This window comes from Polypterus senegalus, chromosome 18 (genome assembly GCF_016835505.1).
Source record: "Polypterus senegalus isolate Bchr_013 chromosome 18, ASM1683550v1, whole genome shotgun sequence".
In the NCBI taxonomy this organism is placed as follows: Eukaryota; Metazoa; Chordata; class Cladistia; order Polypteriformes; family Polypteridae; genus Polypterus; species Polypterus senegalus.
Window position 1 is genome coordinate 37,463,157 of NC_053171.1, and position 72,089 is coordinate 37,535,245.

General features: G+C 38.1%; 1 protein-coding gene across 2 annotated transcripts; it reads left to right on the forward strand.

Annotated features, from left to right (window-relative positions):
* Positions 1-20,469: 20,469 nt before the first annotated feature.
* On the forward strand, positions 20,470-53,908 carry batf (basic leucine zipper transcription factor, ATF-like). Of its 2 annotated transcripts, none has more exons than XM_039741319.1 (3): positions 20,470-20,640; positions 32,774-32,878; positions 50,985-53,908. In XM_039741319.1, the coding sequence occupies exons 1-3, from the start codon at positions 20,578-20,580 to the stop codon at positions 51,186-51,188; spliced, it is 372 nt and encodes a 123-aa protein (XP_039597253.1). In that variant the 5' UTR covers positions 20,470-20,577; the 3' UTR covers positions 51,189-53,908. The 2 variants fall into 2 exon arrangements, with proteins under 2 accessions (XP_039597253.1, XP_039597254.1); XM_039741320.1 differs by lacking the exon at positions 20,470-20,640 and adding an exon at positions 21,278-21,352.
* The last annotated feature ends 18,181 nt before the right edge of the window (positions 53,909-72,089 follow it).

The window sequence follows — 72,089 nt, forward strand, 5'->3', positions numbered from 1 at the left end:
TAAAAAAGAAAAATAACTAAGCATTGCTGCACATACCTCTGGTTTCTTGCTTTACCACTGATGATGATACAGTATGTGTTAGTTGCAGCTCTGTAGTTATATAAATTGTGTTAATGCTGCAGTTTTTTTATTGTATTTTTATCAATAAATTCAAACAACAATTCTAGACTGAATAAGAGTAAAAAATATAAACATTTACAAAAGACAAATTAATCGTTGTAATCTAAAACGATGCAGTGAACTTTATTAGTTAAGCATGCTAGGATTATCTGTACCTCTATTTTCAGAATCACCTTAATCTGATCACAGGATCACTGAAGGTTGGTCTTAACATCATTAGTATAAGGCAAGACCTAACACTGGACAGAGCACTTAGTACATCACAGGGCAAATCTACAATACTGGCATATTGTGAATACTCCAAATAAGTTACACAACATTACATACATGTGCATCTCTTTCCAAACCAAAAATAACCATTGAAAATAATGGTCATTTTGTTCTAATCCTCCTTCTCTTTCTCGTGTTGTGCCTGATTCACCAGCTGCACATCAGTAGGGATCTTGCACACAGTGTTGTCAGGAGGAGTAGCAGGAATGTTAAATGATGTGCTGTCAGGTGGTGCAGCAGAGGTGTTTAACACTGTACTTCTGACCATTATACAGTGCATCCGGAAAGTATTCACAGCGCATCACTTTTTCCACATTTTATATATTAATACATTTGCAAAAACTTCAAGTAAACTTTTTTCACGTTGTCATTATGGGGTGTTGTGTGTAGAATTCTGAGGAAAAAAATGAATTTAATCCATTTTGGAATAAGGCTGTAACATAACAAAATATGGAAAAAGTGATGTGCTGTGAATACTTTCCGGATGCACTGTAGGTGGGCAAGCAGACCTGCTTGTGTGGAGCTCCTCAGCAGGTGGAGAAACAGTTGTGGAGATACTGTATAGAGGAAGTAGTTTCCAGGTAGTCATCATTTCTAAACTAATGTTGCAAGTGACATTCCAGATCCAGGATCTCAGCCTCAAGACTCTCCTCAAAAGAACCCAGTAAGACCATTTTGGGTCTCTAGGACACTTAGCTAAAATGGACTGTAGTTCTTCACCTCATCCCACTTCTGATACCAATGTTGTGCTGTACAGTGCTTGCCAGTGCCGACCCAATGGATTCACACTAATTTTTGGATTTGAGCTAGCTTGATGTCCTACTGTGAAAATGACATTAAGAAGCTACCACACCATACATAGTTCAGCGCCTTTGACCGATTCAAAGACAGATGCATACTTTTTAGTTATAAGGATAAAATATTCCATGTCCAACTCTTCTAGTTAAGAAGTGTCCAAAAAAAAAAACTTAATCAAGAAGAAGAATCAGAGGTGGAAATTACCTTGTGAATGTTATTCGAAAGGTTCGGTACACTCAAGTAACTGCACAAGCCTGGAAAAGGAATAGTTCTCTTTTGAATTACCAAAAAATGATACCAATTCATTTTATTACTAGTCAGTCATTTTCCAACCTGCTATATCCTAACACAGAGTCATGGGAAAATGACCAAGCAAAATTAGACCTTCTCTTTTTTCCCCTCAAAAAAAAAAGAAAAATGAATCTGTTTCTTTGGTTTCAGAATTATGGCATGTAGTCATACAGATAACTGAAAAACTTTGTGATAACATAATTCAAAAGCCCAGAAAGAAGCTAATATACCTGTAGAAGTGAAAGTAAAATCATAAAATTAGTACTTACTATTTTACACCACTTTCTCCTTTCCCAGTAATCTATATTGGATAAATAAAGCATTAAATATGAACGATGAATGGCTTCTTTTTTTGTGGAATATTAGTGATTTGTACAATTTTTTTGTGTTATGTGCTCTGTTCCAGTTTATTTATATTTCAGTTCTGAGTAAAAACTTTCATTAATAGCAGGACGTTTCAATAACTAACTTTAATAGACTGAAATATTACCACATACAGCTAAAATGGTCCATCACAGTAGAACTGTGTATAATAAAAAAATAATAAAAAACAGAAAAATTACTTCAAAAGAACTAATAGTGAAAGATGGTGGCAAGAAGTTGCAGTATAGCACTTCCTCTTTACAGATCCAGTGTCCTAGGCTTGAAACTCACCCCTGATTATTGTCTTTGTGCAGATTGTACATTCTTCCCATATCTGTGGGGGCTTCTTCTGTGTGGATGTTTTATACATTGTTTATTCATTATCAAAAGATAACTGGAGTCTTTTCTACACCTAAACATTACAAAAACTAAGGAATTAATATTATTGATTTTAGAAGAAACACAATTCACCCACAAGAAACAATCAAAGAACAGTGGAGAATGTTGACAGTTAAAAATTTCTGAGATTCATTTGGACCGATCATTAGTCAAGTCTAAATGATGCCTTAATTATTATATGTAATATGTATGATCAGATGTTTCACTGTAAGTGCTCACTGCTTTATTATATTTATTTGTACTAAGTTTAAAGTTTGACAGTTGTGACTTTTGAGATGTGTTTTTAATGGTAAGTTATAGTCTCTCGGTAAAACCTGCTGACAAACCCAATTCCTCTCTTGGGACAACAAAGTTGAATTGAATTGAAATGATTTTCCAACTTTAATTAAACAAAGTTAGGCTCCATTACCTTTTTGATTATTATAGATTTAATTATTTTTCTCACTAAAAAGTTTCTTATCATTATTGCACATAACTTGATCTCAGTTATTACCCCCCTACTTCCCCCCACACACTTGATAATATTTTACGGTTTTAGTAAATAAGTGCTACTGTTTAATTATTTTACTTTCACCTTTACCATTCTCATTCTCAGAGGTATTTCTTTTTCTGCAAAGATTTCTAAAATTACTCCAAGTAAATGGCCTTTAATTGTCCCTCTATTATAAATGGAAATCTTGAGACGAGACAAGACTATTGCCAAGAGATTTTTTTCAAGTCCCGCCCTCCTCTCAATCATTTCCGGCTAACGGCCCACGCCCATGGTCCTCTCACCTCTTATTCGTGTGAATGGTTTCGTCAGACACAGTTCCTGCGCTCTCAGCTCTTATACATTTTTACATTTTCCTCTCTTTAAGTTCCCAATAAAAAAAAAGACTTATGTCCAAATCTTATTAAAGAATTTCATCCCAAAGGGTTATCAACAGAAGAAATTAGTACATGGGCAATCCTAGCACTGAGAACCGATGAAGTCAAACGAATTAACGCGAAAATTGTGAATCGGTTACTTGGCAAATTGATTAAATGTGTATCAATAGACTATGCTGAAACAGTTGGTGGTGATGGTGCAGAAGATGAAAACATCAACTTACAATATCCCGTAGAATATCTACAACCATTAATACCGTCTGGTTTTCCACCGGCCAAATTACTGTTGAAAGAAGGATGTATCGTAATGTTATTGCATAATTTACGTATGAGTGATGGGCAATGCAACAGGACAAGATTAGTTGTATTCAAAATTGGTCGAACATTTCTGACATGTAAAATTTTAACAGGCGAAAAGAAAGTTAATGTAGTATATCTTCCACGGATAACATTAGATACCAAAGGAGATCTTGATTTGCCATTCGTATTAAAACATTTACAGCTTCCCATTAGAATAGCTTTTCTATGACAATTAACAAATCACAAGGACAAACATTCGAAAAAGGTGGTTTATTTATTAGAGAGAAAGAAATGACATTCACTCACGGGCGTTGTCACAATGCAAGTCTAAACACGGAATCAAAATTCAGTGCAATATTGACAAAAAGTTAATTCCAAATATTGTTTTTACTGAGGTAACGTGGGTCCTCCTCCCCATGGGCTCACCACCTATGGAAGGGGCCAAGGAGGTTGGGTGCAGTGTGAGTTGGGTGGTGGCTGAAGGCGGGGACCTTGGCGGTCTGATCCTCGGCTACAGAAACTGGCTCTTGGGACGTGGAATGTCACCTCTCTGAAGGGGAAGGAGCCTGAGCTAGTGCGCGAGGTCGAGAGGTTCCGGCTAGATATAGTCGGACTCACCTCGACGCACAGCTTGGACTCTGGAACCAATCTCCTTGAGAGGGGCTGGACTCTCTACCACTCTGGAGTTGCCCCCGGTGAGAGGCGCCGAGCAGGTGTGGGCATACTTATTGCCCCCCGATTCGGAGCCTGTGCATTGGGGTTTACCCCGGTGGACGAGAGGGTGGCCTCCCTCCGCCTTCGGGTGGGGGGGAAGGGTCCTGACTGTTGTTTGTGCGTATGCGGCGAACAGCAGTTTGGAGTATCCACCCTTTTTGGAGTCTCTGGAGGGGTTGCTAGAGGGCATACCTTCTGGGGATTTCCCCGGGGAAGACCCAGGACACGCTGGAGGGACTATGTCTCCCGGCTGGCCTGGGAACGCCTTGGGATTCTCCCGGAAGAGCTGAAAGAAGTGGTCGGTGAGAGGGAAGTCTGGGCCTCTCTGCTTAAGCTGCTGCCCCCACGACCCGACCTCGGATAAGCGGAAGAGGATGGATGGATGGATGGATGTTTTTACTGAAGTTTTACACTAAAAGTGTAAGTGTAAAAAGTATTTGCGTGTTGATTTCAAAGCCAAACAGGATGAAAATGTTGAGTATAATGCAACGAATACCTCTAATGCAACATGAAACACAATTTTCTTCTAATTTATTATATTTTATTATTTGTTTACTATGGTTAATTACTTGCTATAATCTAAAAGTTAATTCTATTAAGCATATGTAACAATTCCTATGAAAATAACAATCTGTTTAAATTGTACATCCGCTTCCACATACGCATGTAGCTCACCCTCCCAAGGGGTTGGTGAGCGAAGCGAGCAGGGGGCATAGCCCCTTAGTTTCCTAAAACTTCAAACTCTCTCGCATTCTTGTGTGGTTTTAAGACTACCTCATTTTTATCTATTTCACATTTTATGCGATATACTTGTAGAATTCCATGGCCAGTTTTTAAATAAAAAAAAACATATTATATAGATCCATCATATACATTTTTATGTTTACACAATGCCTTGTAAAAATGTTATTTAATTTCCATAGCCACATTATCATCTACAGCAGTGATTCTTAAAGTAAGGTATGGTAACCACCTATGGTCTGCTAGTATGAGTAAAATGGTCTGTTGTGTACTTTCTTATGCATTTGTTTTATTTACATAGGTATGTAACTTCCATACTGTTAGGGTCACGAGACAGTCTTCTGGAAAATTGTATCTGATAATAACAGCTTTTTCTTCACTTCCACTAATTGCAGCTCCACTCTCTCTCTCCCAACCTAGAGACAGACACCCTTACAAACTTTCGGTCTTTCTCTTATCCAGCTGATTTCCACTATTATCTTTTAATTTTACCTTAAATGTCAGCCTGGAAACCCCACACTGACAAAGTCAATTCCTTAATTCCATATGGCTGGTGATGCAAGCTGCCTCTGCCTCAAACTATCCAACTCTTACGTTAAAGCTCTAGAGGTTAATAATAATAATATCTGACTGAAATTCAGGACTTTGAAGTTCAAATCAAACAATGTTGCTTTTAAATGTTACTATACTTCACATAAATTCCTGTAGTAAAATACAATAACAATGCTAACCATAAAACCAAACTCAAGCTAATGTAGCCTGCTATATCTTTGCTTTTGGCAAATTGGTTCTTGGTCCAAAATGCTTTGAAAACTACTGATCTAAAATATTTTTTAAATATTCTTTTAGATCTTTTTAGCTCTTTCTACCCTTTCATTTTTTAAAACAAAACTTGACTTATTATAATGATCCTTCCACAGTTATTTTTACATTTTACTTTTTCTCCTCATCTTCCTACTAAAACAAACAAAAAATCCTATTGCTGCTTGGATAGCCACTGGAATCTCATGAATCTGATTTAGACAGGTGTGTTAGAAAATGAATAGTTAGATATTGTATTTGTGTATATGAGACAGATTTGGTTCCTGCCTTGTGCCCAGTTCTGTTGGAACAGGCATCCTCTACCTTTACTTTATAAACTTAAAAATATGGTTAAAACAAATCCGGGAATAGATAGGGTCCATTTGAGGTCATAGAGAATTAGAGTGTCCTGGAAATTGTAAATTGTGGTCAGATTTCCCAAAAAGACAATACTACAGGTAACTGCACAGACAGTATGGGAATAAAAAATTAAAATGATGTGGTCTTCTATTATCAAAACCAATTTTATACCATTCAGGGTTAAACAAGCTACAAAGCTACAGAAGATAGAATTTTCTATTAGAGCATTGTAGAAATTTCACTAGAGGGCACTGCATCTACAAGCTTAAATAATGAATTTAAAAGATTGTGAATATTTAAGAGATTTTTTATTGTAATATACTCACATACTGTACTTTCTACTGACTCATTTTCTTTCAAGATTATTTAAAACATGCAATTTAAAAAAAAAACAGAATGATAATTTGCCATGATTACAAAACAAGTGGACTATATGTAATGTATATGTTGATTAGAAAATACTAATTAAATTTTAACTGTATTTTGTACATGTGACAAAAGCAATCATATAAAGCCCATAAACATTAACCTTTGTTGTATTTTTAAGAGCCGAGTTCTCCAAAGCTGATAGTAAATGTGTGAAACTTACTCTGTGTGATAGACTGCTGTGATAAAAATGAAGGATACCTTACTAGGTAGGTCACATATTACACTGGGTGATTTGGAATAATGCTAATATTGTATTATGTGTAATGTGGGGACATTTGGTGGCTAAGAGTATGAGAATGGGGGGTTTGTAAAGTTTAAAGCTGTTATTACTTTCCCCATAAAACAATAACACTGTCTGATAGGGCAGCATCATTTGTAACTACGTCTGACCAACACCTACAGAATCTATGGCTCTGGTGGGACTATCCAAAACACTAATACTTGTTACAGTCACCTTCTAGGGACACAGTAGCAGGGAAAATAAAGAGGAGCAAAATATCACGAGATGAGATAAATAAAAAGAGAAGACTGCTATGATCTTGCCCTGTATGTGCAAGTTTCTTTTTAAGTAAACTGACTTGGAGATAAGGGCAATAATCAGGGACAAATACATCTTGGTCACTGGCTAGCCAGGGGGATCAAATCAGGAAAACAGCATGGCATGGAAGGAATTGATAAACAAATCCCAATAAGTCTGGAACAGAACGATGTTGAGAAAACAGCAGCAGAAAAGTTGTAATCCTAAATTCTATTTGGAATTGCCTCTTTGCTTTTTCTATCACTAAAAAGAAATAAAGAGTTACGATAGCAATTTGATCCAAATCTATGATGCTATAAGTTGTGCACTGCCATCTTATATAAAACAACTATGATGATTTTGTGATGAGCAACAGACTTGGCAATGGTAAGGAATATAAAGTCATTCATGACACAGTCTTGCAGGGCTGGATGCAGTTCTTGGAGCAGTGAAATCCACTGCTGAAAGGTGATGAAATAAAAGAGTTCTTGCTAAAAACCCAAACCTAATTCCCTCTAGTCTGGTTAGTGTAAGCATTCGGGATACAAGGAAAACATAAGTGAAGCAACATCTTGATGGCTAACAATATGTTTCAAATTTGTTTAGGCAACTTTAATGAGAATGTTTCAAAATGGTTTTAAGAATGTTCAATTTAGTATTGTTGCCTGTATAATATATCACACACACACAGATATACAATTGTATATATTGGCAACAGTGTCAGACATGTGTGATTACCGAGCAACAATAATACTTCGACAATATCAATAATACCTCCTCCAAGTTTGAGAGGGTACTGCTGGTAATTCTGTCTCCTCTTTTACCTCCAGGTCAGACCAGCTGCCAGAATACTAATGTCACTTCCTCCACCATCACACCAAAAGTCCCATTTCTTCCTCCTTGGAAAGGAAATCTAAAGATTGACAGTGCTAGGAAGTTGGGGTTCATTAATGACACCTGCATCCAAGAGTACACTATGGCTCTTTCACAATGAATACTTCATTTCTTTGTGATTATGACAAACTATTTGGTCATTGACTGCTATTAATCTAATTTTTCTTACTTGCATTTCAGCATTATATGGGGTATACTGTCAAGGTAACCCAAACATTCTTCCTGGGTTTTCTTATTTTTCACCAAAAGACAGTAATTATAACTTACCTTAGTTTTTCCATTTAGACTTACAATCAGAACCTGGATGTTGTGCAGCCTTGTCTGTGGTTCTGCTGGATTTCAGATGATACTGTATGTGACTAATTACATTTACTGTTCCAGGTGTATTGACTACAGAAATCTTCATCTCCTATGGCTCTTCATTACAGCAAAAAGTTCTTGTTTATTCGGAGTTCTTTTCACTTCTTTTTAACTGGGTGTCACAGCAATAGTGTTTAGCTCGAATGAACATCCTAAAGCAGTATTTCTTGAACTGTGTTCCAGAAAACTTCCACAAAATCTTAAATCAATTCCGTGATCCATAATGCTTTGTATCAACTGTAGCTGCTGGAAAAATTAGCAGCAAAAAAATAAATACGCTGAACTGTACGCAACAAGGATTGCATCTATTGCCGCACTGATTTGAGCTTACCAAAACCAGAAAGCAGATGTTTCAGTGTCAGTTATGAGAGTTAGTAAATGTCTTTTTTGATTTGTTATACTATATTAACCCCCTTTGGTGTTTAATGCATGTAGTGTTATATTTGTCGCCACTGTATCTAGTTGTGCACAATAACTTCCCTTTCTTCTCAGATTTTCATTGAGGATCAACATTTTTTTTGTACAGTGCTCCAGCGGTCCTAAAAAGTTTAAGAAGCACTGTTCTAGAGGTCCTTTGCAGATACAGCTGCCAGTTCTTTCAACATCACATTTATTGTGAGTGTATCATTGAAACTGTAAGCAACAGACACCACAACAAGCCAGTGGCAATGCATCATTCACTTTTACCTCTAATTCAGTGAGATGCCTAAGCACAATCTGATGTTATGGAATGATGTTTCACTTTCAGAAGGTTATGTTTAATATGTTCTGTGCACAGGGGTGTCTTTAGGAGACTTTCAAACCACAGATGTTTTTTTCTCCTTAACCATTGGCTTGTTATCGTGTGGACGATATGGACAAGAGCACCATTAATATTTGCTGTTTAAAACAGTTCCCCTACTTTTCAGCTTCACCGTCATGAGGTGTTGGACTGATTTTGAAATGTCAGACTTATTAAACAGTCTAATTGTTCCTAAACACATTTAAGCCAAATATATCTGTGATTGTCTCCAGATGCATAATATATAAATCTGGTCTCGAGAGGCTATCAATGCTGTGATAGTGGTACCAAAGATAACATTTATAATAGTGAAAAATAAAAGCACACCTAATAACACATAAAGAAATATTCAAGAAGTCCAGGGGTAACTATGATAGTACTTCTCAAAGAATGCAGACTTAAACACTGGCCATAGCAACTTGAAGCTGCTATGCAAAAAGGTACAAAAAACACAGAGTATATTCTGGCTTGTGTATAAAACACTAAGCAGATCATCATACTGGCTGCTTTTATCCAAAGTTTTCATAGTCAGAAGATGAACACAAAGTTACTTAGAAAATAACATTATTGTTGAGCTAATGTGTCGATGCAGCAGTGGTGAAACTCGAAATTTCACAATGTCCTACATTACTATCAACCTGGAGTATGGAAGGAAAGGGCATCACTGACAAAGGAAGACTATGGTCACAACTGTAAACTTCTGGTTGTGCTGCCCAATGATTACTTTGATATGCAAGGCTTAACAAAGTCAAAGTCAACAAATTTCAGTCTATGGTATGAACAAGCAGTTTAACCTTTGGAACTTTACTCTGATCTGCACAAATCAGAGCACTACAGTTAGAAGTATTAAAAAAAATGTACTAAGCACCACCAAGAAAACAGAGCATAAGACCGTTTTTTGTTTTTTTTTTCCTTCCCCTCTCTTCCTAGATTCATAGACTAACTTATTACAAACAGCTTACATACAAGATCAGTTTGGAGTAGTGTTTAAAGCCTCAGACTTCAGACCCTGAGGCGGTGGGTTCAAATTTCACTACTAACACTGTGTGACCATGAGCACTTCACCTGCCAGTGCTCCAATTGGAAATTTAACCAATTGTATCGGAAATGTTGTAAGTCTCCTTGGATAAATAATAAATGATATGTAATAATAAACAAAGAAAATAAAACACTGATATAAAATAAAATTTGTTGTTTCTTTTTGCATGCACAGATCTTCATGTTTTTTTATCATAACAATACCCCCACTCTTAATAGACAGATCATGAGAAATCAATCCAAGAAAGTAATGCTGGGAATGACAACAAAGTTATCCATATACCATGACCTTCCCAGTCATCAAAACTGGTCCAAGTTCAGCAATAATAGAAGATCCTGGAACAAAGTGTAAGGCTGTGTTTTTAATATGGCATAATCTGAGAATCTTGCTACATCTCTTCTGAAGGATTATAGACAGTGGTAGATTTTCTCTGCAGATCATACTACCATTGATGTTGGACTTTGTGATCCAAGACCCTTATTAATTTACTTATATAAATGTTTTTACTTTTTATTGGTCTCTACATGTAAATATGGCAAAAATGTTTTAAAGAGCATTAGTTATTGCTATAACTGACTATATTAAGTGCACAGAATGCAGCACAGAATGCAGCAATGACGTTCCTTAAATTTTAACAAAAAAGTTACAATTAGGCACTACATGCCAATGAAATGTTTGAAGGGAGTCAGTTTATTTTCTATAGCTCCATCCATTTCCTTTCACAATACTGTATAATCAATTTTGGATTCTAGCTCTGCAGTTAAAGGTGAACAGAAGTATGCTGTCTTAAATGCCAATCCATCACAAAGAAACACACTTACATGCTGGAACATTTATAGATATATGTGTGGGAGGAAAGCAGCGTGCCTGGAGGAAGCCAGCATGAAAAAAACGAGGACACTCGCACTCCACAGAGAAAGCACACTCTTGATATCTCTTCCTTGGAACTGTGTTACTGCGCTACTGGGCATTTAATGTACACATGTGGGTCTATGTGAAATCTTACACTTAATTAGTAAGTGACCTTTTATCTGCTGATTGTGGATTTAAGGGGAACTGCAAGTCTGTGCAAACAGAGATATTTCTAAGAAAGATAAAAAAAAACACAACGTGAGTAACTATCAATGCTGGATATAGTTTGTTCTCTGGAACTCATTTACATAAAGAAATGAAGTGTAACATGCAGATAGAACACTGGATCAGTTCTAAAATAGATCGGGCTACCTCCTCATTTTTATTTAGTTAACTTTATTGAAGTTTATTGACAATGTCGCTGCAACGAATGTCTCTTGGTGTACATCCATACTCATAATAAACGTAAATGCAATTAACACAATACAGAACACATGACACCATCCCAACATTATATTCAGTCATAAAGAATAACAATATATTGTACAAAAACAGAAATATATGAAGCAATTTGAAGATGCAGAATTACACTCATGTCTGTTAACATATCATAGTAGACTTTATATGGTAGACTTTAATATTTTATTTTGATCAGAAAGAAAACAACATGAATCAGGAGACTCTGTTTAACCAGGGCGACTACATTAGGAAAGAAACTCTCTGCGCACCTAGTTTATACTTTGAGTGATCGGTAACTCGTCTGTGATGGTAATAGCTGAAACAATGGCTACCTGGGTGAGTGTAGTTTTTAATTATATTTCCAGCATGTTTTTTTGGCTTGTGAGGGATCATCCAGTTTCAGGCCCATAACCCTTTCTGCTGAACTAATGACAAACTGCAATTTATGCTTTGAATGAGCAGATATACAACCACACCAGACAGCTATGGGGAATAGGAAGGGTGCTTTCAATGACTGTTCAATGAAACTGAACTATCACTGATTGGGAAAAACTTTTTAGGTTGGCAGAGGAAAAAAAACAAAAAAAAAAAAACAACAAAACATACGCTCAAGCTTTTTTGATAATGTAAGTTATTTAAATGATTCCACCCTGTTGACAGTGACACCATTTACAACTACAGGAGTAAGAGATCAGAACGCCTCTTAAAATCCACAACAATCTCCAGAGTTTTCAGTGCATTTAAGCTGAGGTTGCTGAGAGTGAATCGATTAGCCAGCTAATCCACCTCACTTTTATATTACACCTCACCCCAATCTGTAAACACACCAATATGGATGGTTTCATCAACAATGTTGAGTTTAACAGATTGCACACTCAAGGTGAAGATTTAAATTGCAACAACATGCTCAGATTATCAACAAAAAGGGACTTTAAGGCAAATATAATAAATGCTCAACAGGTTTACCCAAGGCTGCAATGTTTTTTTATAGGATACTTTTCCTTATATTCACTTCCGATACATCAATCTGTTCATGTTTTCTGAACCCACTTAGATTTTTGTTTGTCATCCTGTAATTGACTAAGCTTACCCTAACAATATCAAATGTAACAGAAGAACCACCCATTGATAAAATGCCAATCTATTACTGGCCACACTAACAGGGACACTATCAGTCATGCACAATGTGCAAATTTTGAGTCACCAATTAACCAAAGATGGACATCATAGGTTTTTAGAAGGAAGCCTGGGTATATAGGGAAAACCCATGCAATTGGGGGGAAATACACAAATGCTACATTGCATGGACCACATTGGCTTCCAACCCATACTACCAGGGCCATGAGGAAGCATGATTAACTGCTATGTTACTTGAAACAAAAATTTCAACCATTTTGTAAATCTGCTTGATCCACATTTACGGCTATAAGCAGGGCAAACTCACACACCCCTGCTCAGTTTAGAATCATTAAGTAACCATGCACACATGCCTTTGGGAAATGGGGAATTCATATCAAGGTACAGATGTAGCTTAGAAGATTATAAGCAACAAACTGATGAAACGTTAAGGAAGAAATGGTTAGGCATGTCATGATTATTTAATTCACATCAAACAGACAAAGTGTCTAAAATGGTCACAAGAATGAAATGCACCACTAGGTCAGCTTGTCCCCCTAAAAGATCGGTATGGCATGTAATCTGTTTTTATTACCCACATTCTTCACATAATATGCTAAATGATGATCTTGGTCTTGCACATGTCCATGTTATCTTTCATTAATGCACAGGAATACTGCCAGCAACTGTGAAAAATATTTTACATTTTTTTTTATATTCTAGCAATGTAATATGTTGCTTCTTATTCTTCTAAGTTGTTGAATTATGTGGTGTGCCACAGGGTCTCCTGCAGAAGATGCCAGTGTATTTCCAGGTGATAACTAGAACTGTAGCTGTGTTTATCCAAAATTACCAAAGTTCTTCAGCTTTTAGTTTACTTCATAGGATGATTCAAGCAACAGTGTGACATGGTTAAATACTTCCACATACCAAATATCTTTATTTTAAAAGTTTTAGTAAAATTTCAAAGCAAAACAGTTTACACAAAAAGAGAGAAAAAATAGGTATTACGGAAAGTAAAAGTTCTGTTTACGGCTTATATATCTTGTTTAATTTCTTTGAGTTTGGTCATGCAGTCGTACTTGAGGCACATTAAACAAGTTAAAAATGATCAGAAAGTTGTATGCTATTTCCTATTTAAAACCATATCTAACAGTCCACACTAGCAGTAAGACAATTTCCTCACTGGCTTAATTAACGCCCTGTTCTACAGATATAGCTAAGTTCTAGCTCATGTTAACTTACAGGGGATAAAATGATACACCATATTCTAGGTAGCTGATATTCTGTAGAAATTAAGCAAACACTTTAACATCAGACATTAACTTTCTAAGAATGGCTCTTACAGGGACTTTGTGTAGATTTAGAAGTCTAGACTACTCAGTAACAGCATTAGAAGTCTTTAATACCAGCTGGTAGTGAATTGCTATGTAGTAAGCTCATTATTATCACTTATTACTATAAAGTATAGGCCTTATGAAATAGATTAACTAATCATAAAATAAGTAATAATTACATAAAAAAAGGTATTACTGTCAGAACAAATAAGAATTCGAATCTACATGTTACATGTGGCAAATCTTGGGAACAAGGAAAACATGCTGATTGTGAAATGATGGTATACATAGCAGTTGCTAGCAATCTGTAATGGTGGAAAGGCATGTCGCTGCCTTTTGTGTACAGGGTAATATTTTGCTCAGTAACCAAATATAATATGAACATGTAGTCTAAACCAGTTTGTGAGCGATCTCTTCCAGTTTTTTCTTAGTCATACAAATGTGCAATATACGTATGTCACATAGTACACATTAGTTCTGTAGTCTAATTCATCCCTTTGTAGCATATCACAGTTGATGGTTGACATGGTAATCATATTGCATTCCTTTATTTCCACAAACACAAAAATCATGAAAAATTTAAATGTATAACTCTATAACTTGGTTCATATTATATGTTCTTATGATATACTTTGCTACTGGGTAATACAGTTCTTTTTGAATCAACCTTCATTGCGGTCAAAGAGTAACATACCATTAATAATGAATTAAACCACTAGCAGAATGTAAGTAAACAAATGTGGGAAATAATGAACAGTTGCCAGAATGTCGTAGAACTGATACTTAAAAATAAATAAGGAGGAAGAAACTTTAGACCAAAACTCTTACTACTGCTTTGAGCTTCACACATGGTTGTGGGAGAGCTTTCCATGAATGACGGGTTCCCTCTTAACTCTGCAACTGCAAACGGTATTTGCTGTTAAAAAAATGAAGGTTTCTTACTAATAAAAAAAAAGGTCAGATGTGCAATATGAGGAGTTGTTTTATTTTAAATATAATCTTGACGTTGATCAAAGGGGTAGAAAAATGAAGGCGTTGGCCTCATTAGCTTAAAGGGTTCTGAATTGTGGAGCAGGGTTCCAGATAGAGGCTTCTAAATTAGCAAAGGATGGAATCTTCACAACTGAGGGAGACAAAGAAGTGATAAATATTACTACTGCTAGATATGTTTTGAGGGCACGCTGAGAATAGAGGAGCACAAATGCTGGACAAGTACTTAGATATTTATGAACCAGTTCAGAGTGCAGCGAAGATAAAAGGAGAAGATTCACGGCACAGGGGAACAGATATGTTAAAACATTACATGCACAGTATAAAGGGACACAGAGAACTGATAAAAAGAATACTGTATATTGAGCACAAATATAAGTACAATTTCATCATAAAAGGAAGCAGATGGACAGTAAATACACAAATGGATCTGTTCTCAAACTGCATGCTTAGTATATTGTGGGTTGTCAACTACTAGTGAAAAGCAGAGATGGCATACTGTATATAGAAATCCTGTTGAGACATTTTGCTATAGGAGAACTCAATGACAAGCGAAAAACTTGCTGCTTCACAACATAACTTACATAATATAATGAGTTCTGCTTGGTGTTGCAAATGGCCATTTGTGTATTTACATTAATTAAAAAAGGTCTTAAAGAACAGGTTAGCTAGCTTGAAGGTTGTACTATTAATTAGATTGCATAAATTAAGAAGTAGCGAGGATACTTAGATTGCATTGCATAAATTAAGAAGTCAGCGAGGATACTGCCCTCCCTAGCATTGTTATGAATTTGCAAAAACCATCTTTAATAGCAATTGTTATTGAGAGAGCATAAAGAGAAGTAAAAACAAGACACACTTTATTTACAAAGACTTTCTGATTTGGAACATTTTGCTAAACAATAAAAAAAGCTCTTAGGCTCCTGTCTCAAAGGTGTAAATCAGATAAATAATTTGAAACTCCAGCTGCTTTTTGTTTCAAATCAATGAGACTATTCATTTAAACCATTTACAGCCCCTTGTCCTTTGACATTTGTCACCGAAACAAAGAATGCAAAATTTCATTTCATTTTAAAAAGGTAAATCCCCCTTGCATTTCCTGCTTCCCCTCCTCTGCTCCCCCAGCTGCCCAGAGATGCTTTACCGTTTCTAATTGGCCACAGTAAGTGCTACAAAGTGAGATGTTTTGCTATTTTACATGACATCAGAAACGTCAAGCTGCTGAGAAAACGGCATGTGTACATTAAAGATATTCACAGCAGAGAGCACAATAAGTCTCAAAACGGGACACCAATGTTTAATAATAGGTATTGCCGGAAGATGGGTTCTAAATAGTCTTCTTCCTCACATTAATATATTGCTAAATACTTACAGGATAGTTAGTGAAGAAAAAAAAAAAAGGGAACCATCAGTTAATAATATCAACCAAATTTAGGAACCAGTGCTTATTACCAGCCAATGTGGTAATGGCAAATACCACTATGACACACACCCAGTGTCTGATATTAAAAAAGGGTACTTTAGGCCAATGAGACACATGAACAGACGCCACAGACAGGAACAAGTACCTTACACAAACAACACGAGTATCAACGTCTGATACTGATGGAGAATATAACTAGACGCAAGTACCATCAAATGACACAGGGAATCTTATTGGATAAGACACTAGAGTGAAAAACTCAGTGTTGTCAAATAAATACCCATCATTGACACGCTGTCATCTCGTTTTTGGATGCTCTGACTGAAGACACATGGAAGCAACAGACACTATGTTTCTGATTTTATGAGTTGCTCTGGAAAGAAACCTGTATAAATATATACAGTTTTAATGCTACCAATTATACTAAACCCAAGTGACACAGAAGCCATAACCTAATACCAGTCTTGCAATAATAAACAGTTAATGATAGTTACTAATGACTGGAAGCCATGCCTTATGTGCTATGACCTAGTAGCTAGGTTGCTGGGCTGTAAGGCAGAATACCGCTGCTGCAATTATACTTAACATGCCAGTGTTCCAATACTGGAAAAATGGGCAACAATTCTAGTATGTCCAAGAGTTGAAAGATACTTTGGATAATGCGGCAGCTACATAAATTAGTCTAATGTAAATATTAATCACTAAGCTAAGAAACTAGCATCTAATACATATGAAACACCAACACCAGGGAATAAAATCAGAACACATTAGAACTAAACCTCAAAACTACATAGACATAAATAAGTGTCCAATAATTATCGGAAATGGGAATCAACACTTAAAACTAACTAGACAAACATTAGTGCTGTATACTAGTACTGTATAATGCTGCATTCAGTGCCAGATACAAAGTAGAGCCTATAATCAATGGAAAATGAAAATCACATAGTACATTGACTTTCTAGTGGAAGCCAAGCAGGAGTCAATGATTAGTTTTGTATATACACTGCAATGAAAAACAATTATCAGAGTCAACTTCAGAAACTACCAACAGGCTGATCCCATTGACCAATCCTCACACCCAAGCCAACTTCTCATTGTTAACAGAAGCTTACAAGAGATTTTGAATCAAAGTACACAAATAAATGATGGCAGCTTGTCAACATATACTGTATGCTGCTTGTTGAACTGTGAGTTATGACTTCTAAAGTCATAATTTGATTTTGTGTTTATCAATTCTGGTTTTATGTATACAGACTTCAAAACCTTGCACATCTGACTTTAAAAGACATTTTATACCATCTGGTCTTGGTAATCTTGCAGTGTCCCTCCAGAACAAAATACTGCATTAAAGAATGATACATGTACATATATATGTTTCATGAAAAACCGATCAGTGACATTTGGCTCAAAGTTTTACACTACAAAAATTCAAGATGTAGGTGTTTCCCTGAATTCAAAAGGTTTTACAGGATGTGATGTAGCAACTAGCGACTAACGCTTCAGTCTTTTAACACCCATGAGTATATTATGAGAAAGTAGTGACAGTGTGACACATTGAATATCAGCACTGCTACTTCACAGATCTAGAGATCTGGGTTTGAATGCCAAACCAGACAATACCTATTTACAGTCTTCTTTGTGTCTTCATGGAGTTTCTCTCGATTCTTATCAAATAACAAAGGCACACATACTGGGTTAACTGGAGCCTATAAACTTTCTCCAATATGTGCAAATATTAGTATGTGCATCTGGCATCCCACATAAAGTCGGTACCTGCCTTTCACCTAATCCTCCATGTAAACATGGTCCAAGCTCTCTTTCAAAATAGTTTCCTTTTTGAAGTTAATCTTTGCTGTCAATTACATTTTTTTAATTAAAGGAACAGCCTCAACTCAAAATTCTGATTCTGGAATTTCCAATAGAGTACTTTTTCAGATGTCAATGAAATTCTGAAAGAGCTTATATATCCTTAACTGCAAAGAGGACTATTCATTTTCCAAAATTTATGATTGATCGGATGCAAAAACAATAGTTTAATTTTTGCTTAAGCACCAATCAGTTAAGCATGACATACAAATGAAATGGTAGCTAATACATTTTTAACCATTGTTGATTTTCCTGGAAAATGAAAACACTTGCTGTTTGAAATTTCTGACATAACAAAAAAGAGCAAACCATCCAACCAGATGCCACTCTCCATGTATTGTTTTCTGATTAAGTAAATACCTACAATGGAAACATGTAGTGACTGTGGCACACCAGAGTTTCTTATTCCTGCTGTAAGAGGCAAGTACTTTCAGAAAATGGGTAGAGATTGCATTGTCGCTTAAACTTGTGTTTATAATGAATGCAGTTTGCCTGCAGTAACTAAGGCTAACTGCCCTGATGATGTAAAGACAGGCTGGGAGGGATGCAGAACAAGAAAATTAAGGTGAAATTACTGCCCAGAAGCACAGGCCAATTCACCACAAAAGTAAAGTCAGTAGTGTGTACAAATTCTTTCTTGCATGTCCAACCAACAAGCAACATGTCACCAGTCCTCAGCACCCTGATAATGTATTAAACTACATAACTCATTTAACCTGCGTGTGATCCATCTATAATAATTATAATGTATGGGGAAGAAGGAAAAGACTTGTTACAGGAGCTGATGTGAAAGATCTGCTGTAAAGAGAAAATGCCAAACCAGTGGAGAAATAGTGTGATTGTGCCTATGTATAAGACGATTAGAGACATCCAAGATTTCTGAAATTATAGGGGTAGTATAAACCTGATAGATATATAACGAAAATATGGGAAAGGATAACAGAGAACAGGCTGAGAAGAGAGACAATGATAGGGGAAGAACAGTTTGACTCTAGATAGATTATGGAAAAAGATAAAGTAGAAAAGACTGCATATGTTTATAGATTTGCAACTTGCATTCTACCTAACACAAATGTACAGTACTTAAGTACTTCCGTATTGTTTTCTGTTTTTTAGGTTTCATCTTAAAGTATAAGGATAGTTAATGATACATAAGAATGTGTCTACACAAAAGTGAGCAGTATTGTGGGAATAAGAGATGGATTTGTTGAGATCTGGTCACATAAAGGATCATCACTAAGCTCATATGTTTTTACTCTAGTTATCAATATCATGGCTAGGGGGATAGCTGCTACAGATGCAATGCAGCACCACTAAGAAAATTACAGAAAAGAAACTGGAGCAGTGGACAAAACATCTAAGACTGAAGGGACAAGAACAAGATGGAGAGGTTACCCAATAGGAAGAAAAGCTTAAAAGAGTGGAAAGGTTCAAATATCTTGGATCAACCAAAACAGGGCTAAATCTAAAAATAAACCATAGAATGCAATCAGGTTGGAAAAATTGGATAAAGATAGCAGGGGTGTTATGTGACTGAAGAATCAGTGAAAGAGTGAAGGTTAAAGTGTATAAAGCAGTGGTCAGATCAGCATTATTGTATGGATCAGAAACCTGGCCAGCTAAAAAGGTGCATGAAAGGAAACTGGATGTTGCTTAAATGAGGCGGTTGAGATGGATGTATGAAGTAACAAAGCTTGATAAGATCATGACTGTAAGAATCAGAAGTACAGTTAAAGTTTGGGAAACTTCCAAAAAATACAGGAAAGAATGTTAAAGCAGTATTGGGATGTCATGAGAAAAGATGGAAACAATGTGGCGAGAAGAATCATGAAAATGGAGATGTTGAGATGGAGGAGAAGAGGATAACCAAAAACAAAGGGGATGGACTGTGTGAAAGGGGATCTTAAGGAGAAAGGGGTATGAGGGGAGGATGTGAATGAAGGAGACTGTGCAAATATAGTGATCCCACTTGAAAGTGGGAAACGTTTAAGAAGAGAAGTTAACAATTATAAATGTAGTAAGCTGTCTGGTAAATTTTAATCATATTGTGTGCGCATGATAATCAGTGTGAAAGTCACTGGATGAAGTGATGGACAGGCTGAGAAACATTCTCAAGCGGCTACAGCTTAATAGACCCATTGACCTTTCCCAACATCTGAAGGTCTAGCAGCCCAAATTTTCTTTTTTGCGAAGTGAGGTGCGAGGGTGTTTTTTATGGGGCTTCAACAGGTTGTTTTTGTATTCCCTGATGCACTGTTTTTGTTAAAAGTTTCCACACCACGTGACTTCCAGTTGCGAGTCACAGACCTTTACCAGAAACCACATCAGACCTCCAGCAATAGAGATACGAAAGAAGTAAGACACGCAGAGTCTGGAGAGCGAGAGTGTGTGAGAGTAAAAGAGAGAGAGAGAGGAAGAGAGAGAGAGAGAGAGGCGCGACATCGACGAGCAACAGAGCTGCAGACCTTTGAAAGGCAGGGGCTTGCTATGGCACAGGGCTCTGACAGCAACGATACCAGCTTCACCAGATCCCCGTCTCCTTCCAATAAGGTAAAGGGGCAGTGCTCCTAACTTGGCGTTTTTTTTTTTAAATAAGGCAGTAGTATTGGATTTCCCAGGCAGGAACGGAAGGAGGCAGGTGCTGCACTCGCGCCTTTCAGATTATGGCACAATGGATTTAAAATATCAACATCTCACTGTCAACTAGATTAACGATTAGAAACAACAGAGAATAAACGTGGTATCCAGTGAGTAATTACATATTTAAACACTTACCTACAAAGGGTGTAAACTGCTTTTTTTTATTAATAGCGTCGCTTGGTGTACGAACTATCCCGGTAGCACCAATGCAATAGAACTCCATTAAAGTCAAACGTTTACAGAATAGCTGGGCACTTAATTAACAAGCACCAGTGGTGTTGTGTATGTAAAATCCATCCGTTTTTTATTGACCGATAGCAAAGGGCTGAAAGGTTACAACACAGTACCCGGTTCTGTTTTCCTCTTTGCTCTGAGAAGGCGGTCCTGACACAAGGCGCGCACGTGCGCTTCATTCACTTTACTGAACGTGGGTTACCAGGCAGGCTTTATTGACACCGCGGCGGCGTTCCGCGCGACACATCCTGCTAAGCTTCTCCGTGACAAACGTTAATGCGAGTTTCGGAGGTAACACCGTTAAGTTAGTCGTAACCTAGATGACTCAAGTGACCACGAAGGCTGTCCGTTCGTTTGTTTGAAGCCGAGGTTGCCTTTTGATACAAAGGTGAGTAAGCTGAACCCAGCGCCAAGGTAAGGTAGGGTAGGGTAACCAACCGACTGGCAGGCATCAGAAGAAATCTATTGGCAGGGGCATGAATGGGCATTCCACGCGAAGGGTATAATGCTACCAAAAATCAGTCATGTCCATTACTTTATATGCTGTGGACAAAATACCTGTGCAACTTTTGTCCTAGCATTCGGGAGTTAGGCAGTACTGTTGGCTGTTTTGTTACGACTTTTTCCAAATGTTCTTAGACTTCCTTATTCTGTCCTCCATTATAATCTTTCTTGTTATAGCATAGTGTGCTTTTATCCACGTATGGCTAATGCATTTACATTTTATTTTAGTGATTATTTGTTATTTTATTACTATCCTAGGCAACTTATTTTTGAGGTGCAATTGGTTACAATTTGTTTCTTTTTCCAATTTGAACACTGCCGGGTGAAGTAAATTGCGCTTGGTCACACGGATTTGACCCCGCAACCTTTGGGTTTGCAGTCCAAAGCCTTAACCACTAAGCCATACTACCTCCTATTTCTGCACTGTTCTGTTTTCTTCTAGCATCTAAACTGTTTGTTTTGCCCACCATATTTTTAATATTCTTTGCAGGCACCTATTTGTTTATAATAGAGAAAATGTGTTTTACATTGGAATTAACCTTTGTGGAAGTACATTAGAGCTCCAAACACTCCTTAAAGTGTGGAATGCTTTTTGGGACCTATTGATTTCTTTTAGTACATTAGAACATTTGTGATAAGAACAGGCCATTCAGCCTATCAATCCTTTTCATCTAGTTTACCCTAAGTAACCTCAGGTTGAGATTTGAAGGTCCCTAAAGGCCTGCTGTCAACCTCTCAGTGTTGTAATTTATGGCATGTGATTTGGTTCTTCGTATAATTTCATGCATTGACATCCACATCTGCTACTTCACCAGTGTTATTGTGCTACCTTGATATGCGAACTTGTCATCCTTTTGTGCACTATATAGTTCCTGTCTTCTTGTGCAAAGCTCAAGGACTTTGTCCTCAAGTTAGTCATTGCCTCCTGCTCCAAAGTGGAAATCTGCATCCTTTGTAATATTTCAGTGAGGCCATTGTAATGTTATGATTAGTTATTGGTTATCATTCATATCAATATTCAGTTGACAAGTCTGTTACCAAAGCTTAATTTCTCACGTTTGGGCCAGTATTGTTTTGTACAAAGCTTGATTTTATGTAGAATGGAGACAAAGTGTAAGCAGATAATAGATACTCTTCAAAGTAACCTAGAATCTAATATACTGTGTATTAAAAATGCAAAGTTGACTAACTCGCTCATCAACAAAAACACCATTTCAAGTTTAGTAAAAGGCTGAACTTTGGCAGGACAATACATCTAGGGCAGTAGGTATCCGGTAAGAGAGAACATGTTGATATATCAATTTTTTTTTTTTTTTTTTAAATGTGTGTGTATATAGGGTGGTCCAGATCTAATTATACAATTTTCATTATGCTATAACTTGTTAAGTTTATTATATAGAAAATCACCCGAAAAATCCCGGACCATCGAGAAGTGTGTGAAGTGACGGCATGAAGAATCGTCTTTGTGCCGAACTGGAATCGTCCCCACATAAGTCAAAGTTATCCAGATGATCTGGATCTGCATAATTAGATCTGGACCACCCTGTATGTACTGTATGTGTGTGTGTGTATATAAAAATCCCACGTCTGACTGTTTGTGTGTATGTATGTCTGTCTGCTTTTCAATAGATAACTACTTAAAGGATTTGGATTAATCAATCAATCAATCAACATTTATTTATATAGCACATTTTCATGCAAAAAAAGTAGCTCAAAGTGCTTTACAAAATGAATAGAAAAATAGAAGACACAATAAAAAATAAACATAAGTCAACATTAATTAACATAAAATAAGTAAGGTCCGATAGCCAGGGTGGACAGAAAAAACAAAAAAAAAAAACTCCAAAAGCTGGAGAAAAAAAAAAAAATCTGTAGGGGTTCCAGACCACAAGGTTCAGGTTTTTTTTCTATAATTTGCTTGAACATTTTTTGTGTCTCCTCTCATCGCGCTAAGTATCATAATTTGCTTGCAGCAGCGATTTATTCGCGCAAATCCGAGAGCCAGGCTGTGGGCCAAGGAGAGTAGGAGGTGGGACCTCAGGAGTAGAGAGCCGGATGGGACCATCATCACTCACGCGCCAGCCTCTGTTCAAGTCGCTCAACCTCTCGCCCACATGTTGGAGCGTACCTTGCCTCCACTTAGCTAGTGATGCCTGTTTGTTCAGCAGATATCACCTAGAGATTGTTAAAGAGTAACTTTGACGTTTTTGAGATGGAGATCACAGCTACATGTGTTTTACAGGGTACCTGCTCATTGGCAGAGATATCACAGCCACGTGCTCTTCTCCCCACGCGAAGGATGCTCTCCTAGCAGAGCTGAACACGATCGGTTACGGTGGCAACGTTTCATGTTGGAGTGTACCTGCCTTCTGCTTGGCCAGAAATACCCTGCCAATTTTTTACTTTTTTGGTAAAGAGATCACAGCTACATTCTCGCCTCTGATAGCAAAACCAAAAATGTTGTATTTCAAGATACCCTTGGATACGACAGCTATAACTATAAATTCTTCTCAATACAAATTATTATATTTTTAAATTTTTTTTAATTGATTTTTAAAGTTTGTCCTGTTTCACTACTATGCGGGCAGGTGGACCCACGGGGGACAGCTAGTGTATGTATGTATGTATGTATGTATGTATGTATGTATATATATGAATATATGAATCTGATAGCTGAATCTTGGCTATCAAATGAGAACGACATCAACAGACACTTGGACATAAATCCACCATATGCAAACTTAAGAAGAACATGTTCGTAATAAACACAACTTTACACCCAATACCCCCGCCTTCCTGATCACACTGACTTATTATTACAATATATATAATATTATAAAAATAAGAAAAAAACTAAATACCCCAAAATTTCAAGACTGTCTTGATGATTTGACTGAAATTTGGTATCGTAGTAGAAAAATGCAAGTTATCCAAAAGATGTTTTTTTAAATGTATGTTCATATTTGTTATTGATAATGCTCTAGTGGGTCTTTCTGACACGTTGTGTCCCCCAGTTCGCCACAGCTCTTAAAGTGATTACAAATAGAAATGGGCTTGTTCATCCATCCATCCATTTTCTAACCCGCTGAATCCGAATACAGGGTCACGGGGGTCTTCTGGAGCCAATCCCAGCCAACACAGGGCACAAGGCAGGAACCAATCCTGGGCAGGGTGCCAACCCACCGCAGGACACACACAAACACATCCACACACCAAGCACACACTAGGGCCAATTTAGAATCGCCAATCCACCTAACCTGCATGTCTTTGGATTGTGGGAGGAAACCGGAGCGCCCGGAGGAAACCCACGCAGACACAGGAGAACATGCAAACTCCACGCAGGGAGGACCCGGGAAGCGAACCCGGGTCTCCTAACTGCGAGGCAGCAGCGCTACCACTGCGCCACCGTGCCGAATGGGCTTGTTGGTTTTTGCAAATGAAGGCCATATGCAAAAGCAAAGTTTGGCAAAGCTCAAAGAAGACACATTTAGCAAATGTGTGCAAGGTGCTGTGACTTTTGCAGTAAGAAAGGTATTTAATGTATTTTAATCCCCCACATTCTTCATTTTATGTGCAACCTTGTGTAAATGCCAAACTGGGGTATCACATTTTCAGTAAGTCTCTTTTCATGCTGTTCCAGGTGCACAAATGGGATGTATCTCATAAGGGTTATTGCAAATAATCACATCTCCAGAGATGTCTGTGACGTGAAATATGACAATCTTCTGTTTCTTTACAGGTATTGTACTTCATGACCCTGAGAGGATCACCTAGTCTACCGATAGTCTTATTATAGCAACATATTATACTGTACATTTTAAAGCTCCTCATGTTCATGTTCACCAGAGAAAAATGCATTGCAAAATAATTTTGATTGTATGGCTGCATTTTTCATTTATTTTTTTTTAAAGAAAAAGTGTATGCATTCACTGCAGAGGCATATAAATGACTACGTTGTAACTTGGTAGAGTTGTCTAACAGCAGTGATCATGGGTGATTTAAATTATACTTGAATGTTTTGATGAAACATAGATTAATCTGAGAGCACACTCATATTATTACCTCATTCTTATTATAACTTACTTTGCTGTTCATTGTAACCTCTCTATAGTATACTTTTATTTCTGTTTTACCACACCCGAGTTCAGTCTTATACATTTTTACTTTTACATTCTTGAAAAGTCTTTGTACCTTACACAAGTTCTTAACTCTGTCTGGGTCTTTGCTTATACCTTAATGCGGTTTCTCCTCAGTTTGCGACCAAATGATATTTGAATATGAGTACGGTTCAAGGTTGAAAGGTGAGTTCAGACGTTTGCAAGCACCTTGCTATTTCCTCTGACCATTACATAGCCAACATTAATTACAGCAGAACAAGATAATTTTGGTTAGAAATGCATATGATACAAATTCACAGTGAAAAGGTGGCCCAGTGATGAGGATTTCTGTATTACAGCTCTAGAGTGCTTGGTTCTTGTCCCAGCTTGAGCATTGATAATGTGGAGTTTGCATGCTCCCCCAGCATATGAATTAGTTTTTCTCCAACATGCCAAAGATATGCATTGTATGTTACTTATGGCATATAATTGGAAGGGAAGAAAAGATGCAGTATTCCTATAAAACCGCAAGATATCAAAATGAACAAATACAAGTAAGTAGGCTCTTGTTTCTCTTCTAGGTCTACATTAATGATTTTATGCAATGTGTTAGCATCATTTCCCACATCTTGAACCTGTATCAACCATCCCTTCAACTCAGCTCGCTTCTTATGCTCATTTTAATCCCCCTACATACCAGCTACAAGTTTGGAGTATCTACTTTTGCATCTCTTTTTTTTTTTTCATTCCAAATTTTGTATAGTCTTGTGAAGAGTCACAAAATGATCTTCTCAATGAAGGGATGATTCATTTGATTAGAACACAAATTTAAAACAAGGATAATCGTGCTGGGATGTCTGTTTCTGTTATCCCAGTTCTAACAGAAGCAAAACTAATTTCTGTTTTAGTCATGACCTCCTTTCTGATAGTGAAGCTGATTTGACCAGACTTTCACTTATCTTGTTCTGCTACTCAAATTATAGCCATCAGTTTTCTAGTTTTTACTCGCCTGAATGATGCAAAACAGAACTAAATAGCAAGTGATTCTAAATGAATATTTAGCCCGCAGGTTTACAGTTAACTGTTTGCAGTCAGGTGGATGATAACATGTGGAAAGTGCTTCAGTGTGCATCAAGATGAATGACAGCAGCAGTTTGCACTGTTTCAACGGCTGTGAGAAGGCAGCCGTTTTGTCACTTTGCAGTATCCTAGTTTGCCAAAAATGTACGGTTTCAGGTGCTAGAAAGCAAGAGGTCCTGGAGTTTGGCTACTGTATTGGTGAACCATACTAACTGTATAGACAGAATGCCCTTCTCATATTTATCTACTTTACTTTGGTTCATATGTGTTTGTAGCTTTGGGGGTGTTACTGAATTTTGCATTTGTGCACAATAAGTTTCAGTCCTTGTATCAGGTAGATATGTGCTTGGAAAAACCTGAACTCTTGACAGACATTTTATAAATAAGTAAAGCAAGTAGTTTAGGCTTTTAATTAGTCTAAGATAGGATTTGATCAATTTTCAATTAAAATTTGTGGTGATATCTAAGGTGGAGTGAATATGACATACAGCATTCTACCCAAACGTGATTATCTTCATTTGTGTACAAACGTAATGCTAATATCAAAGAAGTATTGTATTTTTAGTGGTTTCAATTCACATAGTTTCATGGCATATGAAATTCATTAGTTTTTAAACGTAAAAACACTATCCTATGACACTCAACTGAGCAAAGATATTTAATGTAAAAGAATACACAGTGAGAGTGTGCACACCACTACAATGGCATCAGACAGGGAAGCTAGAGAACCACAATTACAGGGAGATCACAAATGTTTCTTCTCTCTATCCATTGCTTTCTAAATTGTGAAGACAGTTCATACTGTCCCATTTGGAGACCATATTGAAATCCATCAAGAAAGGCAGTATGGAGGTTTTACAGCAAAGTTCTCCTCCTTGATTCAAAGTAGTCAAAAAGTGGCTTAATGTTACAATGCCCTGTGTTGTCAAGGCATTAACCTTGTCCCTGACATCCTTATATCATCTGAGGACTCCTGTGCAGCAGGAACACACATGCTATTTCAATTGTAAGTAAGCTGCAAGATGAGGAGGAGCCTACAAATGTCCTGTCACCAAGTAGTAATAAAATGAAAAGATGAATATAATAGGAGTTAATCTCCAGGAAAACTGTATAACAGTATCCACATTAATATTGTAGGTAAAGGAAAATCAATTGTAAAATAATCAAATATATTATGATGGCAGATCTAAAATTCAAGGAGAGAAACGTTTAACTGTCATGCATCATTTGCTTGTTAATACCAAGTAAGCATCATGGATAGACCTGCAGGACCCATATGGTGGTTGTGAAAATCATCATTAAATTTAAGTTCTTTGCTAACAATGAGCAAGGTCATAACTGTTTGCAGTTGTTTTAAAGATATCAAACCTATACCTTTTCAGCATATTAACTCTGATTTGTCATTTGCATTGTGACATTGTGCATGGTGCAGTCTCATAAATATCAAATAAGTTGTTTATTCAAAGGGATATTTTCTATAAATCATTGTTATTTCTAACTATCCTGGGCAACAGCTTTGTTGGCCTGCGATTAATAACAGAATTCTGGTTGATAGTATCCACCCATCTTGTATTTCTTCATTATACTGTATATATTATATATTATATATTTGCTTCATGTCAACAGTAGCTGAAAGTAAAATGTATAACTAATAGCACTTGTATTCAGTGTGCAGCTGAGTTTGATGATCTGATTCTTGAAGGTCATGGCATGTACAGTAATTTTTCCTTTACAATCAAAATATGTTAGTTTTTCTATTATTTTGATGGTCAAACATTTACAATCATGTATTGATATTACGAAGATCCTTATTTTACTTCTTGGGGATTTTTTTTTCTTATTGCAGCAGCTATGGACTTGATTGGTCAGTGAAGTATTCTTTAACAAATAAAATGTATGACTATTCTGCATCATTGTTGATTACTGAGCTCTCAGAGATCAAGTTCTAACAATTTTCTTAATTGTCTGTAATTACTTAGTGAAATCCTTTGACATAATATTTTGTTCCTTTTCGACAGAGCAGTAGAGCAGTATTTGCATATCATTCTTTTATCTTTGTCATTTGTCTTTTCAAATCTTCCTCTCTTTCAGCTATTACTGAGCAATATAGGAATCACTTATTTCATTTTGGATGAAATAATTTGATCTGCTGCATTATAGCATTTGTGTGTGAGTACAGAATCTGTTTCTCTTCATGAAATAAAGGGTAAAGTGTTTAAAATCATATCCTCAACAAAATAGTGAAATATCGCTTGTCTGTGAATACTACATTTAAACTTGATCTATATATTAGGCAGAACTGTTGCAAAGCAGTTAGTACTGCTTATTTAAGGCTCCAGAGTCCTTAACTGTCATCCTTACCTGCACACTTATTGTGTGGAGTTTACACCTTCTCTCGTTGTATGCATGTGTTTCCCCAGGTACTGCGCCTAATTTTCACATCACAAAATCATATACTGTATGTTAACTAAAATAATATCTACAATGTACTCTGAATCAAGTGTAACTGTGTACATGCATTCTTAGATGAACCTATACCCTCCTGCATGATTGGTCCTGTCTTGCACCAGAAAGGGTTACGTACAAGATCCTGCCCTCTGCATCACTGTATTTCAGTAACCAATTTTAGAAAATGATTTCATATATTTCATTGTTATAGTAAAGATTTAAATTTTTTTTTTTTAATACATTCCTTAGGGAATAACAGTTAAATGCTGTATATGCTTGTTGTTAACTTCTAGGCAAAAAGTGAAGATTCATAAAATAAGATACTGTGTAAATCATAATCAGCATCTTTTATACTTTCCAGTTTTAGAAGTTTGAAATTCCTAGGTACTTTGACATGCTGCTGCCTAGTATTAGACTTAAAATATTTTGACCATGTTAGGGTGATTGTGATTAGGGTAACCATTGACTGCCATTTAGTTATTAAACATGTGTGGTGAGATTGACTTCTTCATAATGTACTTATTCTCTTTTCAGTCATAAAATACTTCTCCATTATATCATTTTTGGCAAATAGGAAAGAGTAGAAGAAACTAGGGTAATGCTCCTTGTGTTCATTATATCGTGGAAATGTATATGCCTTCATCAGAGAGCAAGGAACACACACTATTAAGTTCATTTTAAAAACCCATCAGTTTTACTCTAATGTATTATCATTATTATATTTGCATTATATATAAACAATTTGAAAGGCTGGTGGAGGAATACCCTTCTAAAAAGGCATCCAAAGACCAGATGCTATGAAAAGGGTATAGAAACAGCTAGAATATACAGGAACAGATGTTGCACTGAATGAAGCCATATCATTTCAGCATTCAATGTTTACCATAGGTACCCTTTGGGACATACTTGTCCTTTATTGCACAGATACGCTGCTGTAGTTCCCTCCATGTTGAGTACATAAAAAGGCTGGTTAAAACAGAGGTGCTAAATTGTTTCTGAACAAGTGAGGTATTTGTGCCACGTTTGTGTGTGTGTGTTATTCTTTAAGGTTTATTTCTATTTTGTCTACATTCCTGTATTGTTCCCTGTGTGTATATACAGAAATCAGAGCAACATTAGAAATCCTTCCTTTCCGGATTTGTTAAACTTATTTTTTCTGGACAGTTCTGAGCCAAGGAGCAAGTAAAGAACATACAACCTATCTTATACTATACTTTTGTAATGCTTGAAGTATTTTTCAAATGTAAAAGCATAATAAACATCTGTATTTTAGCAGGCAAATACAAAGCCTTGACAATTATAAAATGAGTGAAAGCTAGTTTTAATTAAAATTATATAGAAAAGGAAACCTAAAACCTTAGGGATATACAGACAATAAAGTTTGGGATTTTTAGAATACATCGGTTAACATTCTCGGTCCTAGGAGACATCATTTGACTGCTAGTTTCTGGTTTAGTAGGTTTATGTTTAAGTACCCAAAACATCATTTATGATTTTACAACTAGTCTTATAAATCCAGCTGTGTCAAATTTATGTATCAAGTTAAAGGATGGACGCACAGACATAAAAACACAATATGGGGTCCTGTGTCCATTATTTTATAATCTACTCTAAAAAATAACGTACATATTCTAGTATAGAGTCAAAGTTATAAATGTTAACTGTCAGTGAAAAGTATCCCTAATTTAATAAAGATCTTGTTCAGAAAAATCTTCATGAGTGATACTTTAAAGTGCCATAAGCAAAAAGGCCATCATCGAACTTAAAACAGGAATGTGTGAAAATCACTTAAATGTTTATATTGATTTATTGCAATTGCATTATCCATCCATCCATCCATTTTCCAACCCGCTGAATCCAAACACAGGGTCACGGGGGGTCTGCTGGAGCCAATCCCAGCCAACACAGGGCACAAGGCAGGAACAAACCCAGGGCAGGGCGTCAGCCCACTGCAGGGCAGCAATTGCATTATGAAATCATAAAACAATAATTTAAAGTAGAAAATTAGGTGTATACTGATAAATGATGTATCAGCATGTAAGTAAGCTGTTTAAACATGATGAACATTGTATCTCCATGTTTTAGCTAAAGTTTCACAGTCTCCATTGCAAAAATCACACTGTATTCCTTGTTATCATATTCCATTAGCAAAGAATCATAAATAATTCTTTTGTCTATCTTTTTGACTATCTCAGTAATTGTGCACAGAGAGTAAGGGCCATGCTTCCCTTATTGTTAAGCTGTATATCTCATTTCTGTTCAAGATTATTTGCAAAGGATACTACTTTGAAGAATCTTAAATGATAAGTTTGCAATTTTTTTGAAGTCATGTTTTTAATAATTGTGGCATAACATGATTTTCCCCAGACGTTTACTTTCGGCCCCTGAAGCAGGAGCAGATCGTTTTGGAACCATAACGAAGGGCTTGACTATGCACAAAGATAAACACAAAAGTGCACAAAAGTTAACTCTTTACACGGCGAAACACGTTGATGCTGAATGAGCGAGACGAGACTTCCTGGTTAACGCAGTGGAATTGATTTCAGCGCTCCGTCGCTGAGCCAATCAGCACAAAGGAACTTAACTGCATGCTCTGATTGGGTAGCATCTCAGCCATCCGCCAATAGCGTCCTTTGTATGAAATCAACTGGGCAAACCAACTGAGGAAGCATGTACCAGAAGTAAAAAGACCCATTGTCCACAGAAACCCGCGAAGCAGCAAAAAATCCGCGATATATATTTAGATATGCTTACATATAAAATTCGCGATAGAGTGAAGCTGCGAAAGACAAAGCACGATACAGTGAGGGATTACTATATTTAAAATTACTAGCATTTTGACTTTTAGTTACAAGTCTGGTTACTGCTTTGCAATTATGGTTTTATCATTTATTGAGATTTATAATGTTATAAATGGCTGAATTTAAAAAGAAATAACTAGCTGTAGTCCAGTTTTAGCCTAACTTTCACTATAAACTAAAACAATAATAATAAATAATATAATTTATTAAAAATACCTAATATAACCAAGTCTCACATTTATTGTCATGTGTACATAATGCAGCAATTGTTGTATTCAGTATGCCTTCAGTGCGAGACATCTGGAAGCCGGTAATAATCTGTGCTGTCTTCACTGCCCTCTGTAGAGAGTTACAGAGATTTTGAGGTTTGCAGGTGTCATGCCAGGATGTGATGTACAAAGTGAGGAAGGACTCTATTGTGCACCTGTAGAGGTTAGTGAGAACAGTTGGAGAAATTTGCACTTTCCCCAGATGACTGAAAAAGTAAAAGCATAGTTGAGCTTTCTTGATTATAGCTGCAATGTGTTGTGCTAATGCTAGACCATCAAAGAAGCTTGCACCAATAAACTTAAAGTTGCTCACCCTCTCCATAGCATCCCTTTCAATATAGATGACCGTGTGATCTTCTGCTTTCAATAATAATAATATTGTGTTAAATAATTTATAATGCCTTTCACTTCAATAACTGTGATGAAGTTATACAGTGTAAAAAAAACAATTAATTGAAACAGTTTACTATTAGAAGACTGGATGAAGACATTAAGGTCATTGGTATCAGTCTTGGATAAAACAAGTAGGCATATAAAAAGCCACATTCTATTTCTGACTTCTAGGCTGGTATACTTGGATGCTTATAAGTTCTGTATGTTTTTTTCAAAGGACTCATCTGACGATATGAAAAAAGTATTAAGACGTGAGAAGAACCGACTTGCTGCTCAGAAAAGTAGAATGCGGCAGACACAGAAGGCTGATACCTTACACCTGGTAAGAAATTTCTTTTAAAACGGGTAGAAAGCTCTTCAATTGTCTATTCAGGGGTAGTTGCAGATTCTTCGACAATGTCCAATGTACAAGTTTTTATATGACATGAATATTTAGGCTAATACTTAGATATAATGATAGATCTAATCCTGAACCATTAGGACCAGCATTGAAACATAAGTTCAGTACATAACTTTCTGTGTAAAACTGAATAGTTTCATCTTATTCATCTGATGAAGACAAATCATACTAATTTTATTTTCCAAATAAATACATTTTAAATTATCTAGTAAGTAATGTTTTGAAAAGTGGAGTACATGAAAGTTTGGAATGCAAACATTTGCAAAACACAGTGGTCAATATTTACAGGTGATAAAATACCCCCTTCAGGAGTCTCTAAAACAGCACGAGGATGAGAGAATAAAGAGAAACGAGTAAATGAACAGAGTGATGCTGAGAGAAAGACATAGAGATGAAAAAGGTGAAACCATTTAAAATGGAACAGAAATGTTTTTAATATCTCAGATCCATGTTTTAAACTAGTATTTTAAAACAGGCAAATTTTAAGTCCACCAAAGATGGTGGGAACAAACCAAATTTATACAGTTGTTTATACCCTCATTTTGGCATGTGTTAAGTCACGTAAAACTATTATCGTGCTCCACAAATTTTAAATATATTTTCTTCTTGGAATCTCATGTAGCTTGGGGTAGGTGGACTGAGATCTTTCTAAGAATCCCCCCACCTACGCAAGGAACTGAATTTAACGTCAGCAAGTGATCACTCTCCCACAAGCTAAAGCGGTCAATAGTTTTTTTTCTGTTTAGTTATTGATCTCTGTGTGCACGTATATATTGTTTTCTACCTTGCCTTTGTTATTATTGTATTGGCCTTAGTTTTTGGTAATTCTTAAACTGGATATTATGTGTATTGTTACATAATATTTTTACTTTGATTTAAAAGTCTCACCTTTTAAATGTATTTATCACTCCAGCCTATGTTTCTTCACTACATGCTTTTCTTTTGATTACTGCCATCTTCAGTTTTTCATTTTAGTCATTTGAAATTTCTTACACATTTTGTGAATTACATTTAGTTTTTAACTTTTTAAATATTGTTGTGGTTTCATTTAAGAAAGTTTCTGATTTAAACAGATTTGTTTTCCATGCCTGCTTAATATTATTATATAGAATTCCAAGGAAAATCAAACCACTGATGGAAAGCTCTACTGGCATGGGGAGAGCTGGCTTACTTTGAAAAGGACAGTGCTCAGGCTGGGATTTGCTAACCAAGACACACTGTTCCACTGCCATTCGATTGTTTTTTATGGAATTCTTCCTCCTCATTTAATGTTTTTCAATTAAAAGAAAACAAAATATAGAAATACAATATTTTCGTGCTAAAAAGTAATTTTTTATATAGCAACAAAGATAACAAACAGGTGCTAATGATCAATGAGGTAATAAGCTGATTAAATAAACCTAATTAACTAAAACATAAACCGGTGTAGAAGGAAGCCAACAATGCAGAGGACAACTAAACTAAAAGGTTAGGGTGTTACAGATATAACCGTTTAGCCTTGAAATCATTATATCTTACACAATGGCAAGAATAAACATAGTAATAAGACACAGAGTGGTTATCCTGCTTCGGCATAGTCTCTCCTATGCAAACATGTCATGGCAAACGGGAGGTTCAAGCTATTTTGAAAAAACACCAAGAAAGGATGTGGACTAGAAATGTAGTGGTTGCCCATGGAAACTGAGTGTAAAACTCAAGAAATGCATTCAATTGATGTCCATTTGAAAGCGGGTTGGGGGAGCATCTCTGCTGTCAGCGCTGTACTCCCAGAAACAACTGGAACACAAATTCATTCCTTTACAGTTCAGAGAAGTCTTGTCAAAAGTGGTTGTCATGTGAAAGCCACTTGCAAAAACCATTCCTACAAAGTAGAACAAAGCTAAGAAACTAGCTTGTGCACAAAAATACAAAAACTGAGGCACTGACAAGTGAACAATGATAACAAGTTCTCTAGACTGATAAGTCAACATTTAGCTTTTAGCTCAAACTGAAGGCAGCTTGTCTTTAGAAGAGTTGGAGAGTGCTACATGTATGAATTCACAGATTGAATCATGGTGGAGTTTCCTTATATGTTTGGGGATTTCATTTCTGCAAATGGATTTGGATATTTGGTCAGCATGAATGAAATCCTCAGTGCTCATAAGTACAAGTACATTCTCATTTATCTTGCAGTACCATCAGGGAGGTGTCTCATTGGCTTTAGCTTCATTCTGTAGCAAAACAATGACCCCAAACACAAAGGTCAATGTCATACAGAAGCAACTTTAACAAAAAGAAGAACAAAGGTTTATGTAACAGATTCCGGTGAGCCTTGATCTCAACATCTTGGACAGACAGAAGCAAGCAAGGCAGCCAAAGTTTGCAGAAAAATGGGACAAAGCTTCCAGGATGACTGAAACAAACCAACAGCCAATATTTGTAAAATTCTTTTATACTGTTTATTGCTGTTTGATTATTATTTTTTTTTATATTTTGGAATTTTATTTTGAAAGCATCATTGTTATACTGTATTTTTTTTTTACATGTGCCTAAGGCTATATAATCAGAAATGCAATGATGCATCTTATTCAAATCTAATTTTAACACTTCCTCCATTTCCATCTAGAGAGCAAGAAATGGACAAGATTTAAAATGATGTAATCCATCAAAGATATTGATAAAGACAGTAGAGGTTTCAAATGCATTTTAATTACTGTTTGGCACATTCTAAAGAGGCTTCGGACAGTTACTCGTAAGGTTATTATTTTTTTCTTCTCTTTAGTAAAATAGCACTTTATTTTTCCTCTGTATTACTAAAATTTAGGTTTATTATCAAATGCACATAATACAATGAAATTCTCACCAGTATGTCTTCCACAACAGTAACAGCAATAAAATTGCACCATAAGACAAAAAAAGACAATGAGTACAGCAACATACTTTGAATGCAACACACATACAGTATATACACTGTATATACTTGTATAATGGAAGCAAAGGTCTGTGATATGATTTACATATTTGTAGCTATGCGGACCACCAGGCTGGCACCGCCAGCAGAACTCGACACAGACACGCATGAGACACAAGTTCACGGCACACAGGTTTTATTTTTACTTTTTTTTTTCCTTGTGGCAAATGCCTTCCCCGTTCCCCACAAGGATAACACAGTCCCAGCACAAGCACAGTGCAATATGATAAGTCTCTTCTCTTTATCCACCTTCTCTCCTCGGGTCAAGCTTTGTCGCTCCTCCTCCCTAGTCTGGCTCCCTGAGTAGTGGCTGCTGGCTTCTTTTATAATGCACCCGGAAGTACTCTAGGTGCTTGATTACTCATTTCCAGTAGCACTTCCAGGTGTGTTGGAAGAACTGCCCATAAGGGCTCAGCAGCTCCTGCTGCAGCACCCCCTGGCGGTGCCTGCAGATCCCAACAGGGCTGCACCACACTCCAACTCCCATGCAGCCCTGCGGGAGTCTGAGGCACTGCTGCAGCCCAGGGGGGTTGCCATCTAGCTTCCCAGGGGAGGTAACGCTGTGGCCACACTTGCTCCCCCGGTCTTCTCAGCATCGAGGCATCCTAGCTGGGCACAAAAGGAGAAAATGAATCACATATCTTAAAATATTTTTTATTCCTAACATTTCGACAACCTATAGGTGTCACCATCAGAGGAAAATGATTAGACATAAAGGAATCAAAGGCAGTATATGGCAAATGAGGGGGTGGGGGTGCAAGGAGGGGTGCATCAATAAGGTTCGGTTTGGATGGTGTTGGTCATAAAGTCTCTTTTTATTTTTTAAATATCCATTTTTTAAGCCTTCATATGGTAGGTTCATGTCCAAATGTCTGTTAATGGCGATTTCATTTGAGAGCCATGATTCAACCATCTCTCTGGCCCTTTTATTTATTAGCCCTGAATTTTACTTGCGCCATGTTCCATTTAAACATGTGTCCTTGTACTTGTATGTGCATATATCCAAGATTGCAACTCTGTCAGAAGAAAGATCCCACAAAGTTCTTGTATGCATGTTGCAAGTGTTTTAGATGTTTGTCCCACATATACAGCTGAGTATGAACTGCATGGTATACTGTATACTGCGTTCCATGTCTCTGATGCAGATTTCTAGCTTTTGGCATTAAAAAGAACAGTCTGCAGAGTGTTTGCAGGTTTATGGGCTATTTTGATACAATACAATACAATTTGTTTTTGTATCGCCCAAAATCACACAAGAAGTGCCGCAATGGGCTTTAACAGGCCCTGCCTCTTGACAGCGCCCCCAGCCTTGACTCTCTTAGATGACAAGGAAAAACTCCCAAAAAAATCCTTGTAGGGAAAAAATGGAAGAAACCTTGGGAAAGGCAGTTCAAAGAGACCCCTTTCCAGGTAGGTTGGGCGTGCAGTGGGTGTCAAAAGAAGGGGGTCAATACAATACAATACACAGAACAGAACAAATCCTCAATACAGTATAAAAATAAAAATTTTAGAAGTACGGAGTAGAATTTAACAGTAGATGATATCACATAATATGATTTGGATTTGTTTAGAGTCCTGGAGACTTCATTCATCAAGCTGCCTCCCACATTTGGCCATTGCACAGCTGAAATAGCGCTAATCTGATGAAAGGACCCCTCTTTCCCACGATTCCTGCGATCCTCCATCAGGGATGACTTTACCTTAGATAGGCAAAACAACTTACAGGTGGGCCGTGGCACCAAGTGCCACATTTGATGCCTGATTTTATTTATATATAGTATACTGGGAGAGTGTGCACCCCTGGCTGCCTATGGTGCCCAAACCACCCCCTTGATTGCAGTCTTTCCTTGCTATTGGTCCACAGGCATGTTCCAACATGATTAAAACTGTGGCCCTGGGATTTATTTGTAGTTATAGCAAATGCTAAAACTATTAGAAATTTTAATCTATGCAAAATTAATTATAATCTACTTGCTGAAGTATCGCCAGTATGGTATCTAACTTAATACGTAAAAGGAATACAGCTTCTCCTGACTAATCACCAGTCATGATTTTGTCAGCAGTTGAATGTTTATGCAGTTTTACAATTTGAATGGATTTGCTATTTCATAGGCTTTATTTGTCAACTGCTAATACACATCTGAACTACTACTGTTCTTAGTGGAGCGGATGTATGTAAGGTATTTTGTTTGATGTATGCACGTTTAAATGGTTGTATTGTCCTGAGGGTATCATTGTTGTATTCTCCTAATGAAGACAAAAAAATGATACTATACTATGTATAGTATATGATGTGCGGTTTTGATAAAAAAAAAAAAAAGAATGTCACATGAAAACATTGAATAATTTAACTTATATATAAAATAGACAGATTAGATTTAGAGAATATATACAAGAACAGTGATTCATATTGACATACTTGTATGATTGACTGTTATGTAAAGTTATGACGTGGATAAACCTAGTGGTTCCAATGTGAATGGCCCTGTACCATTTGCCAGAACAATGGAAGGCCAAAAATGGCTGTTAAATAATAGTTTCTCTTTCTAAGGCAATGTATAAACAGAAAAGCTGCTGTTGGCTAGTAATATTCTATGCCGGTTTCATCAGTACCTGAAATGCTTTGCTGTCTGGAGCTTTACCTATGCAGCCACTGAGTGTGCTATTGTGCACGTATAGAAGTTAGTGAGAAATATGCAATTTATACTCGTGTTTAAGGATGTAAAGATGTTGGTGAACGTTTCCCGACTATAGAAGTGATGTGCTGTGCCCACTTGAAGTTCTCAGTTATTGCAATATAAACAAATTTAAAGATGTTGATGCTATTCAAGACATCTGGCAAGTATGGAAATATGGTCTGCTTTCTGATTCTTGTTTGTGACCATCTCCTGCTTATATTGACATAGACTAAGAGTCTATTGTCCTGGTATCACTATACCATAAGGCGAATCTCTTCGTTAATGCCATCAGCGGATTTAGTGATGAAATCTGACCAGTGTTTGGTCACTCGGTTGTAGGTGAACAAGCAGTACAGCAAGAGGTTTAACACTCATGTGTGAAGTGGGTGAGGATTCATCAGTTGAGTATGATAAGACATCATGCAATGTAAGTTACCATAATAGTCTTGAAATACTGTAAAACAATGCTGACTATGCTTATTTTATTTTGGTTTGCAAAGGATAAATAATTGGAAGCCAGAGAAAAAGCAAAATTGAAATTCTTAAGTGGAGGTGGCAAACTAAATCTGAAAATACAAATTCTTCATAAATCCTTCTCTCCGATTACTCCTGAATCCCCCTCTCTCCATACTGCACACAAGTGTTTCTGAATTAGGCAACAATCTTTTCTTTCCCTTCCTAAAAATAAGATTGCATGCTATTCTTTTCTATCAACCTTGTTTTAGATAGATAGATACTTTATTAATCCCAAGGGGAAATTCACATAATCCAGCAACAGTATACTGATACAAAGAAACAATATTAAAAAATATTAAATTAAATAGTAATAAAAATGAAAAAAATAAAATTAATGTTAGCATTTACTCCCCCGAGTGGAATTGAAAAGTCGCATAGTGTGGGGGAGGAACGATCTCCTCAGTCTGTCAGTGGAGCAAGACAGTGACAAAAGTCTGTCACTGAAGCTACTCCTCTGCCTGGAGAGGACACTGTTCAGTGGATGCAATGGATTATTCATGATTGACAGGAGTTTGCTTAATGCTTGTCGCTCTGCCACAGATGTTAAACTGTCCAACTTTACTCCTACAATACAGCCTGCCTTCTTAACAAGTTTGTCCAGGCGTGAGGCGTCTTTCATCTTTATGCTGCCACCCCAGCACACCACTGCGTAGAAGAGGGCACTCGCCACAACCGTCTGGTAGAACATCTGCAGCATCTTACTGCAGATGTTGAAGGATGCCAACCTTCTCAGAAGTATAGTCTGCTCTGACCTTTCTTACATAGAGCATCAGTATTGGCAGTCCAGTCCAATTTGTCATCCAGCTGCACTCCCAGATATTTATAGGTCTGCACCCTCTGCACATAGTCACCTCTGATGATCACAGGGTCCATGAGGGGCCTAGGCCTCCTAAAATCCACCACCAGCTCCTTGGTCTTGCTGGTGTTAAGGTGTAAGTGGTTTGAGTCGCACCATTGATTAACTTTCTGTACTCCTCCTCCTGCCCACTCCTGATGCAGCCCACAATAGCAGTGTCATCAGCAAACTTTTGCACGTGGCAGGACTCCGAGTCATATTGGAAGTCTGATGTATATAGATTGAACAGGACCGGAGAAAGTACAGTCCCCTGTAGCGCCCCTGTATTGCTGAACACAATGTCAGACCTGCAGTTCCCAAGACGCACATATTGAGGTCTGTCTGTAAGATAGTCCACAATCCATGCCACCAGGTGTGAGTCTACTGCCATCTCAGTCAGCTTGTCTCTAAGGAGCAGAGGTTGGATGGTGTTGAAGGCGCTAGAGAAGTCCAAAAACATAATTCTTTCAGCACCACTGCCTCTGTCCAGGTGGGAGAGGGATCGGTGTAGCATATAGATGATGGCATCCTCCGCTCCCACCTTCTCCTGGTATGCGAACTGCAGAGGGTCGAGGGCGTGGCGGACCTGTGGCCTCAGGTGGTGAAGCAGCAGCCGCTCCATGGTCTTCATCAGATGTGACGTCAGAGCAACAGGCCGGAAGTCATTCAGCTCACTAGGACGTGATACCTTTGGGACAGGGGTGATACAAGATGTTTTCCAAAGCCTTGGGACTCTCCCCTGTTCCAGGCTCAGGTTGAAGATGCGCTGTAGAGGACTCCCCAGTTACAACGCACATGCCTTCAGCAGTCGTGGCGATATACCATCTGGACCTGCTGCTTTGCTGGCACGAAGTCTTTTCAGCTCTCTGCTCACATGGGCTGCTGTAATTGTGGGTGGGGATGTCTCACCTATGCTGGTATCAGCAGAACGATTGTTGGAGGATGCAGTACTCCTAGGTGAGAGTGGGTTACTGTGATCAAACCTATTAAAGAAGTTGTTCATTTGGTTTGCTCTCTCCACGTCTGTCTCGATGGCGGCACCCCGCTTTGAGCTGCAGCCAGTGATAATCTTCATCCCATCCCACACTTCCTTCATGCTGTTGTTCTGCAACTTCTGCTCCAGCTTTCTCTTGTACTGCTCTTTCGCCGCCCTGAGCTGGACTCGGAGTTCCTTCTGCATGCGCTTGAGCTCATGCTGATCACCCCCTTTAAAAGTCCTTTTCTTCTGGTTCAAAAGGCCCTTGATGTCACTTGTAACCCATGGCTTGTTGTTAGCATAGCAGCGTACTGTTCTTACTGGAACTACAATGTCCATACAGAAGTTGATGTAATCAGTTGTGCATTCAACAGCCTCTTCAATGTTCTCACTATGTGACCCAAGCAATATATCCCAGTCTGTAGTTCCAAAGCAGCCTCTCAGAGCCTGCTCTGCCTCAGGGGACCACTTCCTGAATGAGCGTGTAGTTGTAGGTAGTGCCCTCACTCTTGGTTTGTATTGAGGCTGAAGCAGAACCAGGTTATTATCTGCTTTCCCAAGCGCAGGCAGCGGGGTGGCTGCTGTTTTGTAGTTCTTCTACAGTTTTTCCACTAAATTTTAGAAATTTCTTTTTCTTCTTACTACAGATCACTCACATTTCTATTTTTCCATTCATGACGCTATATTTTTCTTTTTCTTTGTTACTCCTGGCTGGTAGTGTACCGTGTGTGCATAGTGATTATGATACAACATAGCAATGCAAGATTCATTATATGCTTGATGGGATCATTAACTCACTGCCTTCAAAATTCCGATAAATTTTCCATTCATTTTTTTTCATGTTATCTGTATATTCTTTCTTTATTGATAAATTTCTTCTTTTTGTTTTTGTTAATTTGTTACTCCCAAGTTTCTATATTTTAAATTGCTAAGGCTTTCAGGTCTGTGCAAGCAATACTTATCTCAGTGTAGGTCAGCTCAGAGTACAAATCTATCAATGAAAACAAGTGCGTGAAGACCAACATTTAGATTGCTGTTTGCTAATGTGACTGTGTGTGTTTACTTCTTATAAACATACAAGTACCTTTGATCTCTGACTTGCTTGTGGTTGGTGACTCCTTTCACTAAATGGACAACAAATAAATCCAACTCTATAAATTAAAATGAATAAAAGTGGTAACACTGTGACCATGATTATGGATGGCAGTTATGGCCTTATATTTAAACTTGCAGTGCAACCCATCAGTTAAAATCTATTCAACACAGACGTCATTTGTTCTGTTTGATACACGGTTTGTCCATTTAGTCTGGTATAATAATTAGCACCTGATCTTTTTTCCTCTTTGGATAGAGGCACTCATTGTGTCTTCCTCTCAGTGTTACTTGTCAAAATGACCACTCTTATAGTTGAAGTGTTTTAATGGGAAAATACAGCAGTGGTTGCTGCCTCATTGGCCTGGTTTAGCCACTTTAACCTGTTTGTGTCAGGGCTTTGGTTTTCCAATGTGTCAATTAATTGTCAATTAATTGTTATTTTCACTCAGCCATTGCCCACCACACAAAGTTATCAGTCATTAGCATAACGGCTATAAACCTTGTTCTAATAGCCCAAGTGGGTGAAAGAAAGTTGCTACCATACTGGTGTTGTGGGCATATAATGTTGGAGAGCAGAATGGGCTGGTAAGACCAATTTTCCAATTTTTAGACCGTATTTGGTATTTTTAATCAATTCTTGATGTATGGATGAAAAGAAGAAGTATGCTCTTGGGTTAAGATTTTAAAAACCTCCATGGGTCTGATAACATTACAAACTGTGTAATTATCTTTGCAGTATTAGATGTTATCACTATTGTATTTGAGGATCTATCCAGGTCTGGATTTAAAATACATTTAAAGTCTCTGGCCAGTATGTAATTTTGTGTGTTCACATCAGGGATAGATGCAAATATATTTTGGAAGAAAGCTCTATCATCCAAGTTAGGTGCACTGATATTAGTCAAAATCATTTTAGTATTAGATAAATTGCCAGTCACAATGACATATCACCCTTCAGAATCAAATATTACATCTGTATATTAAGATTCCTCCACCTCTGGTTTTGTTTGTATAGCTAGAGTGAAAAATTTGGCCAGACCATTCTTTTTGCAACTGAAACTGGTCCTTACTTAATAAGTGAGTCTCCTGTAAAAATACTGTACTATCTTAGTATTTAGATTTAAGTATGAGAGTACTTTCTTTCCCTTTAATTTGATTGAGACCCTTGAAATTCAAACTCACAAAGTATACTATTTGGTCAAATAAATATTTCTACTGAACATCTGTTGACATTTTGTTGTCTTAGTTTAAGGTAGTACATTGTTACATTAGATAACTTTGATATAGATTTCATATTATTGCCAAGTGATGCATATATGGAATGTAATGTTATGTTGGCACTAACTGTTATTAGGGTATAAGTGATAAAGTAGAAATGACTGCTTTCTCTCCACCCCCAGGCCAGGGGCTCCCCGAAAACACCCACCCGCAAATTTTGTGCCTCTGCAAGTGAGGCAAACCACACTTCGAAGTCTCAGTCCGCTGACATGCCAAGACAAGGAGCATGTCTAGAGCGAAACAAACCCCCCAGCAGCTGTGTTGGGAAGGTTAAGATATCTTGTGAAGATACAGTCCAAATACAATAGACTAATGATATAATCTTAAACAGTCCAAATATAACTATACAGCTTACTTGTATTTTCCTGTATTTTTTTCATCAGTTTTTTGTTGCATTTCTGTAAAGGTTGTAGTAAACTTAGTACTTAAACGTAGCTTCCGGTCTTTCATATCCTGATGAAGTTTATTTTTCTCATTTAGGACCTTAATTTCTTTCTTTATTTCCGTATTGTTCTTCTTTATATTAATACCCATCAGCAAGGCAATTATTACCTTCAGCTCAGAGAGTATGTTTCGATTTTCACCGATCTCCGTAGGTGGAGTTGCGAGTCAATTATGACATGATGTGTCAGATTAGCTGAAGTTGACATTGGGGATAAAAAGGCCATACTTGGCTCCAATGGTCCTCCTGGAATCTACGAATACTCCTTTCCCTCCTCACCCCATTTGATCTTTTTTATTATTACCGATTTGGTAAGTTTTATTATCATTTTTGATTTTTTTGGCCCTCCTATATGTTTTGCCTATTTTTTAATTTGTTTTCCTAATCTGACCAATCAGATGAACAAACATTAATGTTTGCTACAGTATACACCATCTATTGAAATGAATTTTGTAATACATGGAGTAATAAAATGCATTGCATTTTTCATTCCACAAGATGTTACATGACAAACATTAGCACTGCTTTTATAAATCCTACACTAAATCGAATTTAACAGCGACATTAGCATATAGACGAACACACAGATATATAGACACTTGTTCATTTATTAAGGTGGCTTAATGCGTAGATGGGTAAGGTAGACCCCTATCTCTCACGTATTTATCTTCCCACATAATCTGAATAATTTATCTATGTTTTCCACAAACATACAGGTTTATGCATTCCAAAAATAGAAAGCGTAATAACATAGGTTTCTCTAAATGTTCTTTCATGCTGATGTCAGAAATATCAAAAAGTTTAAAAAAGGTATCATTTCTCATTTGCTGTTATGAAGCTGTCTCATCCAATATGATCTCCAACAGTAAACATCATCTCTACCTTTCATTGCAGACTGCAACAACAGCAACCTTTTCCCATCCCTTGTACTGAAAGCGACATTATTGATAGAAGATGACATTGTTCATTGTAATTCTAATGTAATCTAATTCTAAGCAGATTTTTCTGTTTATAGGAAGAAAAATTTCCACATCATCAGTACATCTTAACAGAGATCCTTGTTTGTCCCACTGCCTTTATGAATCTACAGTTCATTAATACAAAAACAATGTTCTACTTTACATGAGTGCGCAATAAATGAGTTGAAATAAAACAGCTGTTAAGTCCACTCAGTCCTTTATTTTTAGATCTTTTTCATATACCTATTTGTCCACTTGCTAATTCGTTTACCAGTTTAGGGTCATATGAAAATGGTGCTTGTTTCACAAGCAGTCAAAAAGTAAGACACTGTAAACGATGTGAAGCTGGGCTGTTGCAAATGTAGAAAGAAATTATGCCTTAAATCTGCTAAGCGCAATGAAAGTTAATTTCTGTTTAATTTTTTATGCTAAATTTTAATTTCGGCTCCACGTTCGTTTTTATTTATCTAAAGTCACAGTATTGCCTTTGTTTTTTAGGACCTCCGTCCCTTATCCTTTTATTATATACATTTCTTTTTGTATTGTGTACAATATTCTATATAAAATAAAAAAATAAGTGCAGAGTGTGTGATTATCTTAGGCAAAACTAATGCAATCATCTCTTCAGCCTGACATAATGGTGGTACAGTGAGTTCAAACTCTGCTGAGGTAGCTAATGTGCACATGAGTGGATTAAGGAAATAAACCCAAGTAATGACAATTAAATAAGTTCTAAACGCATAAAATTATATTAGCATTGTATAAAACAAAGCAAGTTTTAGAGTAAGAAAGCAAACTGACTTCTTTCATGCTTATTGTGGCTTCAACATGAGGGGCTGTACCTTTTAGTCTGCTCCGATATCTGTTATGTTATGTGGTTAAGCTGATGGTTTGCTCACAAGAAGGGAAGAAAAGCTCACAGTTTTTTATTAAAGTCGCATCATAAATGATGAAGCCCACAGCTGACTCATTTATCCAGTTTACCAGAAGCTATTCTCTTGCCTGGTACTTTTGCGCAAATATGTGGGATGTTTAAAGATTACATAAGAAAACATAGCCCACCTTCATCAGGACTGGTAGCAAGCAGTGTGCTAATCAGATGATATAAGCATTATCGTTTTCAACGTGTTGTTTTGTCAATCACTAATTTATGATGCACCTTTCCCACTGAACATGATCCAACAACAATTTAGAGGGAAGTTAACAATATATGGAAATTGACCAAGTATACTGTTGTTGCTGTTCTATGGTGAAGGAAAAAATGTCAATGGAATAGGAATACGGTTATCCTTGCTGCATTAGTTTCCATCTTTTTGACATCTTAGTTCTTTCTTCTCATCTTCTCCTATTAGCTGCCATCTTTCAGCACTTCTACCTTATTGAATGATTTCCTTTTTTCAATTTTTGCTGTCCCCAGTTAGGTACATCAAAGCCAAGTAGATGGCCTAATCTGATAAACTTTTAATAGAATAAATGCATTTCTGACAGATATATCTGTGTTGTACACAGGCCAGGTTGAGATAGTGACTTCACTAAGTACACTAACCAAGAGATAATTATCATATTTATCAAACTGATTTCAAGGATCTTATTTGTATCTGATGAGTTAAAATTATCTTAATCAAGATCACATATATTATATGCATTAAGATGCCTGGAAAGTCTAAATCCTTATTTTAAATTATAAAAGGACATGGTCCAGCTTTTCACGATGTATCCATAGCTTTGACTAAGTGAATAGCATCAAAGGAACTGTATCAGTTTTACATCTTTGAAATTAATGGCTGTGTATGTAACGAGGAGGAGGAGGTTAGGTGCAGAACAGTGACTAAAACTGGACATGATTTCACTTTGCACTGTCTTTTGTTGGATGTACTGTGGTAAATCATTGACTGGCAAAAGAGTATCACTACATGAATGTTTTTAGTAAGCATATTTCACTGACAGTGCATCTGAAATAACAGTTTTAAATTTCAGAGCCCACTGAAAAATAGTAGCATGTTACCATTGGCCTCTTGAAAATGTAGACTTGATACATTCTGTTGCTGTTGTTTCCACATAGCATATTGGATGGCTTTTTCATAAGCATGTTCACAAAATGTAACCCAGATAAGCTCTAGTTAACTTTCACTGGCCACAGAACTCATACTAGGATTATCTCTGTTTAGAAAATAATTCCACTGGTGGTGAAAGTTTTTTATTTCCCATGAATGAACAGAATGTAGACTTAACGTAAGTCTGTTTTAGCTCCAGTATTTTCAGGTACCCCATCAAGCATAATGCAAGAAAGTGAAGAAACAAAAAGGATATTTGGATCAGGTGTCAGTATTGATGATGGAAATATTAAAGACAATAGATGGATAAGATGTTAAAAGTAATATATGCTTAATCAAAGGGTTCTGAATGTTAAAAGAACAAGTTTCCCTATGAATACAAGACAGGGCAAGAGCCATCTTATGAACATGTTTTGAACTGAGAACAGCAGTAAAAGGACTTCTTTGCAGCAAACTATCATGTTGCATTAGAGCAGTGGTTCCCAACCATTTTCTAAAGGTGCTTAGCATAGAAATGTTTGATTTATGCTCTACAAAAGTAATATCACATTGAAGATGAAATTAAATTTGAAATTTTTGAAACACAAACTGAACCTCATATGGGTGAGCACATTGAACTCAAAAAACAAGCTTTTAATTCTGTGCATAAAATTGAAATATAAATTGAGCAATTTACCTTTTATACATCTCTGTAACCTTGTGGATGTTTCCCCTGAGAAGCTTAGACACTTGATTGACAATCCATGGGTTGGGGTATCCTGCAAAGTATCAAGCAATGCGAGGAAGTGGCACACTATCAATGATTGAGGGGTCTGGGGGATTGGAGAACCCTGTGAAGCGACAGGTGCCGATGCACCACTAAGCAATGAAACACAGTCGATGAGGCCTGTCCCCAGATAACATCTGCACTGCAGTTCAAAGACAGATGCACTGCTCAGTTAAAATTGCTGTGCTACTGCCAGGATTGCCAGCAGGAGAGATCTGCTGAGTGTAAGCAGCAGGTGTTGCATCCAATTCAGCCCCCTTGTCCCCACCCAGGCAAAAATGTCAATCAAACCTTGAAATCAGTGACCTTTCATGATCAGGTCTTCCACAGAAATCAATACTAGACCTCACCAGTTTCTATGTTTCATTTCAAAGTCCAAGTTCCATTCTCCAAAAAAAAAAAAAGTTACTGGCCTTTACAAACGTCCTACCCGCATCAGGAACCTGCAAGACTGGACATTTCTGCGGCTCATTCACAGGTGACAATTCTGTACACAGTCCTTGATTCTTTTCATATGGTACAACTGGGGCACTAACTAATAAATGACAGCATGCTGCAAGACACCGATTGCCACATGATAAAATCAGAGAGTACACCTCACTCAATTTTGCCAAATTGCAAAGCCACCTTTCTCTTTGTCGCACTCCCTGAAGCGCAATCTTGCACCCCCTTGAGGTACAGGTACCCCAGGTTGAGAACCCCTGCATTAGATAAACCGCGAAAGTGTAATAACAGATACATAGTATCCCATACATTCTCATCATTAGATAGGTAGATCTTTATTTGTCCCCTGGGGGTAACTTGGCCTTTTAAGGTCTAAAGGAGCTCCCCTAGTGTTTCTTGAAACACTTCTGCTGAATACATTGTTGGCTGAAAGTCCTCCGTGGTACTGTGAGAGAGGATGTGCAGAATTGTTCATAACAGCAAAACCATAAAACGTTCTGGAAAATATTTCTCTCAGTAGGTCCTCCTGTACAGGCCGTGTGTCATGTTGCAACTGAGGAGAGGCATTCATCATGGGCCATAGTAGTAAACAGATCAGTAACAAAAAAATCTTAATGTAATTGTAATCTCTATCTTCTCACTATTTTAAAGTTGGTTTGTTATGTGATCCTAAATTATAGTGGGCAATGGATAGCTACAATTCTGCACCCTGTTGTGACATGATGTTTTCTCAATTGACAATTGCCTAGAGGAAAAAGATTTTCTGGCAAGAGATGGCAGGGTGGGTGCCATTAAGGTCCTAGCAGTCCATACTGATGAATGGTATAATAGAAAAAACCCCTTCCCGAAAGCTTGTGGAAGGTTCACTAGTAATGAATTACAACAGACTAAATGAATAAAAATTTGTAAAACACATGTTTCTGCTCACCATTGAGTTTTTTTTGTTGACCTTCAACTTGCACAACGCCCCTGGGCTTTATTGTCCAACATGCTACCCTGATTATGAACAGCCCTGGATAACCCCTTGCTGTTTTTTTGTATAGCTACCTACCAACTAGTACATTTTGTTTCTTTCTCTTATGATTTCAGGCCTTTTGAACCTGACCATGCATGTTCCTTTTATGCTCTTCTACACAATGCCCCAATGCAGGCTTAGAACAGTAAATGGAATACAATGTTTCTCAATGGCCTCTTTGAGAATGAAAATCAGAGATTAGCACAGAAAGTTTAATTCTGCTTTTTTTAGCATTGGATATGTGGGCAGTCCCTTTGTACAGATCTGAATTTTTTCTTTTAATTGTGACAGACATGGTGTTCCTGTGTATTTTTTGAAATTGGGAGCATCAGTACTTGGTTTCCAAACAACCATCTTGGTAAAAGAAATGAGCAGACCTCATACTATCTTCATTCACCATAATGCCGCATTTTCAGTTTCACCAGTGGTTAACATAAACAGGAAACAGAAAACCTGTCTCCTTTATGCCGCCTCATGATGTTTCCTGTCAGTTTCATGGCTTTTCTACTTAGCATTTCTTCAATGAAAAAACAGCCTTGGTTGGGGGTGGGTAGATTTAGAACGTGTAGATGTCACTTCTGGTAACAGCCAGCGACATCCACCTCGATACAACATGTGACGTAGTTGTGGGGCTTGCCCTAAACCTTGCTTACAGTAAGTCAGTGATGCGTTAACAGCCTCTGCATGCTGTAAAAAACATCTAGTGGTGTTGCATCAGAATTCCCCCCCCTACACAAAGGGAAAAAAACGGTTGACCCCACATCTATTTAAGTTCAGTGTGCTATGTATGAAATATCCGGAAATGTGGCTAACAGTAAGAATTCAGTGACCGTAACAACTAACTTATTACTGCCATAGAGCCTTGCCAAGTCCTTACTATTTAACCAATGCAAACTAGGCCAGATGATCAAAAGGCACAGTTTTATATTTTTATAGTTTTTTATATTTTCACAGACCTGAAAGAGCAAAGCCCACAAATGCTTTCTTAAAATGTATTTATTTTTTTAGACCTGTCTTAACATGTGGGTCTTGTGTTACAATTTTCCCTGTTGTACCACTTTACTGGACTAGAGCAAATCTACATTGCTCTGTTTTTCATTTTTACTGATCAACCAATAATTTCATTGTTTCATGTATAAAAAGTAGAGATCATTATCAGCTAGGAGGGAGCATCTGCTCCAATATTTAGAGGAAGCAAGCAGAAAGAGACTTGTTAGTGGTGCACTTCATTAATTGAAACGCCATGGGTTTGTTTTTTGAACATCCGTATTACAAATCTTAGCTAGAAAGAGAAGCACGATGAACTGAATGATCTCTTACCCTCTGAACACTCTCTCCCTCGGTCCTTCCATTATGAAGTCGTCCCGGATGGGGCCTTTACCTAACCGTTTGTCACGACATGCATATTGTTAAGTAAAGAAGTAACATATGTGGGTAAGTACGTGTAGAAGAACATCAAAGAAATCTTGTCAAGAATTTTCCACATCCTTTGTGCCCAGTGCTCCCATGACAGGCTTTGATAACTTGCATGTTTGTACTGGAAAAAGCAAACTGATATCTAATTAACTAGCAAAGAAAGAAATAAAAGAAAGCAGGTGGCATGCTAGTGTACTGCTTACACTTTAACAAACAAGAAATCCCTGATGTTCAATACTTGCTGAGAACATCAGTGTGGAAAGAGTAAAAGGGAGCAGTGATGTTTGAAATTCAATGTTATAACTTCTTTTTTTGTTATGAAGTTTTATATACCCTACATATGCATTCTCCAAATGCACCAAACTGGGTGCGTTACCACGATTAAACTATTACGTGAAAAAATGCCATTGCACAGCTTTATATCCTGTGGTATCCTTTTAGAGTTCTTTCACTGGAAAAAATCTAACTCAGAAGATTTTCTAGCTATTGTATTTACAGAAATGGACATGAGGTGGTAGAAATTTTCCCCCAGGATCATAGGGATGTGGCCACTGGAGGTGAATTTTTTTTTAAATAATTGTTAAACTCTTACTCCTTCTTTCAGGAGAGTGAAAATCTGGAAAAAGAAAATGCAGCCTTACGGAAAGAAATTAAGAGACTGACAGAAGAAGCCAAGTACCTCTCAGCAGTGCTCAGCAGTCATGAGCCCCTCTGTTCAGCGGTCACCTTACAGGCCTCTGATATTGTGTACTCTTCGCATGGACCCTTCCACCAGACCCACATCAGTTCCTCTCGCTTCCAACACTGATCAGCACACAACAGACTGAAGCATACTACCAGGAATTGGACACGGACCATGTCGGCACTTTTCATCTGGCCCTAATTTTGTCTTCCGTAGAGCATGGACCATTTATAGGAATTTTCTACCAAACTAGACTGTAGTGATAAGGAACTGATCTCAACCTTGGCTGCATGATGCCTTTCTATGTTGTCTAACTTCATCTTGCTTTCAATAATGTCTTTTAAAAGAACTCGTATGAGGGATTTTCAGTATCAGGACAAAGTATTGTGACAGTTCGCAAGTTTATTTCTTATGAAATAATTTCACACATACTGTATATACTATGTGTTAGGGAGAAATGAGATAGAGTACACTGCCACCTAGTGATCAAATACTAGTTTTACTGTACGTGCAGAGATGTTTTAAGAAAGGCACAGTTTCTCTAAGAGGAAGCAAAAGATTTTGAGAATTCCTTCCAGCATTCACAGAACTAATTCCTGCAGGATCATTTTAATACTGTATAAGATTTTAAGATCTGTGTTTCCTTCTGAATGGAGATGATTTTTGAACTGATGCCAGATAGAGCAACTGGAACAAAAAAAAAAGTTTTCTGATGTTCTGGTGTCTAATAAAATTTGCATTCATTATACAAGAATGCTGATATATATTGTGCGTATTGTATCAAAAGGGACGAATAGGTGCGTTTCACTTTTATACAAAAAAGTGTGTACTGTAAAGCTTTTACTCAGACAGTGTGAATAGTATTTAATGTATTGTTACAGTATATTAGTAAGAGTGAGAGAAAATGTAACCCATTAATCTGAATATCTACCTCTACTCAAGCTGTCATTCCACTGCAGAGTGAAAGCCAGTATGTTGTTTTATCTTAAAATCTTTTTTTTTTTTTTTTCCTTTTCAGAAGGTCTGAAGCCACACGTAAGCAAAGACTTCTACTGGGTAAATGTTACGGGTACATGATGATCTTTTGCATACAGTATGCTGTATGTGGTTCATTTATGAATTCAATGTAGTACAGTATTAGCTTTCAGCTAATTTAGATTCAGAGAAAGATTGACTTTGTAGTTCCAAAGGTGTCATGGATTACAATTCAGCTAGAGAAGCTTAGAAAATGTATGTAACATGAAATACCTTGAGTAGGTATAAATGTTTCAAAATAAAAGTCGATTTCTGAAATATACCATACACTGCCTGGAATAAACACCATCAGACACAGCAATGCCAGATGGTTTATCTATAATTAATTGCAATAAAATCTTCAGGCTGGTCCTCCTGTAGATCATATAAACAGAAATAATGAAATTCATCTATGAAACCAGGCAGGCCGCGACTCTCATTTGTTCCAGAAGTGAATGAAAGAATGCACGGAGGCCCATCTTCCCAATGCTGTACATTCGTATAGAGTGTTTCTTCTGTTGTATTAAAACAGAAGTACAAGTAAGAAGTAAGATCGGTGTCTTGTACACCTTTTAATTGCTTTTAATGAATATTTGTATATAGAATGTATTACTGTTCATTACTTTTTTTGGAGACAAGTATGCATTGATTATTTTGTCTGTGTATCTTTGTTTAGCCTTACATCCATGCAATTTCAACATACAGGGTAAATCAAAAAGAACTGAGCACTTTCAAATATAGTATCATATATCATATAGATATTTAATCTAAACCAACTTGTAAAAGAGTCTTAGTCACACGAATGATCAATATGTCCCCTCATGTAGTCTAATTCGTCCCAGACTCTGTGTTGCCCTTCATTGCAGATGGGTGACATGGCAGCTATGATGCATTCTTTCATTTCCTCAAGTGTCAAAATCTGGGAATAAAAAACATGAAGGGTATACAACATGTTCATACAATAGCCATGGAGTTACAGTATATGTTTTGAAGCGTCCAGTTCTTCCTCAGTCACCCTGCATTTCAACATTCTTGAATTAATCACAGGAAAAAGTGAGTGGAGAACCTTTTTAGTATGAACTTTTGGTTGATATTGTGGATTTCTTAGAGCTTTGCTGGCTATTTTTTTCTATTTTTTATATTTTTGCTGGTGCGCAGCTATGATTCAAAAGATAATCTCAAAATATTATAAGATGAAACTTTTGGACAGGGTTTTTATTTGTCTTATGTACAGTAGATTTCTCAAATTTAAACTTTAATTTATGAAATAGGGAAAACTTTACTGTGTTGAGTATTGTGAAAATCATAGCTACGTTTCCATTTTGTGTTATGTTTAATGTACTTGTATATTAAAAATATATATACTTATAGCAAAAAACATATCTACTGTATGCAATCTGTGTGAATACTGGCTGAGCCATCGTTCTGCCTTGTGCCTATTCATTCCAGAAAAGACTGCGGTTCAAATGGGATACAGAAAATGGATGGATGGATGAATGAATGTAAATATCTCATGAATGTGATAATATATGAACATACCCAAACTATGAAATATTTTATAATCTGCAAAGTGCACAGTACTTGTATGACCGTGTTTACATGTTTGTTATACTTTTCCTAGAAAATTTCTTTCATGCTTCATTAAGTATATTTACTACAGTATTTTCTAAGTACCTTTTTTGTATGGATTAGGTATATTTTTATGCCTAGATTTATGAATGTATTTTACAAGTATTTTTGTGTATTGCTCATTTTGGGTGTAATTGAATGTATGACTTCTTGAGTAATCTAGTCTGTTTTAAAATGCTTGATGTTTCACTAAAGCTGGGAATGGCCTTAATAAATTTGGAGTAAATCTGGGTTGGCATTGAGTTTTTCATTATTCTGTACACTAATACATGTCATAATGACAATAATAGTATTTTTGAATAATTGGGTGACATTCTTATTTTGCATGCCTTCTGGCAAAGTGGCTGAGATCTGATGAGGTCGTATTTTAACCGTGGCTCTTCTCCAATGTGTTAAGCATTCCGACAGTTGACGTTCCATGCATCGTTTTTGTTCCATCTGAGTTCTGGAGGACTATAATTCCCTTTTTGATTAAGCTGTCACCATTGTGTTGTACCCTCCTGCTTTCTCAGTAAAGGACTTCATTGTGCTTTGTGAAATTATCTATGCCTTGGCTTTCTTGTGACATGCTCGTGACTAGTCCTTTTCCATGACCTTGTCCTGGAGTTGTTTTAAATGTACTTTTTCTTCATGCTGCATTTTTTGTTGAAGGCAACCAGTGGGACTTTCTACAGCATATTTAACCTGAATTTATGCAAGACTCTCTTTTTATACAAATGAACTCTAGTCATTCAATTGCATATCTTCCACAGATAACGATTTGTGCCAGTTTTTTTTAGGCGAGTCATATCAAGGAGAAAAATACTTTTTATTTTTACAAGTATCTGTTTACTCACTCTTTTCCAGAGCCAAGTGTTGCTTTTATAGCCCCTCTGCAAACATACCGTGGAATGTGTGGGTCTTGAAACTGGATGGACAGAACCTGAATAAATTAAGAAGAATCTGAATTCTTTCACTGTAACATTACAGGTTTATATTTGTCAAATCAATGTCAAAAATATAAATTAAATACATGCATCAAGACAGCATATATGTCAACAGTTAGGTGATGAATGCTATTTGCTTAAATTATAGTGGAACAGAACCTGCCCGATTTTCCTCATCTTGCACCCTCGTCCATGCTGGAAAAAATCTTGCTCAATTTCAAGGACTCAGCCACCATCTCTGCAATATATAAAATTATTTTACAGTCCCTCCCTTTCAAAGATCCAAGAGGACACTGGGAAAAAGATCTCTCAATTAATATATCAGAAAAGGAGTGGAAAATAGCAATGCAGAGAATTCCAGCCTCACTGGGTCACATGTTCTGGGCCTGCACCAAATTAACATTATTCTGGACCAAAATTTTTAATTACCTCTCAGACAGCCTTGGACTCACAGTCCCTCCTAACCCATTAACGGCTGTGTTTGGGGTTCTTCCAGATGGCTTTAAAGTGGAGAAGGACAAACAAATTGTGATTGTATTCACTACACTGTTGGCACGCAGACTGATTCTGATAATCTGGAAGAATTCAAACTCTCCTCTTTTAAGTCAGTGGGAAACCGATGTGTTATACTATTTGAAACTGGAAAAAATCAAATACTCAGTTAGAGGATCTGTATAGATTGTTTTCAAAACATGGCAGGATCTAATCAGTAATATTTTAGAATAAGCTCTTAAAGCACAGAGGAAGCAATTATTTCTGTATAACTTAGCAATTTAGATATGTTTGCAAGCCTTAAGTTTTACTTTGTTGGCCTTGCTGTCTCTCTCAGGGGTTTGGGTCGATTTGCTCTCAATCCTACGTTCTGTAAAAATTGATTGATTTGTATGGAATGATTGCAATAAAATTAATAAAATTTAAAAAAAAAAATTATTGTGGAATTGAAAGTCAGGATTTTGGTTTTAATGACAATGAACTAAAAGAAAATGTCTGCTTGTGTACAGCATTGTGTGAGCGTTAAACAGGAGTATGATAATGTTTTCATTCTTCATACGTTTTCCTGGGATACCAGATGTAAAGCATGAATGAAGTGAGAGATGAAAACAGAGAAGGTTGTTCACTGGTAGGATAAATATCAGAGCGGAACAAGAAAAACAGCTTGGGTTCCACTGCTTTAATTTGTTAGGTATAAAGAAAAATGAGTGTAGCCATGGTCTGGAGAGCTAGGTGACGCTGGTAGTATCTTTTGAACATGACATGCCTCGCAGTTAGTAGACCCGGGTTCGTTTCCCGGGTCCTCCCTGTGCAGAGTTTGCATGTTCTCCCCGTGTCTGCATGGGTTTCCTCCCACAGTCCAAAGACATGCAGGTTAGGTGCATTGGCGATTCTAAATTGTCCCTAGTGTGTGGTGGGTGTGCGCACTCTGCGGTGGGCTGGCGCCCTGCCCGGGGTTTATTTCCTGCCTTGTGCAGTGTGTTGGCTGGGATTAGCTCCAGCAGAACCCCGTGACCCTGTAGCTAGGCGATAGCGGGTTGGATAATGGATGGATGGATGTAGGATTGACTCAATAAAACAGTCTGTGATTATGTATTGTAGTGGGGAGGAGAAAAAAAGAACAGAAGAATCCATGAGCGTTTGTAAATCTCTGAAAGCTTAAAGAGAAACCACTAAAATAAAGCAAAATAAAAAAGCATCAGCAGGGCTGCATCTGCAAACTCCTGCTATATTCTCCCACCCAAGTTCTCTACAGCAGATAAATATAAGCCATGTCCCGCAGAAGTAACGTTAATTTGAAATCATTCAAATTCCACCCTGAATTTTAAATCTTTAAAGTACTCCAAGTCGCTGCATTCTCCAACCATTTCTTCTGGTTATCACTAAAACATGGTAAATTGGACAGACGGTGCCAACATATTCCCAGCAATAGTCTTAATTGTGATCTTCTCCCAGCAGGCTGTGCCCAGTCCATGTTGGTGAGAGGCTTTCACTGGGTCCAAAGAAGATGACCAAACCATCTCATTAACCGGCACTTGATCTGGAAAATCTTTTGCTCTACTTTAAGGACTTTAGAAATTATTGAATTCTTCTGCTTGTCAAGGAAAGTAATCTCACTCTAATGATGACAACCAAAAGATCACGAAATAGGAGATGACCAAGGTCTACACTGACTGACCAGTAAATGAGGGCTTGACAGCTGCTTTATCATCTCAGTCTGGTAGAACATATGACCTTCATTGGTTGTCCTTACAGACCCTCTGTCCCCACTTGTGAACAAGGTACTTGAAATCCTTTATTTGGAGCAGCTGCTTACTATTCTCTATACTAGTCACTATTATCCAGGAGAGGACTATGATCTTCATTTAGTAGGCGATAATTCTTACACTGTGCTGCAGTCTTCTCCATAGTGTTCCAGATATCCAAGTCTAATGATGCCAAGAGAACAGCAACATCTGCAAAGAGGACAGATGGAACCTGTAGGACTCCAAACCTGAATACTCTCCCGACATCGGCTACTCTGTCAAAGAAAGTTACAAGTTCCATGTCCACATTAAATGTACTAAACTTGAGACTAAGTATGCAGACACAATGCTTTGACTCTGCTTCTTCTAAGAAGTTAATATCCACCAGGTGTAGAAGGCATTAGCACTCCTCTGCAGTATACCCATTTTGGGTCAGCATGTCCACACCATTTCTGAGAAAAGCCACAGATCATCCCACCAAATGATTTGTGAGAACTATTTAAAACTGCATAGAAGATGTTCTTCATGGCCACCAAACACTGTCAATTCACTTCAGCCACTACCACATCTTCTTTTTGTTTTGTCCTCTTCATTATATTTGGAGACCTTCCTGCTAACGTTATATAGAAGGCCTCTTTCTTTAAACATGGGGCTTGCTGCTTACCTTACCACTGGAATCCACCAGTGGGTCCTTCACATACTGCTATAGTAGACACTGACCACCTTACACTCACCCACAGGTCCCTGCAGGTGTCTCCACTCCAGGATTGATTCAGGCCCAATGTTTTCAACTCTCATAACTCTTTTGAAGGGGACAAAAGAATCTGAACTGCTGGCATGCACTAATCGTGGAAAGTACGCTACATCTTTGGGTTTTTTTTTGGTCCATCCAGTGTAGCACCAATGTTTACCCAAGAGTTCACAACATACAACCTCAGATACGCTGGTACTTGGTGTTATGAGACATGTAAGTGTTTGAGGATTGTTGTGAGACAGAAAAAGACCAAACGCTGATAAATGCTGACAATAATAATCACAGTCAGGACAAGCAGAGAGTAATAGCCACAAGATAGCAAATGAAAGACAACCAAAAACAAGAGGGTGAAATGAGAAACGAAAGTGAGAGACGAAAGGAAAGTCATCACCAACAAAACAACCTGAAAATAAGGTCTACTTGGTAACATAGCTAAATATGCTGAAGATTTCAATATGTTGTTTATCCACTGAAGGATAATCTAGATATATAAAAGTCAATGTGTGTATGTATGTTCCAGCATTACGTCCGAACGGCTGGAGCGATTTTCATGAAACTTGGTACACTTGTTCCTCATTGGTCGACTAAAAATACTGTAAGGTGAAATCAGCTGTAACCCACCCCCCTTCTGGGTAGGATGGGGGATGATCTTGCGGTCTTGTATGCATGTTATCATCCAGTTGACACGCGGAACGACCACCAGAGGGCGAAGTGGAGGCGACTGCCAGCATTCTTTATGTTTGAGCTCCACTGCGTCCCTCTTGCTTTTGACATTAAATGGAGTTCTACGCGTGGAAGTGTGCGTTTCTGTCCAGCCCGGAAGTGAGACATAGAGTTGGTGTGAGGGCACCAGCTCCGAGGATACGCAAGCGAGGCCAGTACACCGGCAAATAGAAACCTCCTAAGAAAGACAGTAGCTTAGTTGCAAATGCACAAATGATGCGAGCACATCGGCAACACGATTCCTCATAGCAGAGAGATGGCCAGAGTAGTTCTGAAGATTTAAATACTTTCTAGGATCCCGTCCTTTTAACAGCATGGGCTCACACAGTTAGTATATACCAGGCGACTGCCAGCATTCTTCATTTTTGAGCAGCACCGCACCCCTGTTCATTTTCAAATTAAATAGAGTTGACCGGTTCCGAGCGTCAACTACATGGCCGCAAGACAAGGACATTAGTGAGTCTTTGTTTCTTAATTTATTTTTATTTTTAACATTGTTTTTTTAATTATGTTTTTCTCAAACAATTAAAAAAAAACATGTGGGCAAACTGGAGGTGACTACCAGCATTCTTTATGTTTTAAATACAGTTGGCCAGTTCCGAGCGTCAACTGGATGATAACATACATACAACACTGCAAGACAAGCACATTAGTGCGTCTTTATCCATCCATCCATTATCCAACCCGCTATATCCCAACTACAGGGTAACGGGGGTCTGCTGGAGCCAATCCCAGCCAACACAGGGCGCAAGACAGGAAACAAACCCCGGGCAGGGCGCCAGTCCACCGCAGACACGGGCTGAACATGCAAACTCCACGCAGGGAGGACCCGGGAAGCGAACCCAGGTTTATTATTGGTTAAGTTATTTTTATTTTTAAAGTTGTGGTTTTTTTAATTATGTTTTTTCTCAAACAATTAAAAAAAAAACTTTTATTTTTCCTCCCGGGAAACGCTGGGTATTTCAGTTAGTATAAACTGAAAACAATGCCATACTTCTGTTCTCAGTTCTACAACGCCTTCAGTGTGGCTACTGTCACAACACATCAGTCAGGTAACACAACTAAACATGTTGCATAAACAAAGAAAACAGATGACAATAAAACAGATCTTTGTCAAGAGAAATCAAAACTAAAAATCCTAACAATAAAAAAACCCAAAAAACCTCAATGACCAAAATATGCATATGGAATGTGTTACTTATTGCATTGGGTACACTTTTCCGCATCCTTATGGATGAACAAGTCCATTATGCCATTATGGACAATTTATAACTAGCACGGAAATGGGTAATAAAGTCAGCATACGTTGAAGAACTGAATCTCTAAAACACGTCCAATACTGTGAGTGAGTAACAAACATGCGAGCAACTCGTAATCACTCTCTCATCCTCCAGCACAAACTCCATGTGCACTGTGCCCAGCTGGGGCTCTTCTTGAGTGAATACTTTAAGGCAGGAGACAGAGAGAGAGAGAGGGAGACCACCCTTAGGTGAGTCCCCCATGTCAAGCTGCTGTTCTAAACCTCCCACACAGGCTTTGACTCCTTCCTTTGCCAGAGACGTTACATCTCAAGAACCACCTTCCGTAGACATGGTCTGGAAAGTGCAGATGCACCCTTTGTGTTGCCATTTTAACTAGGGTGCACATTAGCAGGCTACCTCAGCCGCCCGAGCTGCCCTGGCTCCAGGTCTACATCTCAGTGGCCTTTGCTCTGAGTGAGGTTTGTTGCATTTTATTGATAACTATCATGGGAGTCATGTTTTTAGAATGTTCTTTGGCCTTGCAGTTTTTCTGCAGAAAAACACATTCCATGTTGATTCCAAATTGATTCAGAACATTTTCATACATTTTTTCACCGACTGAGAGAATATAAAATACAACAAACTAGCCAACCCACGGTGTACCGTACACCGCATAATCAGGCCAGTTTTTTTAATGATTTTTAAGCACAGGGGGAAAATTAGCATTTGAAAAATCGGTCATGTAATAAATCAGCAAGAAACGCAACATTGTAACAATGCACGGAACGAACCAACACACAATCGTCCGTGCGGCGCTCAGGCGCGGAGGGTGGAACGGGAGGAGAGGAGAAGGACGTCCACTCCGCTCCCTCCGTCATGCTAGTCTGCCGATTTCTTGTCCAGTATGCCTGCTCATGTGCCCACCTCCAACTCGTCACTCGAGTCGTTGTCGTCTTTGCACAGTCCATTACACACTGCATATGGCGACTCACCTCCGCGAGAAATATGCCTCTATGAACAGTCAAGGTGGCTCGGAGGTACATGAGGCCTCTATGACAGACGAATATAAATGACGCCGTTCTTTCTGTGTCGTCGCGTCCGAGTTGGTGGGCGTGGCTCTGCGGGTTGTCGTCGTATCCAATGGTCTTGGAGTTGGTGAGCGTGGCTCCTCCCTGCATGTGCCATAGGTGTCTTACTTGTCGGCGGCTCAGTGAATCCACGCCCCTTCCGGTGTGCTTTCCATGGGTGTCTTGCCTTAGTGAATTATATATATAGATGGTCACAATTGAAAATGTGTGACATGAAAAGGCTCTGCAACCATTTGTGCATTTATTTTCCTTAGAGATGTTTATTTTCAAAAACCCATAAAGCATGCCAACAAAGGAATATGATATATTGCTATTTCGTAATCCCTCGGATCTTCTCTTTAAGATACTAAGTTCCGTCAAAGTATTTTTTAAAACCTTAATCTGCCACGAGGAGACAAAACCTATTCCAGTTGTCCTTGGTACAAGTTAAGAACAAAACCTGAAAAGGCGTCAGATAGGCCCTGCTCACACACATTTATAATGAGACAGTGGAACAAGGCCAGTTAATGTGACACGCGTGCATTTGGGATGAGGGAGAGAAACCAGAATCCTGACAAACGTGAACTCCACGCAGCAAGTGCGTTGCGATTAAAAACCAGGATGATAGGAATGGAAGACTGCAACACTAACCACTTCACCACTTTGGATTGGCAAAGCGATATTTTACATGGTGGCATGGTGGCACAGTGGGTAGTGCTGCTGCCTCGCAGTTAGGAGACTCGGGTTTGCTTCCCGGGTCCTCCCTGCGTGGAGTTTGCATGTTCTCCCTGTGTCTGCGTGAGTTTCCTCCCACAATCCAAAGACATGCAGGTTAGGTGCATTGGCAATCTTAAATTGTCCTTGGTGTGTGGTTGTGTGTGTGTGTGTGCGCGCCCTGTGGTGGGATGGCGCCCTTCCCGGGGTTTGTTTCCTGCCTTGTGCAGTGTGTTGGCTGGGATTGGCTCCAGCAGACCCCCGTGGCCCTGTAGTTAGGATATAGCGGGTTGGATAATGGATGGATGGATGGATATTTTACACTTTTCAATTGTACTTTCAGGTACAGCTTCAGAAATGTCAATAAACAACAAAACATTAGTTTGTAAATTAAATTACATCTTGGAAAAACACATTTTTCACTTTACAATGTAAAACAGTCGATGAAACGTGTGAGAAAAGTTTGCAACACACCTTCAGGTGCTATTATACAAATGTAGAATTTCAAAAGCTTTCAGCAAATAACAAGCCAACAGTTAAATGTGCTAAACTGCCAAAGCTGCAGTGCCAGTGTTCACAGAAGTGGTGTCTTGGTGCCCCCTGCTGTTTGGTGCTAGCATGACATTCGCATGTCTGCTATTTGAAATGAAACAGGCCTGCAAAATGCAAGATTACCTTTATTGTCACTGTACAGTACAATACAGTGAAATATCATTTGGAGCAAGCCTTAGATAAAAGTAAATAAGAGTAGACAATAAACTAAATAAAATTAAACTATGAGAAGTGCAGTTCCAAATATACACAGAGAAGACGTAAAAGTAAATAGGTAGTAAAAGCAGAGGTAAACATGTAAGCATAAATAGAGAAATAGTTTAAATCTTTAACAAAATGTATTTTAAGTTGCTGTCAATGATTTTGCTCTTAGTAAGTTGGAAGATAAATATGGCACACAGTACATTACAAGAAGGTTTAATGAATATTTTAGATTTATTATTGTGCACTCAGCAAGACTTCATAAGTAAGGTAGTAGTACTGGGGTGTTGTACTGTGTTAGCCATTATGAATGTAGAGAAAAGCCAAGCACAATTACGCCACTTGTTGGCTAACTAAAAAGATTACAATATGCAAGCTTTCCAGGCAACTCAGGCCCTTCTTCAGACAAGATCACCTTTCCTGAAGAAGGGGCCTGAGTTGCCTTGAAAGCTTGCATATTGTAATCTTTTTAGTTAGCCAACAAATGGTGTCATTGTGCTTGGCTTTTCTCTACATAAGTAAGGTAGGAATACTTACAATGATTTACTTTACATTTCTTTTAAAATATTTTTTATTCATTTTTTTATTGACAATGCAAAGAGACAAAAACAAATGCTGTGAACAAATGTATAACGTTTGTGAGTATGGATGAGAGGGCAGTGCCAATGTAAGTTAAAAAAAATCCCCTTTGAATGCAGTTAATTTCCCTAAAGTTTTATACATAATGTATATATGTAGATGATCATGCTGTGATGCATTCACTGGGGGCTGATTCAGCTATGGGGAAAATATTATTCCATACTGCTTTTAAATATAGGAAACACACTATCAGTTTGCTTAGGGCTGGCACTGTGGGGCCAGCTGCTGACCATAGGCACTTATCGCATGTTGCTTTTAATGGCACCTCACTCACTTGCTCTTCTCTTCTATCTCTGTCCTGTGCAGACTGTTGCTGTTTCTCTACAGCTGAAGATGGCACAGTTTGCTTTGTGTTGGAACACAACCTCCAATACTGAATAAAGCCTAATTATTGTTCCTTCAAGTGCCAGAATAAAAGTCTTTGCCCATTTCTACGCTGCCTGTCTTTTGTGCAACACCCCACTCCTGGTGCCATTTGTCGACTTTAGGTTTCTGATTTATAAATACTGTTTTCCTTTAAATTCAAGCCAAGGGTTTACAATCATCTCTCTTCTTGTGAGTCTTTTGTGATATTTATAATTATTTTACCAGTTTCCCATTTGTGGACCTGCTAAGCAGGTAGTTTTTGGGACATACTGGGTTAAGGCGAGTCTCTGCTGGACAGACCAGTGAAGATCTGGGACTGCTTAAGTAGCAGCTTTTGGAGGCTGATTAGGACATCAGCTCCATTACACTCACAACAATCATTAGAGGGCAGTCACACTGGGCTCATCACGAAAACGCAGTCACTCAGCATCTTGAGGTTATGGTGTGGTGATATGAGGTGATATGTGGGAATCTCAACTGCACTTTCATTACTCCTGCAAGCAACTGAGTGAGTTTGATACACTGTACATCAAAATAGGTAATGCTTCACCCAGGGTTTATTCTCAGCTTAAGTATATTGGACTTTTTATTATTTTTCATGCATGTATATTATGATATCATTTTTATTAATATTGTTATATATTGTGTATTTCATTCTCTGAGCTGTATTCCTAGCTTTTTTGGTGGATCCCCAAGAGGCAGGCCCACCATGAGGGGTTGAGGTTGGGTTCACAGCTTGTTGTGTAAGTACTTTTTGGATTTTCTGTTTTTTGATTAATTTTGATTTGTCTTTGGATTTGATTATTGGATGATGATTTGTCCTTATTAGCCACTGGTTGCCTTTTTCATGTATTATTTAATAAATTCTTTGAATTTATAAAATGAACTTTATTTTGTGTTGTCCTTAAAGCAAGATGTTTGTGGCGTCCCTCTACCTTTTATTTTTGAAATGAAAGCACTGTGCAGACCTTTGAAGCCTGTTTCGGAAACTGACCAGTGATGTGTTTGTTTATTGTAAGGCCTGTTCACCATGTTTAGCCATTTTCTGTGCTGCATTTCACAACACGGCAGAGTCAAACATGACTGCATGGATGAGAGTCTTTGATGGTGATTTTGAGAGAGAGAGACAGAGGGAGAGAGAGAGATGTAGACAGAGAGAAGGAGAAACAGAGAGAGAGAAACAGAGATAGACAGAGAGAGAGGCGCAGACAGAGAGAGAGAGAAAGAGAGAGAGAGAGGGACAGAGAGACAGAGAAAGAGAGAGAGAGAGAAGGACAGAGAGAGAGAGACAGAAAGAGGGACAGAGAGAGAGAGAGAGAGAGAGAGAGAGACAGAGAGAGAGGGAGAGAGAGAGAGAGACAGAGAGAGAGAAACAGAGATAGACAGAGACAGAGAGAGAGAGACGGAGAGAGAGAGAGAGAGAGAGAGACACTGACAGAGAGAGAGAGAAACAGAGAGAGAGAGACAGAGAGAGAGAGAGAGAGGGAGAGAGAGAGAGGCACTGACAGAGAGAGAGAGAAAGAGAAAAAGAGATAGACAGAGAGAGAGAGAGAGAGAGGGGGGGGGGTTCACAGCATACGCTGACACAGCACATTGCCACACCCATCACATGCGGTGAAAGGCGGTACTTAAATTAATAAAGCATTGAATAAAAACATACCAGCAGATGGAAAAGACTTTCTAATGATGACATGATTGTACCCGTGTCCATGAGCCAGGATATGTTACACCACATTCAAAACAGGCATCAAGGACTATTTGTCACAAACTGAGGCCTAAATAAAATAAAAACGCTGACCTAAGCTGTGAAATATCTCAACGTTAAGAGTATCAAAATTCTTATTTGGCTAAATAAATCAACATTATTAAGAACAATGGGGTACTTAACAAATAGGTCATCGAAAAATATATGTAAATGGAAAACCAAAAACCCCTGAAACCAAAAATAATAATTTGAAAATAACTAAAACATGGGTGAAGAAGCACAAAACAGAGACCTTCTAGGACAAGATACAAGGAAGAAACAATTTAAACAACTGATGGTGAAAAAGGCAAAACAAGAAAGAAGCAGCAAGTCCCAGGACTAGAAAACTAAAAACATAAACAAGAACAAAGCAAAATGTGCAACCTCCTGACTTGAGCTGCTGTGAGACAGAAAACGGAGTCACAAAATAGAAGAGCGTTGCCCCGTAACAGGGAGAGGTCCAAATTAGAGCTCCTGACTGGAGGCATTCACCAGGATAAGAAACACAATGTTAGAAGGAGGTCTTCAAGTCCAACTGCATTTTTTTACCCTTCCCCTCATGTGACTGCAGCCTGAGTCATGTTGTCAAGCCAGTGATGTCAAGGGTGGGGTCAGTGGGAACTTCATGAGAGGAATGACCAGAGAGGGGCTCAGGCACCATTCTTACACAAGTGCAGCCCATCTGTCTTTTAATATCAGAGTTACATTTGTGAGTGAGTCTGGGACTTCAAGCCCCGAGGTTTTGGGTGTTGGGTTCAAATCCCATTACTTACACTTTGTGACCATAAGCAAGTGACTTTACCCATGTCTGCTCGAACTGGGAAAACAAAACTAATACAACCAATTGTATCTCAAGTGTTGTAAGTCGCCGTGGATAAAGACGTCGGCCAAATAAGTGAATGTAAATGCATTACATGTAATCAGAAAGCACAATGTTCTCTTGTTATCCCTTGGATAGTATGTCACATTATAAAATACTAATGGTGCTTAGAGCTGAGTCTGAACTTCAAATACATTAAAAGTCTGAGACACTACATGTACTGATTGAACATTATCACATTCCCTTCTTTTAGTATGCCTAAACACAAAAAAATAATATGCATTTTTTTCTGGGACAATTAATGCTTGCTTTCTCCACATATAAATTCAACTTAGTTTCATATCAACACATGATACTTGGACTGAGATGTAAAACCTGAAGCAATCTAAAAGCAAATCTCAATTTTCCAATTCAAATGTTCCCGTGGCTAGGGGAGTTACGATTTACATTTTTTTCTCTACAAAGGTAAGCAATTCAAAAGACTTTTAACAAAGTGATGAAGGTTCATATAGTTTTTGCCTCCAAGAGTTTCAAAGAAGCTGCAGTTTGAAGTACAACTCAGTCACTCACCATTCCTCCTAGTGAGGTTGACAACTGATCAGGCATGACACTCTACACATTTCTATCCCCAGAAATTATCTGCAACTCCACCTGGGAAATTCTGCCATGATTCTTGGCCTGCTGACAAATCTAAACACTTAAGCGTGTTGTGGGTCAGAATGGGTTGTGCCAGGTGCCCCATCCACAAGCTATGCTCAAGGGGCATGATGTCAAATCGAAATCAATTATCTCCTCTTGATCAAATTCAAATTCTTCCATGTTCCTTTTTATTATCTATCTTAAACAATGAACCCAGAAACGCTTAGGAAGAATCTCATTTTGGCTACAGGTACCTGCAGCCTGATTGTTTTGGTCATTACTTTAACACTTGTGAACGCAGGTGATCATGGGGGCATGCATTCAGTGGCCACTTTGCATGGTGCACCCATATAGTATTGGGTAGGACCCTTTTTTGCCTTCAAGATATCCTGCATTCTTTGAGGTATTGATTCAACAAGGTGATAGGTATATTATTTAGGGATTTTTTTCTATGCTGGCCCTATAGTGTCACAGAGTCTAATATTTTTTTGCCAAATATTTATTTAGCCATCCTTCCATTCTGTATTGTAAAAAAGGTACTCTATTGTGTCAAGATAAAAAGACTATGCAGATCAATTTCAGTAAACTCCAGTAGTTCATAGAAACATCTTAAGATGATATGGGCACACTATCTTGCTGAAGTGATCCATTTGAAAGAAGGTAGAGTGACCATTCAAGAATACACATTGTCATCAACAATACTTGGTGCCAATCAGAAAATACCAGGTGGTATTAAGAGGCCTAATGCATGTCAAGTAAGCCTTCCTCACACTACTGCACTACTACCACCACCACACAAAAGCAAGATAGATCCAAAGTTTGATCTTAAAATCTGAAGTAGCAGAAAGCAGAATTCTTTATTCTTTCAGCATCCAGTCATTCAGTTTTGGTAGCTACATACCCAGTGCACCCTCATCTTCCTGTTCTTAGCTGATAGGAGTGGAACCAGCATGGTGTTCTGCTACTGTGGCCCATCCATTTTAAGGCCCAACATGCTGTGTGTGTGTGTGTTTAGAGATGCACCTCTCCACTCTGTTCTTGTAAAGGGATGTCATTTCAAAATGTGCAGCCTTTTAGTTAGCTTGAACAAGTCTGGCCATTCTCCTCCGACTTTTCTCATTAACAAGGTGTTCTTGTTCAGAGAATTGCAGATCTTTTTGTTTAATGCACAACTATGTTTAACCACTAAAGGCGGTAAGGCAGCTGCTTCTGAGAAACTTAACTCTAGCTTCTGCTTCACCCTGCTGTGTACTCAACTGCTTCTGTCTCACAATAAGTCGCATCTACATTTATTCAGGAATAGCGCTCAGTAGAAGCCACTGTTTCCTTCTCATGTGCAGCCAGTAAATCACTATTTTCTGTGAGAAGACCAGGCCTTCAGATTAAGAAGGGCCAACCCTAGTGCTTCAGTCATTACAACTGGACAACTCTAAGAGGTCAACGTCATCTGTAGACAGCAAAAATGTAAACTTGTTAGCCTTCACATCCTGAGAAACCATCTAGGAAAAGATTGGGGTTTTGCTACTGGAAGAGGTATTTGTGAGGCCATCCCAATGCACTAAAAGAAACGCCGTGTTGTTAATACTGACACTGTCTTTCATACGAGACATAAAACCAAGGTCCTTACTCCCTGCTGTCATAAAATATACTGTACCTGGGCATCTTTCAAAAAGAGTATTGCCCACTATGGCCTGGTCATTCTGGTGCTCTAATCATCTGCTATCCCTTGGCTAATTATGGCTGCCTATGTAAAGCACCTCAAGTAAGTTAGAAAAGCACTATATTCCTTTTTCTTTTGGCTACTCCTGCTAGGGGTTGCCACAGCGGATCATTTTTTTCCATTATCTTCCTGTCCTCTGCATCTTGTTCTGTTACACCCATCATCTGCATGTCCTCTCTCACTACATCCATAAACCTCTCTTAGGCCTTCCTCTTTTCCTCCTGCCTGGTAGCTCTAGCCTTAGCATCATTTTCCCAATATACCCAGCATCTCTTCTCTGCACATGCCCAAACCAAAGCAATCTTGCCTCTCTGACCTTGTCTCCAAAATGTCCAACCTGAGCTTACCCTCTAATGTATTCAATCCTAATCCTATCCATCCTCATCACACCCAATGCAAATCTTAACATCTGTATCTCTGCCTCCTCCAGCTGTTACTCTGTAGTTCATCTTCATCAATTCTACTCCTTGCATCCTCACCATTCCACTGACCTCCCTCTTATTTACACACATGTATTCTGTCTTGTTCCTACTGAACTTCATTCCTCTCCTCTCTAGAGCATATCTCCACCTCTCCTGGGTCTCCACAGTCTGCTCTGCTCTTCCTGGTATGGATCACAATGTCATCAGCAAACATCATAGTCCACGGGGACTCCTGTCTAATCTCATCTGTCAAACTGTCCATCACCACTGCAAATAAGAAAGGGCTCAGAGCTGATCCCTGATGTAATCCCCCTTCCACTTTGAATGCATCTGTCACTCCTACAGCAGACCTCAGCACTGTCACATTTCCCTTATACATATCCTGTACAACTCTTACATATTTCTCTGCCACTCCTGATTTCCTCATACAATACCACAGCTCCTCTCCAGGCACCGTGTTATATGCTTTCTCCAGGTCCACAAAGATGCAATGCAACTCCTTCTGGCCTTCTCTAAACTTCTCCATCAATGCCCTCAGAGCAAACATTGCATCTGTGGTGCTCTTTCCTGGCATGAAACCATACTTCTGCTCGCTAATCATCACCTCCCTTCTCAACCTAGCTTCCTCTACTCTTTCCCATAACTTCATGCTGTGGCTCATCAATTTTATCCCCCTGTAGTTACTACAGCTCTACACATCCCCCTTATTCTTAAAAATCAGTACCAGTACAATTCTTCTCCACTCCTCAAGCATCCTCACACTTTCCAAGACCAACGGCTTTTCCATTCTTCATCCTTTTCATAGCTGTCCTTACTTCCTCCTTCCTAATCCATTGCACTTCCTGATTTAATATTCCCACATCATGCAACCTTCTTTCTCACCCATTCTCTTCATTCATCGGTGTCTTAAAGTACTCTTTCCATCTGCTCAACATGCCCTCCTCACTTGTGAGTATGTTTCCATCTTTATCCTTTATTACCTGTTGTGATGCAAAATTTTGCATACAAGTTGATAAATATTTTGTATGTCTTTATTTGTAACTTAGACAAAGCAATGTAATACTAGTGTTACATTATAGATAATAACAGCAATGGTTTGATGGTTTAAGAACCCCTTCCCCCCTTTTAGGATAATTTTTGACAGGGTTGGGGGGAAGTGCCTCAAACAAGTATAGTAAGTGCTTCTCTACTAAAGTCTCTCTCTCAACCCCCACAGGAAAGCCAGGTTGCCTAACTGCCAAGCTTTACCTTAACATATGGTTTGGAGGGCAGGTGTGAAGGTGCTCTATCCCCCCATTGGTCTGAAGTATGGCTGTTTGGAACTGTCTTGTATCAAAAGCCTTTAAGTACCATGACGCCCTATTGGCTCTAGGGGATGGACAGAAAACCTATACATTTGCTTGCTTTACCTCGCCCTCTCTCTCTTACCAAACTGATGAAAGACCATCACACACCATGAACTGAAAAGGACAACACAATGAAAAGCACAGCTCGGCAGCCATATTTAGACAGGCATGTGGTCTGTTCTGAAGAAAGCTGACCACAAATGATGCCTTAACTAGAGACATTTCAAGTAACTAACAAGTCTGTGTGCCGCCTGAAACAACACATCAACATTTATCAGGTTGTATGGTTGCCAATATTCAAATGTACTTTGCATAGTGTTATTATTTTATGGATATTTTAATGATAATATATTATTTAAATTATAACTTACTACACCTAATTGCCCAAGGTTATACATCACACACCATGAACTGAAAAGGACAACACAATGAAAAGCACAGCTCGGCAGCCATATTTAGACAGGCATGTGGTCTGTTCTGAAGAAAGCTGACCTTAAATAATACCTTAACTAGAGACATTTCAAGTAACTAACAAGTCTGTGTGCCGCCTGAAACAACACATCAACATTTATCAGGTTGTATGGTTGCCAATATTCAAATGTACTTTGTATAGTGTTATTATTTTATGGATATTTTAATGATAATATATTATTTAAATTATAACTTACTACACCTAATTGCCCAAGGTTATACATGTAGAAGGGAAGGTGGGGAGAAGTTATATACTACAATACCTTATAAACAGTGGTAAGTCTGGGAGATTTGAGGCATTCTGACAAAGGCTACATATTAATAATACAAAAGGGGAAAGTAGAGGAATATATTACTCTACCAAGACAAAACATCACCCTAACCTGCTGCACATCTTTCCCAGGTGGGTCCCTCTGTCTTGCCAATGGGTACAGGTCATTTCCTCACTCCTTAGTGTCCAGCCTCTCATACATCTTATCATATGGCTTTTCTTTAGCCTTCACCACCTCTCTCTTCACCTTGTGCCTTATCTCTTTGTACTCTTGCTTACTTTCTGCATCTCTCTAACTATCCCACTTCTTTGCCATCCTCTTCCTCTCTCCTGCACTTCCCCATTCCACCACCAGGTTTCCTTTTCCTCCTTCCTCTGTCCAGATGTCACACCAAGCACCTTTCTTGCTATCACCCTTACAACATCTGCTGTAGTTTCCTAACTGTCTGGTAATTCTTCACGACCACCCAGTGCATGTCTTACCTCATCCCTAAACTCAACTTTGCAGGCTTCCTTTTTCAACTTCCACCATTTGATCCTTTGCTCTGCCCTCCCTCTCCTCCTCTTCTTCTTGATCTCCAACATCATCCTAAAGACCACCATCCTATGCTGCCTAACTACACTTTCCCCTGCCGTCACTTTGCAGTTTTTAATCTCCTTCAGATTGACTCTTCTGCATAGGATACAATCTACCTGTGTGTATCTTCCTCCACTCTTGTAAATCACCCTATGGTTTGCAGTTTTTAATCTCCTTCAGATTGACTCTTCTGCATAGGATACAATCTACCTGTGTGTATCTTCCTCCACTCTTGTAAATCACCCTATGTTCCTCCCTCTTCTTAAAATACATATTCACCACAGCCATGCCCATCCTTTTTGCAAAATCCACTATCCTCTGACCTTCTTCATTCCTCTACTTGACACCATACATACCCATCACCTCCTCATCTCCTCTGTTCCCTTCACCAACATACCCATTGAAATCCACTCCAATTGCCACTTTCTGCCCCTTGGGCACACTGTTCATCACTTCATCCAACTCCCTCCAAAAATCTTCTTTCTCATCCATTGCACACTCAACTTGATGGGCATATGCACTGAAAACATGCATCATCACACCTTCAGTTTCCAGCTTCATAATCATTACTCTGTCTGACACTCTTTTCACGTCCAAAACACTATTGACATGACTACTCCTTTAGAATAATCCCTACCCCATTTCTCCTTCCATCCACACCATGATAGAACAATTTGAATCCACCTTTGATCCACCTGGCCTTACTCCCCTTCCGTTTAGTCTCTTGCATGCACAATATATCAACCTTCCTTCTCTCCATTATATTGGCTCTCTTCCCTTACGTCATACTGCCAACATTCAAAGTTCCTACCCTCAGTTCCACTGTCTTTACCTTCCACCTGTCCTTCTGCCTCCAGACATGTCTCTCCCCTCTTCTTCTCCTTCTTCGACTAACAAGTAGGCCAATTTAAACCAGCACACTGATGGCTAACAGTACTAGTGGCGGCCTTTGTT

Excerpts from the sequence above, each read along its gene's own strand:
- batf (XM_039741319.1), top strand. The coding sequence starts at position 20,578 with ATGGCACAGGGCTCTGACAGCAACGATACCAGCTTCACCAGATCCCCG. Across the intron at positions 20,641-32,773 it reads CCCCGTCTCCTTCCAATAAG|GACTCATCTGACGATATGAA; the intron begins GTAAAGGGGCAG and ends TTTTTTTCAAAG. Across the intron at positions 32,879-50,984 it reads AGGCTGATACCTTACACCTG|GAGAGTGAAAATCTGGAAAA; the intron begins GTAAGAAATTTC and ends TCCTTCTTTCAG.